The 72,089-nt window shown below is 37.9% G+C and overlaps 1 protein-coding gene and 2 pseudogenes across 1 annotated transcript; 2 read left to right on the top strand and 1 right to left on the bottom strand.

The window, feature by feature from the left end:
* Nucleotides 1-9,094: 9,094 nt before the first annotated feature.
* Nucleotides 9,095-9,382, top strand: LOC115896396 (annotated as a pseudogene).
* Nucleotides 9,383-31,715: 22,333 nt separating this feature from the next.
* Nucleotides 31,716-33,345, top strand: LOC104657185 (annotated as a pseudogene).
* A 7,301-nt stretch (nucleotides 33,346-40,646) lies between these two features.
* FEM1C (fem-1 homolog C) lies at nucleotides 40,647-65,357 on the bottom strand. The gene is made up of 3 exons (XM_010356923.2): nucleotides 64,978-65,357; nucleotides 63,401-64,134; nucleotides 40,647-45,356 (listed from the first exon to the last, which is right to left on the bottom strand). Exons 2-3 carry the CDS (start codon nucleotides 63,942-63,944, stop codon nucleotides 44,047-44,049), a joined length of 1,854 nt encoding a protein of 617 aa, XP_010355225.1. The 5' UTR covers nucleotides 63,945-64,134; nucleotides 64,978-65,357; the 3' UTR covers nucleotides 40,647-44,046.
* Between the last annotated feature and the right edge of the window lie 6,732 nt (nucleotides 65,358-72,089).

Below are 72,089 nucleotides of genomic sequence, written 5' to 3'. Positions count from 1 at the left end.
TCAATGAATCCTTGAGTTGATTTCATATCATAGCTATGATGAATAATGCTTGATATGGTTTGGCTGTGCCCCCACCCAAATCTCACCTTGAGTTATAATAAACCCCATGTATCAAGGGTGGGGCCAGGTGGAGATAATTGAACCATGGAGGCAGTTTCTCCCGTCCTGTTCTTGTAGTAGTGAGTAAGTCTCATGAGAGCTGATAGTTTTACAAGTGGGAGTTTCCTGCACAAGCTCTCTTGCCTGCCCCCATGTACGATGTGACTTTGCTCCTCATTCACCTTCTGCCACGATTGTGAGGCCTCCCCAGCCACATGGAACTTTGAGTCAATTAAACTTCTTTCCTTTATAAATTACCCAGTCTTGGGTGTCTTTATTAGCAATGTGAGAACAGACTAATACAATACTGCAATGAGCATAGGAGTCCAAGTAGCTCTTTGATATACTGATTTCATTGTCTTTGGATATATTCCCCAAAGTGAGATTGCTGCATCATATGACAGTTCTATTTTTAATTGTTTGAGGAATCGCCATACTGTTTTCCATAACGGCTATACTAACTTACATTCCCATCAGCATTTCTTTTGTCTTTTTAATAATTGCCATTCTAACTGGAGCAAGATAGTATCTCATTGTGATTTGATTTGCATTTCCCTGATGCTTAGTTATGTTGAGCCCTTTCCTTTTTCACATACCTGTTGGCCATTTGTATGTCTTCTCTGGAGAAACGTCTGTTTAGGCCCTTTGACCACTTTTGCCATTGGGCTGCTTTCTTTCTATTGAGTTTTTGAGTTCCTTATATATTTTGGATACTAACCTCTTAGGAGATGTGTGATTTGCAAACATTTTATTTAGCTTGTGTCTTCGCTCTGTTGATTATCTCCTGTGCTATGCAGAGACCTTTTAGTTTGGTGCAATCCCAGTTCTCCATTTTGCTTTTGCTGCCTGTGCTTTGGGGCTCACATCCAAAAATCATTGCCCGGACCAATGCCAAGAAGAGTTTTCTCTATACTTTTCTTTAGCAGTTTTACAATTTCAGGTCTTACATCTAAGCCTTTAATCCATCTTGAATTGATTTGTATGTGGTGTGAGATAAATGTCATGTTTTATTCTTACACATGTAGATATCTAGTTTTCCCAGCATCCTCTACTAAAGAAACTGCCCTTTCACCGCTGTGCGTTATTGACACCTTGTCAAAGATCAATTATGGTAAACACATTACTTTATTTCTGGGCTTTCTATTCTATGTGTCTGTTTTTATAGCCGGATCATGCTGTTTTGATTACTGTAATTTTGCAGTAGATTTGGAATCAGGTAGTGTGATGCCTCTGGCTTTCTTTTTCGCTCAAGACTGCTTTGGCCATTCAGGGTCTTTCATGGCTCCATATAAATTTTAGGATTGTTTTCCCTATTATAAAATGCCACTGACAAGAGCAAACACATTCAAAAGCTAGCAGAAGGCAAGAAATAACTAAGATCAGAGCGGAACTGAAGGAGATAGAGACACAAAAAACCCTCCAAAAAATCAATGAATCCAGGAGTTGGTTTTTTGAAAAGATCAACAAAATTGACAGACCGCTAGCAAGACTAATAAAGAAGAAAAGAGAGAGGAATCAAATAGACGCAATAAAAAATGATAAAGGGGATATCACCACCGACCCCACAGAAATACAAACTACCATCAGAGAATACTATAAACACCTCTATGCAAATCAACTAGAAAATCTAGAAGAAATGGATAATTTCCTGGACACTTACACTCTTCCAAGACTAAACCAGGAAGAAGTGGAATCCCTGAATAGACCAATAGCAGGCTCTGAAATTGAGGCAACAATTAATAGCCTACCTACCAAAAAAAGTCCAGGACCAGATGGATTCACAGCTGAATTCTACCAGAGGTACAAGGAGGAGCTGGTACCATTCCTTCTGAAACTATTCCAATCAATAGAAAAAGAGGGAATCCTCCCTAACTCATTTTATGAGGCCAACATCATCCTGATACCAAAGCCTGGCAGAGACACAACAAAAAAAGAGAATTTTAGACCAATATCCCTGATGAACATCGATGCAAAAATTCTCAATAAAATACTGGCAAACCGGATTCAGCAGCACATCAAAAAGCTTATCCACCATGATCAAGTGGGCTTCATCCCTGGGATGCAAGGCTGGTTCAACATTCGCAAATCAATAAACGTAATCCAGCATATAAACAGAACCAAAGACAAGAACCACATGATTATCTCAATAGATGCAGAAAAGGCTTTTGACAAAATTCAACAGCCCTTCATGCTAAAAATGCTCAATAAATTCGGTATTGATGGAACGTACCTCAAAATAATAAGAGCTATTTATGACAAACCCACAGCTCATATCATTCTGAATGGGCAAAAACGGGAAAAATTCCCTTTGAAAACTGGCACAAGACAGGGATGCCCTCTCTCACCACTCCTATTCAACATAGTGTTGGAAGTTCTGGCTAGGGCAATCAGGCAAGAGAAAGAAATCAAGGGTATCCAGTTAGGAAAAGAAGAAGTCAAATTGTCCCTGTTTGCAGATGACATGATTGTATATTTAGAAAACCCCATTGTCTCAGCCCAAAATCTCCTTAAGCTGATAAGCAACTTCAGCAAAGTCTCAGGATACAAAATTAATGTGCAAAAATCACAAGCATTCTTATACACCAGTAACAGACAAGCAGAGAGCCAAATCAGGAATGAACTTCCATTCACAATTGCTTCAAAGAGAATAAAATACCTAGGAATCCAGCTTACAAGGGATGTAAAGGACCTCTTCAAGGAGAACTAGAAACCACTGCTCAGTGAAATCAAAGAGGACACAAACAAATGGAAGAACATACCATGCTCATGGATAGGAAGAATCAATATCGTGAAAATGGCCATACTGCCCAAGGTTATTTATAGATTCAATGCCATCCCCATCAAGCTACCAATGAGTTTCTTCACAGACGGAAAAAACTGCTTTAAAGTTCATATGGAACCAAAAAAGAGCCCGCATTGCCAAAGCAATCCTAAGTCAAAAGGACAAAGCTGGAGGCGCCACGCTACCTGACTTCAAACTATACTACAAGGCTACAGTAACCAAAACAGCATGGTACTGGTACCAAAACAGAGATATAGACCAATGGAACAGAACAGAGTCCTCAGAAATAATACCACACATCTACAGCCATCTGATCTTTGACAAACCTGAGAGAAACAAGAAATGGGGAAAGGATTTCCTATTTAATAAATGGTGCTGGGAAAATTGGCTAGCCATAAGTAGAAAGCTGAAACTGGATCCTTTCCTTACCCCTTACACAAAGATTAATTCAAGATGGATTAGAGACTTAAATGTTAGACCTAATACCATAAAAACCCTAGAAGAAAATCTGGGTAGTACCATTCAGGACATAGGCATGGGCAAGGACTTCATGTCTAAAACACCAAAAGCAACGGCAGCAAAAGCCAAAATTGACAAATGGGATCTAATTAAACTAAAGAGCTTTTGCATAGCAAAAGAAACTACCATCAGAGTGAACAGGCAACCTACAGAATGGGAAAAAATTTTTGCAACCTACTCATCTGACAAAGGGCTAATATCCAGAATCTACAAAGAACTCAAACAAATTTACAAGAAAAAAACAAACAACCCCATCAAAAAGTGGGGAAAGGATATGAACAGACATTTCTCAAAAGAAGACATTCATACAGCCAACAGACACATGAAAAAATGCTCATTGTCACTCGCCATCAGAGAAATGAAAAAATGCTCATTGTCACTCGCCATCAGAGAAATGCAAATCAAAACCACAATGAGATACCATCTCACACCAGTTAGAATGGCAATCATTAAGAAGTCAGGAAACAACAGGTGCTGGAGAGGATGTGGAGAAATAGGAACACTTTTACACTGTTGGTGGGATTGTAAACTAGTTCAACCATTATGGAAAACAGTATGGCAATTCCTCAAGGATCTAGAACTAGATGTACCATATGACCCAGCCATCCCACTACTGGGTATATACCCAAAGGATTATAAATTATTCTACTACAAAGACACATGCACACGTATGTTTATTGCGGCACTATTCACAATAGCAAAGACTTGGAATCAACCCAAATGTCCATCTGTGACAGACTGGATTAAGAAAATGTGGCACATATACACCATGGAATACTATGCAGCCATAAAAAAGGATGAGTTTGCGTCCTTTGTAGGGACATGGATGCAGCTGGAAACCATCATTCTTAGCAAACTATCACAAGAAGAGAAAACCAAACACCGCATGTTCTCACTCATAGGTGGGAAATGAACAATGAGATCACTTGGACTCGGGAAGGGGAACATCACACACTGGGGCCTATCAAGGGGGGGGGGGGAGGGGGGAGGAGGGAGGGATTGCATTGGGGAGTTATACATGATATAAATGATTAATTGATGGGTGCTGACGAGTTGATGGGTGCAGCACACCAACATGGCATAAGTATACATATGTAACAAACCTGCACGTTATGCACATGTACCCTAGAACTTAAAGTATAATAAAAAAATAAAAAATAAAAAATAAAAATAAATAAAAAATAAAAAATAAAAAATAAAATGCCACTGAAATTTTGATAGGCATTGCATTGAATCTGTAGATTGCTTGGGGTAGTATAGACATGTTAACAATATTAATTCTTTCTAACCATGAACATGGAATATCTTTCCATTTATTTGTGTCTTCTTCAATTTCTTTCATCAGAGTCTTATAGTTTTCCATGTACAGATCTTTCACCTGCTTGGTTAAGTTTATTCCTAAGTTTTTTTTGTCTGTTTGTTTGTTTTCTGAGACGGAGTCTCACTCTGTCGCCCAGGCTGGAGTACAGTGGTGCAATCTTGGCTCACTGCAACCTTTGTCTCCTGAGTTCAAGCAACTCTCCACCTCAGCCTCCTGAGTAGCTGGGACTGCAGGTGCATGCCACCATGTCCAGCTAATTGTTGTATTTTTTGTAGAAACAGAATTTCACCATGTTGGCCAGGTTGGTCTCAAACTCCTGACTTCAAGTGATCTGCCCATCTCGGCCTCCCAAAGTGCTGGAATTACAGGCATGAGCCACCATGACTTACCCATTCTCTCCTTTTAAATAGCTCCATATAAATCTCATAGAGATTCCTGTTGGACTGGTCTGAATGATATGCTCTCTGCACAAATCAGATGACTTGGGACATAAATAAGCTTATTGACTAAAACTTGGGTCACATGCCCTCCCCTAGCTCCTCCAAAGAAAAATTGAGGTGATGTTACGAGAAGAAGACAGAAAGGATGGAGGTCAGGCAAAACACTAGATGGGTGTCTGGTGGTCTTAGAAAGACTGCTGTGGGTGTAGTTGGGACTCCTGAAGGGTCAGTACTTCTAAGAACCAAGCATGTCAACAGCCCAGAAGCTCACGGGTTTTAGAGAAGGTGGTGAAACAACTTTCAGAAGCATCCACACTCCAGAGTTGAATCATCACAACTCCTAAATTCAGGGAAATATAGACTCATGTAAGCAGATGTGTTTCAAAAAGGCTTCATAGAGAATGTAGGACTTGCACTGAGTCTTGAAGAATGGGTAGGATTTGGGCTGAAAGATGGGGAGGGAGAACAGCAAGAATAATCCAGACCTGCATGAATAAAGCCAAGGAGTCTGGCTCAAATGTGGAAAACCATGGTGGGAGAGGAAGAGCCACAGCCTCCCTGTGAGATCAGCCTATAGGAGATGAGGAGGCAAAATGGGCAAGAGTAGCAAGGGGTTTGAGTCTCCAGACTAAATTGACATTACTGAAAGTAGTGATTAACTTTCTTTCTGTCCTCCTCCTCTTTTTGTCTCTAAAGTTTTAACATTGCCAATATTTTGATTCTCCCTTGGTCTAAATATAGGGGTTTTCTGTATTCCATTTTAATTGTTCTGAAGAGCAGGGTTGCAGAGCCCATGAGCCACATACAGGAAAGCATTCCCTCCAGCCCCTTCCCCCTGATCCACCCCAAGCACATGCTTTACCCCATCAAGTGTCTATTATACCACAAGCCTGAGGTCTCCATCCTCTCATCAAGGTGTCCATGCTGCCAGGCAACAGGTGCATGTTGACAAAGTTAAGGAACCCAGTTCCTAGAAGATGCAATAGTTTAATTAGATCACTAGTAAGTAGAGATAAATATCTATTGTCATTCAGGAGAAAGCAAGGGGCTGGCAGACTGCAGGATAGAACAGGTAAGGAATGGAGAAGAAAGAGTTAAAGAAAAGTCTGAAAATGAGAAATCCTTTCAGAGTCTGGGAAGGTGGTCAAGTGAGAAGCCTGAATATACAGCGAAAAACACAGGCTTGGAATCAGAAAAATCTCAGTTTGAATCTTTCACTTACTAGTTTGGGGCAGAACTTAATCTCTTTTTTGTAGATGAGGAACTGCAGGTTCCTTATCAACAAAACAAGGATAATAAAACTTGTGGTGTATTGCAGTATTAATAAAGATGAAGGAAGTAGAGTGCCTCGTTCTTCAGATCATTGCTCTGCCACTTCCCTGCTGTGAGTCCTTGGTCACATTAACCTCTTTAAACTGCAGTTTCCTCATCTGTAAAGTAGAAATTATAAAAGCACGTAGCTCATAGGGTTGTAGTGAGGATTAAATAGGAAGATGCACATAACAAGCTCAACACAGTGGCTATTATAAGCACCCAATACATGTTAATGATGATGATGGTGATGCTGAATATATTAATTATATCAGTTAGGATGGTTGCAAATGTAGGTGACAGAAAACCCAGGCAAAAGTGACTTAAACAGCAAGGATATGTTATTATTCACATGACAAGAAGTCCTGAGTTCAAGATGTTCCAGAATGGGAAATTCATTGGTTCAAAGATTTCATCAAGGACTTAAGTTCTTTCCTGTCTTCACTCAGAGTTTCTCAGCATGTTGGCTGTTTCCAATTTGGGTTGTCCCCTCATGGGTGCAAGTTGACTGCCACTACTCCAGATGTGATATCTTCTAACAACCTCCCACAGTGGAGGAAGGAAGAAACCACTCTTTTCTTTTTAAGATAGAGGAAATTTTTTCTGGAAACGACCATGCACCAGTAGGCTTTCCCTCATATCTCATTAACCAGAATTTCATATACATGCTGATGTCTAAACCTATCACTGACCTCTCAAGAGATGAACAAAATCATGTCTCTGTGAGCATGCAAGAAGGTAGATGCGGTGGTTGAGCAGGCAACTGACATCAACCACCTCAATAATGGTAATGAAAACTATGGGCCCTTAGAGGACAGAGTTCTGGGAGAGAAGAGAGAGCCACATCTGGGACACAGGTGAAGAGGACACTACAGTCGTTTAATGGAGCTCCGAAGAGAAGAGTCTTTGGAGTCACAAAATTTGGAGTCACAAACTGAACTCTTGGCTCTGCCATTATCTAACTGTGTAAACAAGTTATTTACCCTCTATGCCTTTGTTTCCACAGCTGTCGAAGGCCCAACATCTAATGGATGCTTGAAAATAAAATTAAGGCCGGGGGCGGTGGCTCACACCTGTAATCCCAGCACTTTGGGAGGCCAAGGTGGGAGGATTACGAGGTCAGGAGATCGAGACCATCCTGGCTAACACGGTGAAACCCCGTCTCTACTAAAAAAATACAAAAAACTAGCTGGGCGAGGTGGCGGGCGCCTGTAGTCCCAGCTACTCAGGAGGCTGAGGCAGGAGAATGGCGTGAACCTAGGAGTTGGAGCTTGCAGTGAGCCAAGATCGTACCACTGCGCTCCAGCCTGGGTGACAGAGAGAGATTTCTTCTCAAAAAAAAAAGAAAGAAAGAAAAGAAAATTAAGCTACACAGAGTATGTGATCAACAAATAAGTGAAACTATCAGTAGTACTTCTGGCCGAGCAACAGGCGCAGAAATCAAACTGGTTGTTACACCAGCAGTCACTGAAATTATTGAATACAAATATAAGTCTATATGTAGGGCTCAACAGACTCTTTCTTCTCCAGGATGAGAAAGCTTGTTCAGAATGAAGAGACAAGCAGTGGTTGTGGAGACAAACAGGATTCAAAATCAGATCCCACTGCTACCATTTAGGGAAAGATATTGGGAAAGTTACTGAATCTTGGGAAAGTTATTGAACTGCCTTGTGCTCAGTTTTCTCATCTGCAAAAGAGAGTAACAGCTCATTAAGTTATGAAGATTAAACAAGTTAACTGTGAATAAGGGCAGCCATTGGTAGCACGTTTACTCTTTTCATATAAAGATGCAGTTACTCTGCTCTGTGTTTTATTTACTTTGCTAATTGTCACTACAAGAGGAGCAGTGAAAAATCTGGCTTCAATTCTTGTTCTTTCTCTTAGGAGCCACATGGCCTCCGAGTATCAGGTACTCCTTCAATAAAAGGATTGGCCCACTTTTCTCTCCAGAGATGACAGTTTCCAAATAAAATGTTTTGAAGACTGAAACTCAACATATGATGTCTCATTATTTATACTTATTATCTCCTACGATTCCAATTTTTGTCTCATTCTTTCTTATCACCTACGCTTTTCTTTGGCTTCCTGCCTGGAACTTTTTCCTATACTATGTCACTACTTACCATAATCTCCAATATCTCTACTTTCTCTTCTACCGAAATCTTTATGCATCATTACTTACAATTTCTTAAATGTGCCTTAAACTTTTATTATAGGATAGTGGTGTGTATATACATACATTTAAATTTATTTTAAATTTAATCTCTCCTCAAGCCCACAGAGACTGGTATTAAATTAGCATATGTAAAATGCCAAAGAAGCATATAGTAGTGATTACTATAAATGCTAAATAAAATATGATTTCAGCAACTGTTTGCTGAGGTCCTCCTGTGTGTACAACACTGAGCTACAGAGATGACTCTAACAGAGTTCCTGGCCTGAAAGAGGTGACATATTCCAGTTTGGAAGTTAAGACTTGTCAATAATTAAGCACTATACATAAAACACTTCTAAAATAATAGAGGCCTTTTAGAAAGATTGATGGGTTTATCTGAACCAGGTGGCAACACAGTCACCCTCTCTGCCCACCAAGATGGTGCTCAACCCCAGCAGCAACTAAGATATGTCAAAAAAGATGTTTTGATGCCTAACACAATGAGAAAAATGGCCAGAGAGAGGTGTTCTGAACAAGTTCAAGATTTTACCAACTGTTGCAAGAACTCTGGAATCCTTATGATGGTAAAATACTGGAAAGAAAATTCTGCATTGAAAGACTCTCTTAACTGCTTACTATAATGATCCAGTCTTTTACAAAGGATACAAAATGGAACACCTGAAGGAATTTAAGAACTCAGAAAAACTGGAATTTCTACCAAGTAAAAGCTACACAAGCTTCCCATAAGCATGTAGGCAAATATTTGAGTGGCCCTCAGAACTCTAATACTCATGGAAGTCATTTCTAGCAGAAATCACCTGAAATAATAAACTCAGGATAAGAATGTGTGTTTGCTTTATCCTAATTATAGAAATATTAATTTTATCTGAAATCAAGATCTTTTATTAAAAAGAGATTGATGGATTTCAAAGACTTTGAAGTGGACATATCTGAAAAAAAAAAACAACAACACTAAAAGCATTCACTAAAAAAAAGGTGAATTTTCTTTAACAACATTTAATATCTTAAATGTTTGAGATTATGTCATTTTTCCAGAAAAAATGAAACCTGGATGACAACTTGCTGTAACTGTACTTAGACATTTATCAATTCCATCTGTTCATTCTTTCTTGATCCTGCCTGAGGAGGAAGCAGAGTCTGGTTGTGTGTCACAGGGTGGGATTGTGGCCTCTAATGTGGGTGTTTAACTCCCAGAAAACAGAATGCTCACCAGGGTGCTTTATTAACCGTCTTTATGGGATGGAAGGTAGAATGAATTCCCTTTAACATTTCTGTTTCAGTCTGTGTTCTTGGTGATGAACAGCAGAAAGCAACTCTGACTATATTAAGCAACAACATTTATTAGAAGATTCTTAGGAGCTCACAGTCCTCAGCAGGCTAAAGGTCAGGCTTGGAACACAGGCTAAGGTATCAAGACCATAGCCAGTCTCACTCCTAACATTCATGAGGCCCAGAACAAGAGTACAAATAGAGCCCATGGTTGAGCTCACAACCTACCCACTTTTTGTCCTAGCCCCAGCCCCATTTCACACCACAAGGGCCCTCACGCACACTGGTGAGAATACTCAGCCGTCTTGTCTAAGTTCTTTCTACACATTCCTCACACTCCCAAACAGATGCTCCTGCCACTCTGAGGACCTATGATTGCAAACTGTGGTGGCCTGATCTGCTCTCACAGGCTTTGGGCCCTTTGGGAAAGGAATCCCAGGATTCTGGGTATCTAGAGTCTAGTCTAGAAGGATAACCTAGAGAACATGGACTCTAGGTGAGCAGAGGTGAAGCCAGAAGAGATCACAGTGGGGCCCTCTATAGCCCAGGGGAGCCCTCCTGTCCAGGTCTAAAGAAGATCCTGCTTACAGCAAAGGTCTGTCACAGCAAGACTCATTGGGGCTGCCTGGAACCACACTACTGGCATGAACCTCTACTGTTAGCATTGCAACAACGGGACACCACTCTCTCAAGAGGCCACATCCAGGTGGCATCATCCAATGGCCAAGCACAAGTCGCCTGTCTCCCCCAGGCTATTCCAGGGAGGAAGAGGCCTCACCCAGGCCCTTGGACTTCCTCCCAGGACCATGACACCGAATACAAAACAAAATAAGGGCGCTGTAAACCAGGATGATTCATAACATTTAGAGCTATTCCTTAAGACTCTACTACTCCTTTTTTTTCCTTAGAGTTCAGCCTGGTTTCAAACTCCTGGGCTCAAATAATCCTCCCAGCTCAGCCTCCCAAAGTGCTGGGATTACAGGCTTGAGCCACCTCACCAGGCCTTCTGTTACTCTTAATAGCTGTATATTCTGTGCTAGATCTGGAAACATGACCATTGCCAAATACACCTGAGAAACAAATCTCTAGTTAATGTCAATTTGTGTGTGTGTGTTGGAGTGGGGGTGGGATATACCCATCCATCAGATCACAGGACAAAAAAAAAACATTTATTTTGTTTTATTATTGTTACCTTCCTACTTTTTCTCATGTTTCTCACCCCCATCTCAAAGATCTCTACTTGCTTGGAAGTTGTAAGTAAGCAAGAAGACAGTCATGTACCATGTAACAACATTTCAGTCAATGACAGACCACATATATTATAGTGGTGCTATAAGGTTATAATACCATATTTGACTGTACCTTTTCTATGTCTAGATACATTTAGATACACACTTACAATTGCGTTGATTGCCTATAGTATTTAGTATAGTAACCTGCCTTATAGCATATAGCATAGGTGTGTAGTAAGCTGTACCATCTAGGATTGTGTAAGTATACTCTATGGTGTTTGCACAACAATGAAATTGCCTAACTACACATTTCTCAGAATGTATTCCTACTGTTAAGCAATACATGACTATACTAAGAAAGGTATCATAGACTATTAGATCAAAAATTCCTCTGATGGCATGAGACTCCAAGAGTCCTTTGAATATGGCAAAGAGGAAAAACCCAGTCCTAGGATCAAATTTGCTGGAATGGGACCAGAAACAGACCCTTCCACGATGGCCCTCTCCTGAAAATAACCATCCTGGACACATGTTCAAGAGTCAAGTCACGGAGGGAAGCAGAAGACAATAATTGGGAGCATCACAGAATCCTCACTGTATTAGTTTGCTCAGGTTATCATTGCAAAATACCAGAGAATGGGTGGTTTAAATGACAGACATTTATTTTCTCCCAGTTCTGGAGGCTGAAAGTGTAAGACCAAGGTGCCAGCTGATTCTGTTAATGAGGGCTATCATCTCAGAAAGGGAGAGAGAGAGTTCTTTGATTTATCTTCTTATAAGGAAACTAATTCTATGGGATCAGGACACCACCGTTAGGATCTCATTTAACATTGATTACTTCCTCGAGATCCCATCTCCAAAAATGACCACACTGGGGGTTAAGACATCATATAGACATCATAGTAGGAATTTGTGGAGGGGACACAAACATTAAATCCATAACACTCATTAAACAGTCAGGGATCTTAAATATTATGTTTATTCTCCTATTTATTAAAAGTGAGGTGTCCAGGCATTAATTGCACACACATAAAAAATCATTGAGTGAAAGCTTTACACACAGATGCACATACAAGAGGAGGGGATAAAAACCCATCCTTTAGAAACATAGAAAGCTGTGTGTGCTGACTTATAATACTGTAATGAGCAAAATATATTATTAAATGAAAAAAGCGAGTTACCGACCATTGTGATGGTATGGTACTGACTGTGTAAAAGGAAGGAGGAATTATGTATACATCCATACTTGCATATGTCTGAACGATCTTGGAAGGGATATATGAGCAAACTAACAGACGTGGTGGTGGGGACTGATGGTTGGGGACTGGGAATGTAGGGACACTTTTCATCAATGTTCCCTGTGCAGTTTTTCCTGAAGGAAATGTGGAAGCAAACAAAAGTCGAGGTGCACTAGTTTATGATGTTTCCCCACAGGTCCGCAAAAGAATGGAGCATGTAGAGGTATTATCTATTCAAAATTTTTAAAGGGAAAAATAGAGAAATACGTTGTGCAATTAAGCCAATAGGGAAGTAAGCTACAATGCAGTTAACAGCTATACCTAAACCCTCTCAGAGGACACAAGCCTTTTACGCCACTCTCATCGAAGCAAAGTCTTAGGCAGACGAGATAGTTTTAAAGAAATCACTGGGAAATCTCTACTTAATTGAAGCCTGGAATTTGCCTCTGGAATTTGTTTTGTTTCTCTTGCTTCTTGTTTATTTCTTAAATAACAGAAGCACAAGAATCAACAACATTATTTTCTAACCTTTGGAGAAATAACGAAACGTGGGCAAAGGAGATCCTAAGAAGCCCAGAGTCAAAATGTCATAAACTTTTTGGTGCAAAGTTGTTGGGAGAAGCACAAGAAGAAGCACCAAATGTTTTAGTCAGCATTTTGGAAATTTCTGAAACATGCTTGTAAGTGTAGAAGAACAGATCTAAACAGAAAGGAAATTTGAAGGCATGGCAAAGGTGAACAAGGACCATTATGAAAGAGGAATGAAAATTCATATTTTTCCCAAAGGAGAAAGAAACAAAAGATCCAAATAATTGTGCCACTGACCAAATACTAGTTTGTAACTGAAAACCAAAGTTGTAGGAATTTCATTGACATTCTTAATGTATCTAAATAAATACATTTTTAACTAGTAAAAAGGTAAAGATGATACCTGCTGTTTAAAAAACAGTGGAATCCTCCAACAGTGTTTGAATAATTGTTTTAAAAGATTTGCTTTTATCTGTTGAAAACACGAGTTGAGGAACTAAAGCACACTTGCTGCTTAGCTGTAGAATATGTTAAGGGAGTAAAGCAAGCTTTCAGAATGCCACAGTGGTAACAGACAGGAATCGCCTGACTTCCTTCATCACACTTGATCTTGAGGTACCTCCAGGATCCCTGGCTTGCTAACTGATTTCTAGCAATTGCCATGTTAAGCAAGAACTAGGGTATTTTTTGAGTTCAGTATTAGCACACAGGTACCTTTTCTCTCAAAAGAAATCTACCCTGGTGCATTAGCCCTCATCATTACACAGAAAAAGAATGTGAGTACAGAGAAAAATGGGAAACAGGCATAAAGCAGAACTAGAGATTGCTTCCTGAAGAGTATGCCTCCCAGAAGGAAAAGGGAGGAGGGGCAGCAGACTCTTTCTGACATACATGTGTGCAGGCACCTTATAAGCATCGTCTGATTTAATCCTTTTAACAACTCAATGAGGCAGGTACTGTTATTGTCCCTATTTTTCCAATGAGGAATCAGGAAACCCTTGGCCAAAGCCACTCAGCTTTGAGGGTGTGTAAGTTGCTATGTTGAGCAGAGGTGAGAAAGGAGTGCTGATGGAGGTTGGGGGAGCTCAAAATCTCCTGCTTGCTGGTAAGCTCACTTCTATTGGGGTCAACCTAATTTCACACATGGCCTGTATTCCCTTGTGCTAAAATTAATTTGTAAGATTGTCCTACATTTTTCTTTAGAGAGTGACTCAATTTGAAGGTACTTCGTCACCAGGGCACAAACATCTTTTCTAAGTGGGTACTGTTTCTGCTAATTAAGGAAGAGCGAACACTGGAACAAGCCAGGAGGGCAGTCTCTGACTCACCCTCTTTGGCTTCATCTGTGAAAATGGACTCAGGGGATTCCAAAGAAGAGAAACGATAAAAAGCTGGGCCAGGCACGACCCTTCAGCTTGTTGGAAAACATATGAACGTGGCTTCTGCCTGACCCAGAAATAACATTTCTACAACTGAAATCTGTTTAGACAGTCATCAAAAATATCTCTGCTTCTTCTCTCTCCCAAAGTGCCTCTGGAGCCACGGCAAATCTCAACTCAGATATTCTAAAACACCTCCTCCCATTGGCAAAGGAGGACCAAAGCTATCTAATTTTAGGGTCTAACAGTTGGCATGCAATTAAAACTATCTTTATTATGGGCCTCAAAGGAGAATAATTTATTTATGGGTAAATTAGAATCATTGCAATATAAACATGCTCCCACGGATCAGGAATTCGCTATGCTCAACCAGCGACCATAAGAACTCTGCCACTTTTACAATATGGAGCTTATTGTTTCAAAACAAGCAAAAGATCAGACATCTCTAATCCATTTTTTAACATCAGTCCCAAATGCTGCAGTAGGGCTCCAGTCAATACTATCCATATTTTAGCATTGGTCATGATTTGAGGTATTTGATCTTAAGAAACTATAGGAATAATAATAATCATAATCATAATCATAATAGGGCCGGGCGCAGTGGCTCGAGCCTGTAATCCCAGCACTTTGGGAGGCCGAGGCGGGCGGATCACGAGGTCAGGAGATCGAGACCATCCTGGCTAACATGGTGAAACCCCGTCTCTACTAAAAAATACAAAAAACTAGCCAGGCGAGGTGGCAGACACCTATAGTACCAGCTACTCGGGAGGCTGAGGCAGGAGAATGGCGTAAACCCGGGAGGCAGAGCTTGCAGTGAGCTGAGATCCGGCCACTGCACTCCAGCCTGGGCCACAGAGAGAGACTCTGTCTCAAAAATAAAAATAAAATAAAATAAAATAAAATAAATAAATAATAATAAAGAAAAGAAAATGTTCTTCTTCCTGAAAAGAAATATATTGGTATTAAGGTTCAGACTGAGGGTATTTTTGGTTTCATTTGGTTTTGGCTTTGAGAACTTTGCTGACCAGAGATTTAGATTGGGATAAATGAGTCTAATTATGCTGGTTTATTTTGTGTCATGAATTTACTAAAATAAACTAAAGGAAAGCATATCTTATATTTAAACAATGAAAAATAGAAAAATAAATAAGATTTCTCTCCTGAGAAGAGGGTTACTATAATACTTCTGTCTACCAATTCAGTATCACCATTAATTTTCTCTTTAAGAGTTTTCCATCCTAATGAGAGCACGTCCCCACCTCCTACAGTACAGCTTTATAAAAAGATATAAAGCAACAGAAAACACACAAAAGCATGTGTTGCTCCCAACTCTTCAAAACTATATCACAATGTTCTATGTGAGGTAAGTTATTTTTTTTCTTCAACTTATTTTTGTGTCCTGCTGTAGAAAAAAAAAAAATCTAAAACATACAGCTAGGATTTAGTTGTATAGCTCTGTTATTTGACCTATTTTTCCCAGATTGAGGACTTAAAATTTTTGTAACCTGGGACTATGTTCTCTGGGTTATGTTTTTATGCTCCTTTTCTTGTCCCCCAGCCCTCACTGCACTATCATGAATTGGCCCTGGCATAAGTATTTACACATGATCTGTAACTAGACTCTTTTGTGGTCAAACCCATTCCACAGAAAGAGAAATGGAGAGCTGAAAATTATCCCTGAGCACCTCTCTTAAGTGAGGACACAGTCACCCTCCCCTTGGATCAGTCTTCAGTAAAGCATCTATTGGTTTTTCATGGAAACATTCATTACTACATAAGATAATATCATTTATTTATTCCTTTACTTGTTACTGTCTGTCTCCTCTCACTGGAACATGCATTGTATGAACTTAGGAAACTTACTTTTCCAATTCATTCCTGTATCCTCAGTCCCCAGAAGAGAGCCTGGCACATAATAGGGATTCAATAAATGTTTGCTGAAGGAATGAATTCCCTAATGACTTTGGGAGTGCAAACAGTGGATCCATTAAGTGAACCCTTAAAGGTATCACTCAAGGATTTTTAGAATCATCTAGATAGAAGGAATCCCTTAGATCATTCAGAGTTGGCAAACTTATTTTGTTAAAGAACCAGATAGTAAATATTTTCAGCTTTGTGGGCCGTATGGTCACTGCCTTGGCTACTCATGTCTGTCACTGCAGCATTACAGCAGCCATAGACATTATGTACATGAATAAGCAAGACTGTATCCCAATGAAACTTTATTACGAAAATAGTCAGTGGTGGGGTGAAGCTTGCTGACCCCTCCTAGACCAATGGTTTCCCAATAATTTTCTATGAATGAGTTTTATCAAGGACAATAAAAAGAAGACATAAGGGTTTACTGTGAGATTTTTTCATCAAGTGAGATTATTTCAACCTGAAAATTCTTTTTTTCTGAGTGTATGTTCTTTCCACTTTTTAGTCTTCGAAACATTTCTTTAGCTAAGTTATAGTGATAATAAATTGTGTATTGTTAAAATCCTTTCTTGGAAAAACAAAACATTGGCAACTTTAACAAAGTTCCAAAATATTTTGTTGAAATTTTACTATCCAACAAATTCAAACTTCTGCCAGCTCCCATGGCTCTAGTCCATACATCTTATTCTGCAGTGCAGTTCTTATTTGTAGTCAAGTGATTCCTTTCTGTCTAGGGTAAACAAAGGGGTTAATGAAAAGATCTAAGAAGCTTATAGAATCTGGGAGGACCAGAGAACTGAGCCCTAGGAGAAAGCCACCCCACACCACGTGACTGTTTTGGCAGAACACACACTCCTGCTGTCTGTGGCACTGCATCTACATTGATAAGGGCTGATGCCAGAAATGCCGCCTCAGCTGCCCCCAAAGAACAGACGGCTCTAGCACCATGCCTGTCAAAAGAACTGTTTCCCATTCTACTTCTATGCCCAGCCAATGCCTTACTATACTGCACCTCTGAGTCTCACACAGAACCATCACCTTAGTTAGCTAAAGCAAGGTCTCATGCAGAACCCTCACTTCAAGGGAGGTGGAAAAATGAATGCTTAGCTCTCTATCCTCTTTGAACTGGAAGCCAGGCTAAAAGATGGCTGGAATGGGTGCTAAGCAAAACAGTTTATAGCATCTCCAGGAGAATCCTGAGGCCTAGAGCCCTTCACCTTCAGGGGAGGGGAGTTTCAGTCCAACGATGGCTAAACTACATTTTTGGGAGGAAAGTAGCATTTGGAAAGGTTGTCTAGTGATTTGACACAACAGGAACATTTTTAGCTCATTAGTGAAAGCCACAACAGTAGAAAAGTGAAGAGCTTCCAGATAATTCAGATCTCAAAAGGTAAGAAACACACCCAAAAAACTTCTCAATCATTCAAATAACTGCTTTAGTGGGTTTTTTTGTTTTGTTTTTTTCACTACAGGCACATCCTCAAACCCTGAAGTTCAATAGGGTAGGGTTGGGGCGTTGCTTCTCCTAAGTGATGAACCTTAGCTTCTGCAGGCACCTTTCAAATTCGAACAGTAATGTCAATGAAGCCACTTGTCCCTGAATCCAGAGAGGATTCTCTTTAAATGAAATAAATATAGGAAATAACATTAGCTTCTTTGTATCTGTTAACCTGTAACTGCAGTGAGATAAGAGCTAGAAACAGGGCCGGGCGCGGTGGCTCAAGCCTGTAATCCCAGCACTTTGGGGGGCCGAGACGGGCGGATCACGAGGTCAGGAGATCGAGACCATCCTGGCTAACACGGTGAAACCCCGTCTCTACTAAAAAAAATTACAAAAAACTAGCCGGGCAAGGTGGCGGCGCCTGTAGTCCCAGCTACTCGGGAGGCTGAGGCAGGAGAATGGCGTGAACCCGGGAGGCGGAGCTTGCAGTGAGCTGAGATCCGGCCACTGCACTCCAGCCTGGGCGACAGAGCGAGACTCCGTCTCAAAAAAAATTAAAAAAAAAAAAAAAGAGCTAGAAACAATACAATTATACAAGAAACATTCCATTTACAACAAAAGTTGTTTAATGTGATTTTTCAGTAACCAGAGACTAAACACGCCAAAATTTTAGTAGTAGTTATATGTGAATAGTGAAATTACAATGACATTCCTTTTTGTCAAATATTAAACAAAAAACTGTTTATACTAAGTATATAATCCCTTTTTAAAAGAAAGCAATTTATTTTCAAACCATATGTTAATGTATAGATATAATGCATTTATTATTTTTACCCCTTCACCAAATAATTGTAGTTCTTTAAGTACAGGGTGTTATCTAAAACAGATAAGCCTAAAAGTTATTTGTGATATTATCCCTTTCTCAAGCAGTTTACAATGAAATGAGCAAAATTTAGTAACAAATAATATCATCACAAATACTACAAAAGCGTAAGTATTCTTATAAATACTAGAAACTTCATTTTTGAGGGGAAAATGTGAATGCTGGTATGCACATGTAATTCTTGGAGGTACAAAGTTTATGATTCTGTGAGGGGATGAGGGGCTTGGGAAAGAGATGAAAGAACATTGCACTACAGAAGGGAAAAACAAAGACTTGCACACAGAATGGTTCATGTCTGCTGAGAATCTCTGTTCAGTGGTGTCCTCAATTTCTTACTAGAGCCCAGTGGCCAAAAATACCATTTGTGCATATTTGTGTAACCAGTCCTCCTCAGGATTAAAAATACAATTTTAAAAGTTATAGCTACTGAATTTTCTAATGAAACAAATCAGGACAAAAGATGTTATGTCCTAGTCTGTGCAAACAGCAGGTGTCTTAGTCCATTAGGGCTGCCATAACAAAAACATCATAGACCAGGGGGCTTAAACAAAAGAAATGTATTTCTCAGAGTTCTGGAGGCTGGGAAGTCCAAGATCAAGGTGCCAGTATATCTGGTATCTGGTGAGGGCCCACTTCCTTGTTTTTAGATGTGTCTTCTTACTGTGTCCTCACATGGCAGAAGGGGTGAGGGAGCTCTCTAGGGTCTTTTTTATAAGGGCACTAATCCCATTCATGAGGGCTCCACCTCATGACCCACTCATCTCTCAAAGGTCCCACCTCCAAATACCACTACATTGGGGATTTGATTTCAATATATGGATTTTGGGGGGACATATTTAATTCACAATAGAAAGCTAAAAATATTCGAGATTGGCCAGCCATGTTCTGAACATTAGAGCCAGTCCCCTCCAGAATGCTATTTATTAAGTGTTTCACTTCTTAAAGTAGAAAGCAAAACTTTAAAGAGGTTGGGCCGGGCCCTGTATTAATCTTCTTTTTTGTTTTAATTAACACATAATAATTGTATGTATTTATGAGGTAAAAAGTGATGTCTCAAAATGTATATACATTATGTAATGATCAAGTCTTCATGTAGCACATCCATCACCTCAAACATTTATCATTTCTATGTGATGGGAACATTCAAAATCTTCTCTTCTAAGTATTTAATATATACCTTAGTGTTTACTATAATCACCCTACTGTGCAATAGGATACCTAACTTATTCTAATTTTAACTTTGTACCTACTGGGCAAACTCTCTCCAACCCTTCCCTTCTCAGCCTCTGGTAACCCCTATTCTATTCACTATTTCTATGAAATCAACTTTTTAAGATCCAAAATATGAGTAAGAACATGCAGCATTTATATTTCTGTGTCTGACTTATTTCATGTAACATTACGTCCTCCAGGTTTACCCATGTTGTCACAAATGACAGGATTTCACTTTTTTCGATGGCCAAATAGTATTCTGTTGTGTGCAAGTACTACATCTGCTTTATCCATTCATCTGTTTTTGGACATTTAGGTTGATTCCATATCTTGGCTATTGTGAACAGTGCTGCAATACACATGAGAATGGGGAATCTCTTTGACATACTGATTTTATTTCCTTTGGATATATCCCCAGGAGTGGGGTTGCTGGATCATACAGTAGTTCTATTTTTAATTTTTTGAGGGGCCTCCATACTGTTTCCCATAGTGGCTATACTAGTTTACATTCCCACCAACTGTGTGTGAGGGTTTACTTTTCTTCATATCCTTGCCAACACTTGTATCTTTTGTCTTTTTGATAACAGCCATTCTAACTATAGTGAAGTGGTAGCTCATTGTGGTTTTGATTTGCATTTCCCTGATGATTAATGATGTTGAGCATTTTTTTCAAATGCATATTGGCCATTTGCATGCCTTCTTTTGAGAAATGTCTATTCAGGTCTTTTGCACATTTTTAATTAGATTATTTGGGACTTTGGGGCGTGGGTTTGTTGCTACTGAGTTCCTTATATATCCTGACTATTGACCTTTTGTCAGATGTATAGTTCGCAGACATTTTCTTCTATTCTGTATGTTCTCTTCACTCTGCTGATTGTTTCCTTTGCTGTGCAGAAACTTTTCAGTTTGATATACTGCCATTTGTCTAATTTTTTGCTGTTGCTTTTGCTTTTGAGGTCTTATCCAAAAAAAGTCATTGCCCAGTCTAGTGTCATGAAGCATTTCCCATGTATTTTCTTCAAGGAGTTTTATAGTGTTGGGTCTTACATTTGTCTTTAATCCATTTTGAGTTGAATTTTCTATATGGTGAAAGACAGGGGTCCAGATTCATTCTTCTGCATGTGGAGATCCAATTTTCTGAGCATCATTTATTGAAGAGACTGTCCTTTTTCCATTGCGTGTTCTTGGCATCTTTGTTGAAAATCAGTAGATTTTCTTGGCTGTAGCTGCATGGATTTATTTCTGGACCTTCTATTCTGTAATCCTCTTTCTTTGGACTAACTTGAATATTCTCTTGTGGCCAATTTCCAATCAGAGATTTTTAAAGAGCAGCATCTACACAGTGTTCTGAAACCTGTTTCTCCACCAACATTGAAAACACTGGTCTGGTGGTAGCCTCTCAGGTGGGTTTATACTCAGGGGATTCATTTACAAAGAAATAGTCTTGTTCATCAATGTCTAGGTTGCAATTTAATCACATTTTCATAAAAATAGAGTTAGTATTAGGAGAAGGTTGTATTCTGACTACAGGGTAAAAAGGAGATGTGTCACCAGGGGACAAAACTGGGACCAATGTGTGGTCACTCCAACTAAAGCATTTTAACCAGAATGGAGCTAATATTTACAAATGTATTTGGAGTTGGACCACACCCCTTTCTCCTCATATCTATTTATGTCTACTGATCTAAATGTAGGCTGGAAAAAACATGTGTCCACAGTTGGGTCCAGACATACACAGACAAGGCTGAAAGCCTTTAGGACTTTGACAGAAGCCAGCTTATGGGATTAGAGAGGCCTCTAAGAGTGAATCAACCACTCTGAGGCAGCCTGGCAGAGTTGGCAGCAAGACTTGCATGTCAGAGACAAGTGGTTTCAGATAAACAATATTTGAATCCATCCTGACCCAACTACGTGGGGGCATGCTTATGCCCTGTGGAAAAATATCTTTGTAGTCCAGGACTGATAGAGATGTCCCCAAACTCTGCAATGCTCCAGAACTGGCAAAGTCCTCTGCAGGAGTGGTGCTTCCGAGTTAACACATTCAGATGTTAATGTTAATGGACTGTTCCCTTACTACGTGCTAGAGAAGCTGAGGGATAATCAGGCTTCATGAGCAAGATTTTTTCCTCAATATAATTAATTGTTTAATAGAGACTCATATTAACAGAACTTTTTGTCTTATAATATAGTTACCTCCCCAGCACTGGAAGTGTTTAAACAGAGACTGAAAAATCTTCATTGAATGGAAAGTTGGCCCAGCCAGCCTTAAGGTCCCTTTCAGGGGGCTATGCTTCTAGTTAAAATGTGGGCTTAAATGTGCCTTTTTTTTTTTGTTTTTTTTTTTGCGCCTTTGTTCAGCTCACATGCATATGAGAAAGTGTTAAGATCATATCAAGAAGCCAACTTTCCTACTTCACTGTATTGCTATCATGGTTAATTTTATTTGTCAACTTGGCTGGGCCATGGAGTGCACACATACTTGGTCAGACATTATTGTGGGTGTTTCTAAGTTGGGGTGTTTGGGGAAGAGATAAACATTTAAATTGGTAGATTTTAACATGAGAGTGACATTTGAATTACTGGAGTAAAGAAAATTGCCTTACATAATATGGGTGGGCTTCATTCAGTCAGTTGAAGGCCTGAATAGAACAAAAAGACCAACTTGCCCCTGAGTAGGAGAGAATTTTCCAGTAGACCTGCCCTTGAACTTCATCTGTACCACTGACTCTCCTGGGTCTTAAGCCTGCTGACCTGCACTGCAGGTTTAGACTTCCCAGCCTCCGCAATCCTGTGAGCCAATTCCTTATCATAAATTATATATATATAATTATGTATAATTATGTAATTATGTATATATCTCACATATGAGATCTATATCTATTTACCTATCTATCTATCTAATTTGATCTCTTTCTTTGGTGAACCAACATAATACAACTGCTTTCTCAGTCTCCTTTGTTAACTCTCTCAATTTTCCAATCTCTACTCATGCCTTTACCTTTCTCTCTGATCTTATATCGTACCACTCTCCCACCCTGGCCTTTCTGCTATTCCTGGAAAATCCAAGCCTAGAAAATTCAGGCTAGTTCTCACCTCAAGACCTTCACATTTGCTCTCTCCTCTGTCTGAAGCAGTATGTCCCCAAATCTTCACAATGGCTTTCTCCTTTATAGCATTCATGTCTCAGCTTAAATGTCACCTCCTCAGACGGGCTTCCCATGAATACACTGCCTATCCTCTTTTCTCCCCTACCTACACCTCCTTACACTGGTTTGATTTCTTCATAGCACTGACCAAGATCCATCTGCAGAAGAGGCTGAGCCTCCAGACCATGCAAAGCGCACCTATTCTGCTACAAAGTAAATTGCTGCCTCATAACTGTTTAGCCCAGATAGCAAAGACAGAGAGACAGAGATATCCTGAAGTGCCTGCAGAAGGTAGGTTTTGGGCCTGACCCAGGTGTGCTTACAGCATGGGGGGCAGGAGTGAATGGAGAATGCACCTGTCTTAGAGCAGGCTGGCCAGAGAGACACCTGACAGGTCTAAGTCAACAAAGTCCACAATCAGGTAATTATGTCTCCTTTGGAGTAAGGAATGGAGAGAAGGGCTGGTAATGGAAGAACTTTTGTGGAAAGATGAAGCCTGGGAAATAGGGATCTAACAATTTAGGGTAATAAAAAATATTGCTTGAAGTGATTGGCTGAAAAGCAAGTAAAGTGACTAGTGTATCTCTCGGAGACCTCCTCCAACCACAACTCAATGCTGCAAGAAAATGCAGCATCAGTGATGACATCCAACACCTTATTTTTTTAATATAGAACATTGCTCACACTCTACTGGTACCTTGCCTATGATAAATAAAAGCAAGCACTGTCCCACCCCTAGCCCAACACCCTTTCTGCATGAACTTGGTTGCATAAGTTAATTATCTTCCTACTCCTCCTGCCATTCATGTCATTTACAACTTAGGTTGCTTTTCTCTTCCCTGGCTTTATTCTCCTTCTGCATCTCTGTGAATATCTTGTTTAGATTGTAGGTTCTTCATTTCAACCAAGGATGCAACATGAAAGCAACAGGCTTATTGTGCAGAATCACACATGTTAAAGGTGTTTAAAAAATACCAGAGAAAAGAGACGTTGAACACCCTTTTCTTCTTTCATCTTCCAAAATGAGTTCATCCATGTCTGCATGGATCAACCATCCAAGATGTGAGCCTGGGCAGGGCTGGCCTAGCATTCTACACGTGAGTTCACTAGGCCAGGCCCTGCCCAGGCTCACATCTCTGCTTGGCTGATCCCCCATGTGTACCTTGGCTGATCCCCCTGTGTGTGCCTTCTACTGTTTTTCTTGACAGAAAATCACAAGTAAAAAAGTGGCATTTTGGCAAATTTAAATAAATTTTGAACACTTCCAAAGACAAAAAAGGCAACATAAACTGAATATGAACCATCAAAAACCGTATAGGACACATAGTTGTTTTAAACCATATAAAAAGAAAACTTGTACAAATAGCAGCATACGTTTCAATGAACACTCATATCACACTGTGTCTCCCTGAGAAAGCCATGAGAACTGATGGGGCATCTAAAGTCATTTTTAAATACACAGATTCTTAACACAATTGCCTTCTAAAGTCTTAGCGATAACTAGGTATTTAAAGAGCACAGAAGTCTTCCTCGAGTGTTCTTTTGCAAAACAGTGGAACAGTTTTTATTGAAGCAAGGATTTATTACTAAAAAGATAAAATTTAACTGTGTTTCAGTTAGGATTCTTCAGTTGCAAGCATTAGAAACTAACCCAGCTAACTTAGCAAATAATAGGATTTATTAAGAGCATATGGTAGCAGATACTTGCTGAGGGAAAGCTGAAGAAGCAGGCCTCAATAGGCACAGGAACCAGGCTGCTCTGGGAATCTAGGTAGTTGAAACCAATAGGAGGGATTTCTTCAAGATGCCATTGTTGAATTGAATGAGTGCCAGCCATTTTTTAATGTTTGTATTACATTGAGATTGTAATCCAGAGATAGTGCATCTGATTGCCCCACCTTGATCAGTGTCAGCAGAACAATCCCTCTAAGGCTGTAACCACCAGGGGAGGAATCAGTCTCAAACAAAAGCATGAGGCTGTTTCAAGAAGACAAAAACAGATGATGCTAGGATGGTGGTGGGAAGGAGAATAAATGTCTACTCTAGACCACCAGGTGACTCACTGATAAAAGTGTTTTCATCTCTGTCACATACTTTTAAGTATTAATTTGATGACAGCATCTAACATAATACATTATGTTAATGTAATATAATGCAATATTGACTTAGCAATCCAGGATGACTTCTTTGCATGGTGATTGTCATAAATTTATACCAGAAGGAATATCCTATGTTCCAATGAAGATACTGTCTCCCTTTCATTTTAGAGAGCAATGAAAAAGAGTACATGCCATATATTTACTTTGGCATATATTTCTCACAGTGTGTATGCCATATATGTGTGTTCTCTTTCTTTGTTTTAATATTCAGGTGTATCTAAATTTCTGCACTCCTTGAAGACCCATAAGCTAAATAGTCTTACTTGTTTTCACTTTTGAACTATTAATAGTATTTTGAGGACATGTACTCCAACCATAGATGGTGAAACTCTCTTAATATTTCCTATGAATCTCTAAATAGCCAATATTTAAAAAAATTTTTTCATTGTAGATTTTATTTTTATGTTCCATGTTGCATTAGGCCATTCTTGCATTGCTATAAAAAAAAATACCTGAAGCTGGGTAATTTATAAAGAAAAAGAGGTTCAATTGGCTCACAGTTCTGCAGGTTATACCTCATGGCTCCAGTATCTGCTTCTGGCGAGGGCTTCAGGAACCTTACAATCATGGCAGAAGGTGAAGGGGAACCAGGCATATAACATGGCAGAAGCAGGAACAAGAGGGAGTGAGGAGAGGTGCAACATACTTTAAACAACCAGATCTCATGAGAACTCACTTTCGCAAGGACAGCACCAAAATATTTATGAGGGATCTGCCCCATAACCCAAACACCTCTCACCAGGCCCCACCTCCAATTTTGGGAATTATATTTCAACATGAGATTTGGAAGGAAGGGCTGGTAATGTAATATCGAAACTATATCACATGTGAACAAACAATCATATGCAGAGTTCCTTTATTTATGTCTTTGGGTTTTCTTTAACTTTTAAAATTCTGACAGCTAAAGGAATATTTGCTCCTTCCTTTCAGTAACAAAATTAAATTAATCTTTAAAAATTGTAAATATTTGACTATAAAAATTCCATTAGGACTCATGTATAAACATATACTGCCATTGACTGCTGACTATTGTGGTTCAAAGAAGAAGGAAAATGACTGGATTATCGTAAGCAGGACAGGTTTTGTTTTATAACTATTAAGAAAGTGACAAATTGCCAAGCATTTGGCTAGAGCCCCGATTGCTCTTCTTCCCCTCACACTCCTCATTTAATCCACCAGCAATCCTTTAGGAACTACCTCCAAGTGTTAGCCTGTTTTTCTACTTCTTCCCATTTCCACAGCTAACACCCTAGTCCCAGTCTCCTTCTTGCCTACAGCAAGAGCCCTTTGAAGGTTTCTAAGCTTCTACTTGCAACAATCGATTCTCCAGGAGCCAGTTTCTTTTAATAACATGGAATATGTCAGTTCCAGGTCAGAACCATCTCTCAGGTTTCCATCACACCCAGAATAAAACCCTAGCTCCTCCACATGGCCAACAAGACCTGATATAATGCACCTGTCAACCTCTTCCACACTTGTGCTGTCCTTGCCATTCCTTGAATGAGCAAGTGAGAGCCCATCTCAGAGCCTTATGCTTGCTCTTCTCTCTGCCTTCCACACTCTTATCTCCAGAAGGCTGCACAGCTTGCTCCTTTCTACTTCTCAGATCTCAGTTCAAACAGCAGATCCTTTGAGAGGCCTCTGTAATCAGTTACCTCTATATTGCCACCCCAGTCCCATTCTCACTCACTCTTCATCTCTCTACATTGGGATTTTCTGCAGCACACATAATCTGACATTCTTTTTGCATGTCTCTCTTTTATGGGAAAATAAGCTTCATGAGAACAAGAACTTTGTCTTAATTGCTGCTGATTCTCTAGCCCTGTAATGTCACCTATCAAATAGTATACTCTCAATTAATACTTGTTGAAGGAATTTTTCTACTTCTGAATACAATGTCTATTCCCATGAGCTATTTATGAACCCACTTACCATAATGGAGAAGACTGATACGAGTGCTACAAAGGTGAGGGTGAAAGTTTAAAAACGTGGTGGTACAGAAACAAAATGAGAAGACACCCTGGAAATCCATAGCATTTCAGATAACCTACACTGTACCAGACAATATTATTACTGAAAGACTGTCAGTAATTCCCTACTCTGTGTACCTTATAGATCTTTGGCAAGAATGCATATTCACCTGAGGTTGTAGGATCTTAGAGAACAAAAAATGACGAGGAAGTGCCTGTTCTGAGGCAGACAAATGAAACCAGAAATCTAGGCCTTCTTCAAAGTCGAACCTGTGTTTTGACATTAAAGAATTTGCCCAATCTCCTCTGCAGTTGTGGTCTAACTCTGACCCTCCTTCGTCTCTGAAAATGGAAACAGACACACGATAAGTGTAGTGGCAAGAACTCTGCACTTGGAGTCAGAGAGCACAGGCTTGACGTTATGAGTTCTGACACTTAGTAACCTTGTGACTTTGGTCACGTTTCAGGTGAACATATTCCCTCATCTGTAAAATGGAGATAATGCACCTCATTCACAAATTATCATGGAGAGTCCATGAGATGTGGCTGTGAGGGAGCTCAGCCTGATGCTTATATGGAAGTGCTCAGGGCATATTCATTTCCTTCCATCCTGCAAACTCTGTAGCTCTTTGCTTTTCATCCGTCAAACACAAAATAATGATTTGGCAGGCCATATAGGCTTCTAGAGCATCAATATACAGGCTTTAAAGGTTTGTTTTCTGAGCTTCACATAACCAAATGTATTACATCTAATCAGCCAGAGATGCAGTCTTCTTTGGCTAGAAACAGCTTCAGATCTTGAAAATACATTGCCTTCACTGCATTTTATTCTCAGTGCATCACTAAAATGACAAGCTGCTTTCCTCAGAATGTATCAGGAATTCTGTCTCTTAGCAACACTCCTCCCACAGGCAATAAAAGACAGAACATAATTCCTTTGAGCATTAGGAGTCTGCTCGTAATACTGAAAATGTGGCCAATTTCCCCTTACATGCAGAATTAGAAATCAGTTCTCCATGTTTGAAAGACAATACAATTGAGACCCTTCAAAGTACAGCTTTTGAAAAGTTTAGCAAATTTCTTATTCTAGGGCCTGCTATTTCAGGGCTTATTTTTAATGATGTTACAGAATTTTAATGTATTAGGTCATGATTCAAAATTAAGAATGAAGCATTTCTAATTCTAAGCTCTTTCCTCCTACTACCTCTCAAATTCATCTTTTGAGAAAGTATATCAACATACTCATTTTGACTATCAGCTGCACTCTTCAGTTTTGTATTCCACATTTCAAAAAATAAATTTGTGTGTGTGTGTGAGATGGGGTCTCACTCTGTCATCCAAGCTGGAGTGCAGTGGCATGATCACAGCTCCCTACAGCCCGAACCTCCCAGGCTCAGGCAATCCTCCCACATCAGCCTCCCGTGTAGGTGGGACTACAGGCGTGCAACACCATACCCAGCTAATTTTTAAATTTTTTTGTAGAGATAGGGTCTTGCTATGTTACCCAGGCAGGTCTTGAATCTCTTGGCTCAAGGGATCCTCCTGCCTTGGTCTCCCAAATTGTTTGGATTAGAGGTATGAGCCACTGCATCCAGCCTACATTTTTAATCAAGTATAAAATAAGCTTACCATAAAGTTTGTTTAAAGGTTAAAACCCAAATAAGTCTAGTATTTATGATATGTTAATGATTTACTTTTCCATCAAATAATAATACTATTACATTTATTTAGAAATTATGTGCCAGGTACTCTACTTAGCCTTTTAAATGCTTTATTTGCTCCTCATAAAAATCTCGTGGGGAAAGTATTAATTCTCATTAATCATGCAACTGAGGCTTAGAATACTCAATTAACTAGGTCAAGGTCACACAGCTAGTAAATAGAGATCCATGTAAGTAATACATTAATCTTTACTCTCCATTATTTATTTGTTTCCTTTTTGCCTTTATTTTGTGCTCTGCTCATCACTATCTTCGACCTAGTTTGTTGAATCTAATTGAACGAATAAAACCACATGTAACTTTACATTTCTAGAAAAGATAATATTCAGTAGTTTCCCAAGGAAATTTGAATATATCCAAAAGTAATACTTAGTCCTTTACACTGTAATTATATGTTGCAAAGATCCAGAATTAACACTTAATCCTTTTACACTGTAATTGTTGGTTGCAAATAAGGTATGTTGAATGAATTCAATGTAGTAAAAAAGTTTCAATGAGCTATGAGTTATTTCAGATAAGATTCTCATCACCAGAGCCAAATTATTTTTCATCTGTTTGATAATTAGGGTGATTTATCCCATCTTCTCTGTGTCTGCAATTTTGTCATGTCCTGTGGATAACTAGGTGAGTAGCAAGCAAAACAAATTTGGTCACAATTATTTAAAGTGTGTTATCGTCTGATGAATCTAATTTTTTCTTAGACACCTGACACTTGATGGCTTGCATGTTCTATGACTAAAAACATCTTGCCATTATAATTTAATAAGCCACTCCTTAACTTCAACATAAGCAGTCCAGCAAATGCACTATCTGTTATGCTGTTGGCACAATCCAACAAAGTGCATTATCATTTAGCTTTATATTAAGTAGTGTCTTGGGAGAGATCTCTCTTTCCATATATACAGAAATATACGAGTATGTAGATATACAGGTATTTACATATTTACACATATGTATGTATTAAATGAAGTGTCTGAAGGATAAAAATATAAAATATATTTAAAAGAGTGCTTATGATGAAAGAATGTATTAAATACACATTTCTTCCTTTAGCTACGTTGAGGTAGTAGTCCATTGCTAGAAGCATATGACATTATTTTAAAGGGCCATTAAACATTAAATGATTCATATACAAGTAAATAAGAATATAAATAAAAGTTGTACTTTATACACTAAAATAACACATGGGTGAATTTTTCTAGTAAATTAAAGGAAATGCACTATACAAACTCTCAACCTCCTTTTATCCTGGACCTTGCAGGAAGGTTTATTTGAGTTAGGACTACAGTCTGTGACTACAAAATGAAGACAGGCTCAATGGCTCAAAAGGTTCTCAGTCCCAAGTCTTGGCCTCATTACAGGTTGCTCTAAGCAACTTTGTTTTCTGTTGTGGCAGAGGAATGACACTGTTCACATTCAGAACTGAATTCCATGGGCATACCCAAGGTCACATATGATTCTCAGCACAATTACAATTCTATACTTTTCTGATCTATTAACAAAGTGTAATTAAACTTTAGGGAGAATGTCAATATAAGAATGATCTTAAATCAACTCTGATTTATAAAACAGCAACTCCCTTAATACTTGGTACTTATGATCCTGCATAGTTTGAAATGACAGTGGCGGACTAGCTTAGTACAGACTATTATCCCATTCCAAACACGTGGAAAAGCTAGATACATGCACAAAAAAATTGTTTAAGTAAATGGCTAAGCTTGAAAGGAAAATCCATAAATTTCAAAAATGAAGAGGGTTATTCAAAGTCAGAATAGTACGTGTATGAGAAAATACCAACTTTAATGGGGGTGAGACCATCTAATGGCTAGGAACTGAGGGTTTAGCACCTACAGAAGGCATCTCCTTGAGTCTCAGTTAAATAGAAGCTGAAACTTATGTGAAACCAAATTTCACATAATTTAAGGAACTCTGAAAAGACTATTTCTTGAGTAAAGAGGGCCCAAAAAACTATAGTTTTCGAGTCCAGGGACACAGTAAGAAACTTCCATTGTCTGCCCATTACTCTGGGTTGGATTCAAAACCAAATGCTCCCATGAAAAACCGAAACTTTAACCCTGCACTTGGTACACTGAAACCAAATTAACTCCATCATCTTCATATAAAATGCCCAAGATGGAAATTTAATATAAGAAGCTGATTCTGGAATTGCTGGGGCCCTGATTACTGTGATGGAATTCTCCCAAAGTCCTGGGATTACAGATTTTCACTTGGAGAAATGCTAACTGCTGAGCATACCTACAAAAATACAGTGACAATCTACATGAGACAAGTATCCATCAAGCAGAGAGCAGCACTACAACAGGAGGATCAGCACTCTAAGAACTTGAGATAGCATAAGGAGACCAGAAAGTAGGGAAGTTTTAAATGATATGTAGAAACTGAAAACAAACAAACAAAAAAATGGGTAAACCTGTAAAGAAGAAATAGAACTTCTAAAAATAAAAATACAAGCATAGAAATAAAAAAGGTAATAAATGTTAGCAGATAAGATAGGAAGTAATATCATTTGTGAACAGAAGATTTAAGAAAATTAGAACCAAGTACAGAAAGATAGAAGATATGTGAAAAGTTAAGATACAAAGAATGGATTGGAAAAGTCTAACAATATGCCTAATAGAAGTTTCAGAAAGAAAGAATAAAGAGAATGAGAGTCCATAGAAAGATATAATGAGTAATAATTTTCCAGAACTAAAAAGAAAGACATGAGTCCACAGATTAAAGAATCATACGGCGGTCACAAGCAGAATAAATAAATAAATCCACAACAAGTTTCATCAAAAACTGAAAAATGCCAAAGACAGAGAATAGCTAAAAGAAAATGAGGAAAAAAAAAAAAGATTTCTCACAATGGAGCAAAGAATGACTGAACTCAATAGCATTAGAGGGCAAAAGACAATAGATTAGTATCTTCAAAATTCTGAGGGAAAAGTAGCTCCTGGGGCTACACCATGGCATCCATGGGGACCCTCACCTTTGATGAATATGGGCACCCTTTCCTCATCATCAAGGATCAGGACTACCAGTCCTGTCTTATGGGACTGAGGCCCTTAAGTCTCATATAATGGCAACAAAGGCTGTAGCAAATACTATGAGGACAGCACCTGGACCAAATGGGCTTGATAAGATCATGGTGGATAAGGATGGTGATGTGACTGTAACTAATGATGGGGCCCCATCTTAAGCATGATGGATGTCGATCAGCAGAATGCTAAGCTGATGGCGGAACTGATCAAGTCTCAGGATGATGAAATTGGACTTGGAACCACAGGAGTGGTAGTCTTGGCTGGTGTCCTGTTAGAAGAAATCAAGCAGTTGCTAGACTGAGACATTCACCCAATCAGAATAGCTGATGGTTATGAGCAGGCTGCCAGTGTTGCTATTGAACCTGGACAAGATCAGACACTATGACTGATCTCATAGTGTCCTTGTTGACGTAAAGGACACTGAACCCCTGATTCAGACTGCAAACACCATGCTGGGCTTCAAAGTGGTCAAAGTTGGTACCAACAAATGGCTGAGATAGCTATGAATACCGTCCTCACTGTAGCAGATATGGAGCAGAGAGATGTTGACTTTGAGCTCGTCAACGTAGAAGGCAAAGTGGGCAGGAGGCTGGAGGACACAAAACTGATTTAGACCGTGATAATGGACAAGGATTTCCAGTCACCCACAGATGCCGAAAAAAGTGGAAGATGCTGAGATGGCAATTCTCACATGTCCATTTGAACCACCCAAGCCAAAAACAAAGCATAAGCTGGATGTGACCTCCATGGATTATAAAGCTCTTCAGAAATATGAAAAGGAGAAATTTGAAGAGATGATTCAACAAATTAAAGAGACTGGTGCTAACCTAGCAATTTGTCCGTTGGGCTTTGATGATGAAGCAAATCACTTATTTCTTCAGAACAACTTCCCTGTGGTTCGCTGGGTAGGGGGACCTGAAATTGAACTGATTGCCATCTCAACAAGAGGGCGGATTGTCCCAGGTTCTCAGAGCTCATGCCCAAGATCCTGGGTTTACCAGTCTTGTACAGGAGATCTCATCTGGGACAACTAAGGATAGAATGCTGGTCATCGAGCATTGTAAGAACTCCAGAGCTGTAACCATTTTAATTAGAGAAGGAAACAAGATGATCATTGAGGAGGTGAAACGATCCCTTCACGATGCTTTGTATGTCATCACAAACCTCATCCACGATAATCGTGTGGCATACGGAGGAGGGTTTGCTGAGATATCCTGTGCTCTGGCAGTTAGCCAAGAGGCGGATAAATGCCCCACCTTAGAATAGTACACCATGAGAGCATTTGCCGATGTTCTGCGGTCACTCCACGGCCCTTTCTGAAAACAGTGGCATGAATCCCATCCAGACTATGACAAAAGTCCGAGCCAGACAAGTGAAGGAGATGAACCCTACTCTTGGCACTGACTGTTTGCACAAGGGGACAAATGATATGAAGCAACAGCATGTCATAGAGATCTTGATTAGCAAAAAGCAACAGACATCTTTTGCAACACAAATGGTTAGAATGATTTTGAAGATTGACGATATTCATAAGCCTGGAGAATCTGAAGAATAAAGACACTGAGAATTCTATGTAGAAGATCCACTACTGTGATTAAATGGATGTCTTGTGAGACATCTACAGTTACTTATTATATACGTTTTCAGACACTGTAGATACTATAATAAAAATAGCCATTCGGTAACCATTGTTTAACTTTTTCAAAGCTGTGTAATTGTAGGGGTACTATCTCAACAAGCTTTTGTATTCATTATATTAAAGGAATCTCCTTAAACAACAACAACAAAAATTTTGAGGGAAAAGCTGTCTGGTGAGATAAACATAGCTTAACATACACAGTATCCACTTTCTCCTGCCCTCAAAAGAAGAATATTAAAGGAAGTAGTTTAGGAAGAAGAAAACATTTCCCAAAAGGAAGGAATGGGTTGCAAGTAATGAATACTGCTATCAATAAAACTGGTAAATAAGTACGACTGAGCACAAACTAAAACAGTAACAACAAAATGAGGATGGGAGGAGGATGAAAACCAAGGTGAAACAAACATCTGTGATCTATAACAACGTGAAAAATTAGGGCAAGATGATAGATTTAAACCATTCCAAGGTCTGTGTTCTGTTAAGCCGGTATGCATATTGTATTAGTTTCCTAGGGCTGTCACAACCAATTATCACAAACTTGGTGGTTTAAGTAAAACAATAAATGTATTCTCTCACAGTTGTGGAGGCCAGAAGTCCAAAACCAACATGTTAACAGGATACATTCCTTCTGGAGGCTCTGAGGAAGAATCCGTTGCATGTCTCCCCTGGCTCCTGGTGACTGCCAGCAATCCTTGGCGTTCCTTCACTTGTAGCTAGGACTCCAATCTTTGCCTCTGTCTTCACGTGGCGTGCCCCTTTGTGAGATTGCCTTCATGTGCCTTCTCTTTTCCTGCCTCTTACAAGGAACCTCATCATTGGATTTAGAGCCCACTCTCATCCAGGATGACCTAATCTTGAGATCCTTACCTTAATTATATCTGCAAAGACCCTTACCCCAAATAAGGTTGTATTCTAAGGTTCTGGGTGGACATATTTTTTGAGGAACACAAGTCAGCCCAGTGTTCATGTTAAAAATGTAAAAGTAGCTACTAAAAAGGTTTTTCTAAAAAGTAGAATGTATACATTCTAAACCAACAGAGAGAAATAGAAATCTCCTTGAGATTTCTCAAAGAGAAAGCAAGGTAGGAAGGTAGGAAAGAAGAAATAAAAGTATGGTGAATCATAAACCAAAGTCCAAATAAATTAGAAATGATTTTACATGCAAACAAGTTAAAATGCAATTGTTAAGACAAATTCAGATTAAAACAAGACCCACACATACCATTGCTTCTCTAAATATTCACAGATGTGTGTTTCATTCTCTTTATTACCTTCTTCAGTGCCTTAGCTTAGCAAGATAGAAGTACATTTTCATTTGATTTGTGTCCTCAAATCATTTTCACCTGTGACATTAAGCGCAGCCTACAGAGGTTACAGAATAGAAAAAAGGAAAAAAGTCTCTTTCAAGCCAAATTTCTCCTTTTCGGGTGGTAGTCAATCATTAATTTTTCTGGATCAGCTTTAAAATTTTTTATTTTTGAAGTACTTTTAGATGGCTTAAAATATTAGTAAAAGGTTAAAGGTGTAAGATTTTTCATCCCCCACTCATCTTTATTCTTCTGCCAATTTCGTGTTTTAATTACCAAAAAAAATTCTTTGAAATTCCTGACTACAAAGAACAACTCTTGTTACCAAACCTGTAGACTATGACTGATTTTCAATCATGCTGTGCACAAATTCTGAATATACAACATGGGTCAGTTTTAATGAGTTCAGAATTTCTTTTAAAAAGTCATTTGCAAACATACACACACGCTCATCTAAATGGTAGCTCTTACAATTTTATCTAAGAAAAATTATGAGTTTCAAAATAAGATGCAAATTACAAATTTTGAGCACAACAATGATGTCAAAAAGATGAAGAAAATTTAGTCAATGGACTAAATGGACTTTTCCCCTAACCCCCATCTTGATTAAAAGATGCAATAGCCAGCTAGCCCTAAACAGTGTGAACTATGTTTGTTGTTTTTTTTTAAGAGGATAATGAATATAGAAGCAATTTCAATTCAAGATGCACTCCAATTCTTATTAAACATAAGTCAGACTAATTCTCTGCCCTTCAGAATATAGTTGAAAATTAACTTTGTTTGCCTCCCCCAAAATATTGCTCTCTTCAATGGCAGGATTCTATAATTCATCTTTATATACGACTCACTGCATAGTGCTTGATGGTCAATAAATTTGTTGAATGTGTAAATTTACACAATAAATTCCCCAAAAACTTATTTCCCTTAGGTCATAAAGACTCGTTCTCCCATACTTTCACAACATTAGCAGGCCCGAAGAATTTATATTCTGACAATCTGACCCCACATTATTCTCTGATTTTATTTTATGTATAAACAAAGTGGTTTAGGCCTAAAGAAAAGTCAATACATTCAATCCACAGCCCTATGAGGTATTATGAAGGTGACCAGCAATTCTAACTCTTATTTTGGTTTTTAGAACAAATTAAGGTATTTCATTATTTAAACACGGAGAATAATTTTCTTTTAATAAATTACTTTTAATAAATTATTTTATTAAATAAGTTACTTTTAAATAAAATTTAAAAGGTAATTAAAAGAAAGACCACTTCATTTGTAAGGCCTTATTCAAAATGGCAGGAGACAAATTTCACAAGACAAATTTCACAAGTTGAAAACTTTGGGTTCTATTTTAGTAATCACTGCTACATTTTAAAAATGAGCTAGAGCTCGGCACGATGACTCTGGAGGCTGAGGCAGGAGGATCACTTGAGGCCAAGAGTTTGAGAACAGCCTGGGCAACACAGCAAGACTCCATCTCAAAAAAAAAAAAAAAAAAAATTAACCAGGCATGGTGGCACATGTCTATAGTTCCAGCTACTTGGGACTTGAGCCCGAGAGTTCAAGGCTGCAGTGAGCCGTGATGCCATTGCATTCCAGACTGGGTGACATAGCGAGACTACAACTCAAAAAAAAAAAAAAAAAAAAAAAAAATTACAAAGTTAGCTAGAAAGTCAAGGAAAAGCAGTGAAAAGATACTAGATTTAGACTTGTTGAACAATTGGGTGAGACAGAAAAAAGAGAACAATTTTAAGTGATAACAGACTTCTATTTTAACTGCCTCTTATACATTTCCTTACATTTCCTTGTTTTGATGAAGGTGAGCTATAGCTGGTAATCAGAATCTTATGTCTCTCTCTTTGCTACCTATTGAAAAACAGCCATTTAAGAAAACTTTTGTTGGGAGAAAAAAGGTGCTGCCTTAAGTAACTTGGGAATATGTTTTGACTGGATACTGTAAGGTTAAAGATGAAAAGAAGTGTACTCCAGTAGGTAAACTTATTATACATATGCTAGGTTAGCAATTCTGCAACCACTTTATTGTGTACTAGGGCTGAAAAAAAATAGGGGAATAAATTATAGATACTAAACGTTAAGTTTTTCACTAGCAGAGAAAGAAGTTACAAGTAAACAAAGGGGACAAGCTAGAATGAATCCTGTGGTGCCGGACTAGGAGTTACAGATATCCATAGACTCATTTTTAAATATATACAGAAAGATACAGAAATCATTATAGATATGTGTGTATACCTATGTTAGTAAACATTCATGTATTTCCTAGCTCTGTTCACGGATGTCTAGAAGCCATGACATCCCAGTAACAATAAGCACATTCAGCACTCAAATCTTGGATTGTAAATACCATTCTCCAATAAAAGGAACAGGGCTCTTTGGGGGAAATGACTGATTCTAGGGCTGGGCAGAGAAAACAGAAGATGAGCCTGGTAGTACCAGAAAGTAAAAACCAAAAAGAAAAAAAATGGGACCATGTCAAAAAGATACGGCTCCCAAAGGCCAAAGCTGGAACAATCTGAGCAACAAAACAAATAATTACAGTACTGGATAGTATGGCCAAAAATGTAAAATGCATATCTACAAGTCTACACTGAAAAAATGAGTGACTCCCTTATATTAGAATTCCAAATTATGTATGTAGATACCCCTCCCAAGAAAATGGAGCTTAACTCCTCTCCCTGTGAGCACTGTTGGACTTAGTGACTTGCTTCCACAGAATAGAATATGAAATGAGAAAACAGTAACTTTATAATGGAGAAACCTAGCACATACCATTTTAACCAAGTGATCAAAGTTAAACGTAGCAGTGATGTCATGTTTATATCATGTAAATATCGATATGAGGAAGTTACCTCACTTCTGTGGTATTCTTCTGTGGAAAACTATAATCCCAGTAGAGTCATGAGAAAATATCAGACAAACCCAAATTAAGGGATGTTCTACCAAATATCTAACCCATACTCTTTAAAAATGTCAAGATCTGTAAAAACAAGGAAAGACTGATAAAACTGTTGGAGTAAGAAGGCATAATGATTAAATACAATGTAGTGTCTTAGATTGGGTACAAAACCAGAAAAAGGGCATTAGTAGAAAAACTGGTGAAATCCAACTAAAGTCTGTAATTTAGTTAATAGAGTTGTACCAATGTTGACATCTTAGTTCTGACAAATGTTCCATTCTTAAAGTATTAACATTAGGGGAAACTGAATGGTGCATGTAGGAACTCTCTGTATTAACTTTGCAACTTTTCTGTGTCTAAAATTACTCCAAGGTTTTTTAAAGTTTTGGAGTATTTAAAGAAATCCAAACATTCTACAACTCTTACTAATTTGTATAGTTTTTCTGTAAAATAAAAAAATAATTTTCATAATTCAAATCTATCAACATGTTCAAAGTCAGTGATACAGGAAGAGAACTAAATACAGCCATGTGTTCCAGTCAACAATAGACTGCTCATACAGTAGTGGTCCTCTAAGATTATAACGGAGCTGAAAAATTCCTATCACCTAGTATTTATTACACTATACTTTTTATGATTATTTTAGAGTATACTACTACTTATTTTTTTAAAAAAGTTAACTGCAAAAACTTCCTCAGGCAGGTCCTTCAGGAAGTATTCCAGAAGAAAACATTGTTAACCTAGGAAATGACAGCTCCTTATGTTATTGTCCCTAAGACCTTCCAGTGGGACAAGACGTGGAAAAGGAAGACAGTTGATATTGATGATCCTGACCTTGTGTGGGCCGAGGCTAGTGTGTGTGTTTGTATCTGTCTTTGACAAAGTTCAACAAGGAAAAAAAATTAAAAATAGAAAAAGTATATTTTCGTACAGCTGTACAATGTGTTTTAACTGATACTACAAAAAAGTTAAAAAGGTAAAGTTCATAAAGTAAAAAAGTTATAATCAGCTAATTTATTATCAAAGAATTTATTATAAATCTAATATAGCTGTGTAGTCCAATGTGTATAAAGTCTACAATAATGCGTAACATTCTAGGCCTTCATATTAACTCATCGCTTCCTCACCAGCTGACCCAGAGCAACGTCTAGTCCTGCAAGCTCTACTCATGATAAGTCCCCCATGGTTTTTTTTTTTTTTTTAATCTTTTAAATAATATTTTTACTGTACTTTTTCTATGTTTAGATACACAAATACTTACCATTGTGTTCCAATTGCCCAAAATATTCAGTAACTTACTATACAGGTTGGTAGAGTAAGAGCAATGGGCTATACGATACAGCCTAGGAGTGTAGTGTAGTTGTCTAGACCATCTAGGTTTAAGCACATTCTATGATGCTCTCACAATGACAAAATCACTTAAAGGACACATCTCAGTACATTATCCTAGGCATTAAATGATGCAAAATACTACAAAACACTAGTTTATTCTTAAGATGATCATCGGAAAGGTTTAAATGCATTTTACAAATTCTGTATAACTACAGCTTCCACCATTTCTGTAAAAAGTTATATTTAGATGATTAGAAGCTATTCTACCATCAGCTACTGAAGAGATAAGCAAAAAGATGTTGTTGCCTAATGGCATACAATGCAGGCTTACTTTTTTTGTGTGTGAAAGATTACTCTGAAAGGGCATGAGGAATATGCCTAATTTTCACTCAACTTTCCAGTATATAATACCGATCACACTTATTTAAATTCATTCGTGACCTAATTCCATTTTCATAATTTACCAAATTTTAGCTACTACTACTTTAAGAATTTTTGTCTTGAAAAAACTTAAGACTCAACATGGGAAAAAGAAAAAAGGAAAACTTACCTAAGATATTAGTTTTTGGAACAACTATGTACTACTACAAGTATCTTTTATAGTTGTATAATCTACAATTATAAGGATGAAAATATATTAGAAATAGACACCAATCCTAGGATTTTCCATTTTTTCAAGGTAGGGAACTGCGTTATTTCACTTTGAAATCAGACGTAGACATATTAGAAAAAGCAATTAAATTGACATCATTATATAAAGCTGTAATTTTATGAGATAAAATCTTATTTAAAAGAGCTTTACAGAAAAACATGCAATAAAGTAACATGGAACCCAGGAATCAATAACTTCACTTAACTCCCACAGCCTCAAACTTCTCAACAAAGAAGGTTCTATCCACTAGTACAGAGATAAAAAGACAAAGTATCTTAAAGAAATAGAGTATCTTGAGGACATACTAAGACATTTTCTTATTTAGAGCCTTAAAAATATAACATTCTTTTACTTATAAATTTGGTAAGAGTCCTCTTAAATATTGGTAGTGGTAGTGCAGACAACCATAGAACCACAAGACCAAGGGTAAAGAAGACTTATGTTTAAAAGGGTCCTGTCAAAGGAAGACAAAGTCTATACTTGTCATGAATAAGGGATATTAAAAATTCAAAAGGGAAAAACCTATAAAACTAGAGATTTCAATTTATGCTTAGAGTTTAGAAATTACAGCCAATTCATTTTCTGACTCAACTAGAGCTCTTCCTATTAGGTAAGTTAAACATAAAAAAAAACAAGGACTACTTAGACTTTACAACCGAAAAGTGATGGAAAACAAATGTATAAAACTTGCCTTCATAAGAATATATTTATGATATATTTCTGATCATAGCAAACCGATTAAAAAACAAGAATTAAAGGCATCCCTTCTCTTACGCAGTTGACAACAGAAGTCTCCCCGTATCTTTAGTTTCTGTGATCTCTACTAGAAAAAAAATTTAGAATAAACTATACATAAATCATACTCACATAGAAATACTAACAATAAATGCTATCTTTTAAGTTTTAACTGGCCACAAATTATCAATTAGGTTTTTCTGAAACAGGAGTCTACTATCATTTGCATTAAAATAATACCAATCAAGTATTAAGAGTTAATAAGAATACACTTAAATTTGGTGCAAATTTAATTTTATTAAACCTTACAATGAATGTTGTGGCATATGATTTTCCATTGTGTGACAATTTATTAGCTGGCATCCGAATACAGTACTTCTTTTGAAAAAACACACAATGGGAACTGACAAAAGGGAGAGAAACCAGTTGTTTAGTAATACATAAGGGCAAAAAAAAAAAAAAAAAAAAAAACAAGAAAAAGAAAATGATGATGACCAATTAGTTTGTTTCCTTAGTATCTAACCCTATAATTGTTAAAGTTCTAGGCAATAATGCTGCTGTTATTATTATCTTTAATTAAAAATTATCATAGCTGTAAATTCAGCCTAAGGTTTCTGTTGGGCAGTATGATTTTTAAAGAGCTACTTTTCCCATATAACCTAAACAATTTTCCCACATCACAGTAGACCGGGATCTCTATGCACATTAAGGTAGCCACTTTACAAGTGCGCTACCACTGAACTTCAAATTCATAATGGGCACCAAATTATCTTTGAGTTTATGCCTGTCAGATTTATGAATAAGAAAAATGACTTTTTTAAGTCTATAATCCATTTGTCTTTATAAAGTAGACTGGCATCTGAGTAAAATAACCATTTCTTTTACAGGAATGATCAAAACAGTGGAACATGTAAAATTCAGGAGGCCCCAAAAGGGTATTTTCATAGAAATGTTAATAACTTTACACATTAACTCCAGTCAATAACACCATGCTACAGTGTACAGTTTAGTTAGACTCATATAAGTGTAATTGGTTCATTATTAAATGTACTCATCTGTGGTTCAAAAAATAACACAAATTTAAGTATTTTATTATAATCCATCTCATAATTTTGAGAATACTTTCTGACAAAGGCTTTATCAGTGTCACATTTATGAAACAATTTTCCCTAAAAGAAAATAAAATCAGGGACAATTTTGAGCTATTAAACGAACTGGTTTTTCAAAACCTCCCAATGGCATTTGCGGAGATGGCAGAGAAGGGAGAAATGTATTCTAAGTGAAATAAGTCATTTCAGTTATCAAGACTGAGTTCTAAGTTATCTATTTTTAGTGGTGCAAAAATGCTATTTAAAGAAATCCTTACTTTACACAGCAGTTGCAAAATTCAAATTCAGCTGCAAAACAGTGAGATGTGCCTCACTCTAAGAGCATATAGGCCCTCCCACCCAGTCCCCAAAGAGGAGGAGGAAATACTAAATCAATTAAAAATCCAATTGTCATCTTTTATCCTCAAATTATCGAGATCAACTAATGTAATTTACTATAATGGCAAAGTTTTCCTTTATAAAAATAATAGCTTATTGATATATAATTCTTATACCACAAAGTTAGAGACAGATGATTTCAAAATACTGACATTTGATATTTCTAGAATATTGGTCTAAATCGCAAAGTATTCTTAATACATGTGACAGTTCAAATATTTCATCAAATTTTCCCACAATAAGAGATAGTAAAACCTCTTCATCAAAAGGTTGGAGAGCATTCATTTATATCCAATTTACCTTTTCTTAATGGTGAAATTAAATTTACAACCAAGCAAATGAGTAAAATATCTTTTAAAAATTAAATCAATTATTTAACCAAAAAGTCTAACATTCTCTTATTTACTACTCTTCATTACAAGGTTTGTACTAACTAAAGATGACGACAAACCTAATGTGACTGTTTGCATTGATGACGACTTAAATAGTGTAACATCAACCCTCAGAATAAAATGTCAACACAAAAAAATCCAAGTGAGTGATCCAGCTCATTAAACTCACAGGTAAACTGAGTTTTTCTCAAATCAATAAGGAGCTTTTTATTCAGAACAACTTCATTAAGACATATGCAGGGCAAATATGCCATCATAAATTTTATTCTGAATTACAATAAAGTGCTGAATGATAATTACCTGAATCTTTTTTCGTACTTTTCACTTATCTTAAGTTAAAAGAGCCCTTTCTGTGGCATTAGCAAATCTGTAAGAGAAAGAGAGAGAGAGAAAGAGAGAGAAAGAGAAAGAAAGGAGAGAGACAGAGAGAGAGAGAAAGAGAAAGAAAGGAGAGAGAGAGAGAGAGAGAGAGAAAGAGAAAGGAAGGAAGAAAGGAAGAGAAAAGAAAAAGCTAACTTCCAGTAAGGGAACAGGAAGCACTGCAACCTTTCATGTTTAACTAGGGTGACAAATAATTGAGACCAAAGTAATCAAAGTAATTCATGCAAGTTATCTTTAAAGGTATACGTAAGCTTGAAGAAAGAAAGAACACTGTTACTGACCTTTGATATTATGGCAGTAAATTGCGTACTAAAATACCTTAATTATCCTAGATGCCTAGATCTGGCTTGGCAAGCATCATGCCACTGACATGCTTTAGCTCTTTTTGTAACTAAAAGTGATTTGCAGTTCAATTACTGAATATTTCAATGTGACTCATTAAGCTGTGTGATAAACTTTGAGGTTAAATTTAAGCAAATTCTCTACACCTAATCACACCATCAGCACAAGCAGGACAATGCTGGAGCAGCATGAAAGGTGGGTCACTTTAAAAAGATTCTTCCTTTTACTGCATGATATATTAAGATGACAGACCTAAATTTCAACTGGGTTAATGAGTTAGAATAGATCTGTTTCCCAAATTTAGCACACAATAATTTCAGTGGATTAGAGAAAGAAACCTCAGATGCAAAGAAAATGAAGAAAAAAACAAACAAAAAAGCGTGAGCTAAAATAGCTAACCTGCAGGTCTAAAAATTGTCATGCTACAGAGTACTTTCAAAAAATCAACTTTGTAGCAAACATAAGAAAACAGTGTTTTGAGTTGAAGTTGACCAACTGCTGCATAGAAAATATGCTAACATACAACAGTCAAGTTGAAGCCTGTGCATAGAGAAGATAAAGCACTTATGGTAACTGCAAATGGTAAGGAGTCCTTAAAGTTTGTACAACCTAGCATGGGTCCATAAGGAAAAAACTGTAGTAGAAATGGTTAGAACAAAAAATAAAGTAGAAACGGGGGAAACTTGAGAAGAGAAGAAAGCAGCAAGGAAAAAAGACTTTCAATTGTATAAAATTCACAAACCAGTAAAGTATAAAGACACCATGGAAAAATGGTTAACTCTGCCGCAAACACCCAACAGCAAACAAAACCAGAATGAATAAGCCTTTGGCAGACAATTTTAGAAATTTGAATGTTACATTTCTCAATAATTCACAAACAATATATTATATGGTATATTTATATTAAATACTGGGAAACCAATGTTGTAAATTTGATGCTTATAATGCTTTAGCCAATGAGAGCACGATAATATCAATCAAGCTAAATGAATGCTGGTGTTATCACAACAGTGCTCATTTATGAAACAACTGTTAGCAATTCGTGCTTTAACAGTGCTAAAATACAGTCAAGTTATCATCTATGAAGGGAAACAAAGGTCTCTAGCTTTTCTGGGATATGCCCTTTATAATATATTCTATGATTCACTATGACACGAGCAGCAAGACACTGCAATGTGGTATGATTTATAGGCTGGATCAAATTTTTAGCTATTTCCTTCTCATCCAGCAAGTCACTAGCAGTTTGTTTGTGCAAGTTTGTGGCATCAAAATGTGCACCTGATTTAATAAGGAGATTCATGATGTCTGGATGATTGTTAAGAGCAGCGATATGTAGGGGACTGTTGTCATCCGAGTCTCTGACGTTCACATCAGCACCACATTCTATCAGTATCGCAGTAACTTGTAGAGATGGAAATTTACAAACAGGGTACCGCCCTACACATGTAGTATTCTTGTCCACAGCCAGATGAAGAGGGCTGAAGTTATTCTTTCCCCTTGGATGCAGCTTAAGAAACCTGTATATAGTCTGCTTTTTGAAATGGTCCTGTTCTAGAGTACAAGGAACTTTCTCTAACAAGCAAATTAAGTGCAAAATAATAGAAAGGGCCTTATTTAACTGTAATGGGTCAGCTGGACACTGAGTTTGTTTGATAGCTCGCTCTATTTCAAGGACGCTTTTGCAAAGTATGCCCATAAGATCATCAAATGTAACAGTAGTACCCAGCAGGCCTTTAGCCCTATCCTGTAACATAAAGGAGAATAGTTCTGCAAAAGATAACAAGCTGCTGGCGGTCATTGGGCTTAAAGGATCCAAATTGCTCTGCTGCATATCCAAAGCATACTTCCATAGGTTGATGCATCGTTTGAAATTTCCAGAGTCTGCATAGACAGCGCCTCTATATCTAATATAGTAAGAGGTATCAGGATGAGAAGGACCAAGAATACGTTCTCTGATTAATAGTGCCTGCATTCTCATCTCATCAGGATCAGCAATAAGACCTTCTAGCTCTTCCGCACTGTTCACCTCCTTGGCATAATCATAAGCCATTATTAGTGTCTGTGGCACTGGTTTACTAATAATATTAGTTCTATCACTGTACCTCATGTTCATTGCCTTTTTCCAGTATTTCAAAGCCCCAAGCAGATCTCTTTTTTTGTCTACAAATGTAGCTCCCAGAAGCTCTAGCGCATTAATACGTTCTGTCTTGCTGGTCTGTGCATGGTGTGTCAGAAAATCCACAATATTTGTGTGACCAGTCACACTTGCTGAGAGAAGGGGAGTCATTCCATAACCATCCTTTTCCATCTTGGCACAATACATAAGAAGCATCTTCATGATGTCTAAACTTCCAGATTCTGCACAATCATGCAATGCAGTATTACCTTAGAGAGAAAAAAAGAAATAACATACATTGAGGGACCAAAATAAAATGTAATATGTATATGCCCTTTAGAACCTAAAAAGCAGGCAGCTTTAAGCTTCTAAGTAGGACATACTTGGTTTACAGACAAGAAAAACAATTTCCCCAATACCTAAAACTAGTGTTTGATACTAAACTTGTTGAATAAATGACATGACCAAATTAGTTATAAAAAGACATCCAAGGTCACCAGAATAAATTCAGACTAATCCATGGTCTCTTGGTATTTTTCATTAATGTTTTAAAGTGCATATTTTATGACCTAAAAATGGATAGAATACAAATAACCAGCTATTCACCATTTTACTGACAAGTCACTTAACTTCCAAGTCAGTTTCCACATTTATAAACAAGGAATTGGTCTTTTTTTTCTTTAGAGACCAGGTCTTGCTATGTTGCCCAGGCTGGTTTTAAACTCCTGGACTCAAGCAATGCTCCTGCCTCAGTCTCCCAAAGTGCTGGGATTGCAGGTATGAGCCACCATGCCCGGCCAGACTGGTCTTTAATATATCTAAGATTCTTCATTTTGACTCTAATAGTAGTCAGAAATTATTTTTTCAATATTTATTTCTGATTGCCAAGTTAATTTCAACTATCTTAGACAAAATTCTTGGTAACAAAGGACTTTCCCCAAAAAGCTCTCATAAGAAAAACGAATCTACGCAATCTAAAAAATATGTGGGTGGTTCAATATGAACATTAAAAGGAGATATCTGAAGTGTCCTTTCATAATGGATTATTTCCTATTATAATTTAACTTTTTAAACATTCTTTATAGCTGTACTAAATGTTCTAACACTGTCCTTTTCTTCCCACACACAGATTAAAACTGACAACAGGCACTGGCACATTAGTAAAAGCCTGCATGAAACATATTAAGAGATCAGAAACACCAGGTATTTCAGTTTAATGATAAACATTTTACTAATCGTCAAAATAGGAATTATCATGCTGATCTCTGCTATTTACATACAATGTTTACATAAAATTTAAACAGTCAGTCATTTTAGGCATGTCTGTAGAAAAGAGGTAGCATGGTAGGCTGAGACTGCTGTCCTTAGAAAGACCTTCTTGCAAGGTTGGACCTTTGGCTGGTAGCTGGAAACTTGGCTGGTAAACAGTTCTCTATACTGATCTAAAACTTCCCTAAATGATAAGGGTGTCTCACTGTACCTAAACTGTTTGTACGAACAGTGCAGTTTATGCTGAATGTCTGGTTTCCTTCTGGGAGTCTAAAATTTTGGGTATGAGCTAGGCAAAGGGTACCTACATGACCAGCCCCCAATAAAAACCTTTAGCACTGGGTCTTGTCATGGGTTTCCCTTGGTAGAAACAGACACGTATGTATTTACATTACTGGGGAAGAATATGCTCTATGTGACCCCTCACGAGAGGAACAAAGCATAAAAACACCTAAAGATTTCTCTACACCTCACCTGTACCTTCACCCCTCATAATTCAGTTGCATGTCCTAATGACATTACAGTAATAAATCTTACCTATGAGTACAGTTGTATGGTGAGTTACCTCCAAATACGGGGGTAGCTTTGGGGATGCCCAACACAGCATGTGTACCAGAAAGTATTTTAAACCTGAATACTTGAAATAAATCTGCTTTGTAACTAAAGTTAGAAAAAAACAAGTTACTATATGAAAAATTGAGTCCTTCCACAAGTTTATCCTGTTTAGTCTTCTATGATATCTACAAGGACTATATAATTATTCTGACCCAAGATTTCAATGGTCTACAATGAAATAGTGTTTGATAAAATGTTTTAACAATGACTAAGCTAACCAAGCACTGAAAGAGCCCAGACCTTCTGAGTATCGATGTTCATTTCTTTAAAATAATTTCAATTAAACATGACTACTATACCAAGTATATTTTAAACACTCTTTTGTATTGAGGACCCCTACTATTCCCCATGTTTTTCTAAGAAATATGCAATATAAGAGAAATCTGAATATAAAGAAACGGCTTAGATGGCACTTTTCTCTATTCAGAGTAGCACAAAATCAAGAATAAAATGTAGCAAAAGCTGGCCAAGCGCGGTGGCTCATGCCTGTAATCCCAGCACTTTGGGAGGCCGAGGTGGGCAGATTACGAGGTCAAGAGATCAAGACCATCCTGGCCAACATGGTGAAACCCTGTCTCTACTAATAACACGAAAATTAGCTGGGCGTGGTGGCACGTGCCTGTAGTCCCAGCTACTTGGGAGGCTGAGGCAGGAGAATCGCTTGAACCTGGGAGGCGGAGGTTGCAGTAAGCGGAGATCGCGCCACTGCACTCCAGCCTGGTGACAAAGGGAGACTTCGCCTCAGGAAAAAAAAAAAAAAAAGAGGTAGCAAAAGCCAATTTAATGAACTATATTTCTGTATTTATTGAAAAAATACAAAATATATTTATTCTGAATACACCCACATACCAGGAGAAAAAAAGTAGCTTTAAAAAACAATAAGGAAGGCTTTCACATCCAGTAATGGCAGAGACACCTGTAACGTGATCATCCTCCCACTAACAACTAAAAAACCTGAAAAATGTATTTTTAAAAATCTGCTTGACAGGATAAGACATAACAAGGGTACAATATACAGGAGAAGAAAAAACTAGAGAGGTAAAGTCCAGAATTTGAGGCAGCTTTCCCACAATGGCCTCCACCAACTCTGGAAAAGCTAGCTGAATAACTAACTTAGCAGAATTTCTGACAGCCTTGCAGGGATAGAGGGGAAAAGTGGAGCCTACAGCCTGCTAAGAAAGGAACTTAGAAAATTCCCACACTTTGGGTTAAAGCTCCAACTTTAACCCTAGGGAGTTAGAGTTAACTGCAAATAGACTAGCTATCACAAAAACTTAAATCTAATTTAAGATCATCTCATTATTGAATTAAAATAATCCAGGATTGCTAGTACACATAATTAAAAGCCAGAAGCAAATATAAATACTATTTAGAGGAAGATATTATCATAGTAGGGTTCAAATTATTTATATTTTCCATATGTAATGCTTGGTATCCAATCAAAAATAATGAAAAGAAAATAAGGAACCATAACATAAAAAACAATGGAAATAAAGAGCTGACAGAAAAGCCCACCAGGAGACCCAGATAATGCAGTTTACCAATACAGATTTTTAAATAATAGCTATGCTTAGCATATTCAAGGAGATTTTTTTAAATTGAGAATTCAACAGAAAACTGGAAACTAAAAATTCAAATAGATGTTCTAGAACTGAAAAACTCAGTGGCTGGCTTTAAAAGTGGATTTACACACAGCTGAATAGAAAATGAGTAACTGGAAGATAAGTCAGATGAAAATATACAGAAAGAAGCAGGGAGTGGTAAAAGAACAGAAAAGATGGAGACTGTAAGAGAAAGAGGGAACAATGTCAGAAGATTGTTAACATACTCAGAAAATGGGTCCCAAAGCAACACTTAAGAAAAGATAAAGCCCAAGAATTTTCAGAAGCTGATGAAAGCTTAAACTGCAAATTCAGTAGGTTTTGCAAACTCCAAGAAGGATAAATAAAAAGAAAAACACATTGACATACAACACAGCAAAACTGCTGAAAACTAAGGACAAAGAGAAAAATCTTAAAACAAGAGAATGAATGGAAATTACCTATAAAAGAGCAACAATCTGGCCGGGCGCGGTGGCTCAAGCCTGTAATCCCAGCACTTTGGGAGGCCGAGACGGGCGGATCACGAGGTCAGGAGATCGAGACCATCCTGGCTAACACTGTGAAACCCCGTCTCTACTAAAAAATAGAAAAAACTAGCCGGGCAAGGTGGCGGGCGCCTGTAGTCCCAGCTACTCGGGAGGCTGAGGCAGGAGAATGGCGTGAACCCGGGAGGCAGAGCTTGCAGTGAGCTGAGATCTGGCCACTGCACTCCAGCCTGGGCGACAGAGTGAGACTCCGTCTCAAAAAAAAAAAAAAAAAAAAAAAAAGAGCAACAATCTGATAGCAAAGTTTTCATCAGGAACAACAGAAGCTAGGAGACATGAAATGTTATTCAAAAGCACGAAAGAAAAGTAACTGCCAACTTAGAATTCTATACCCGTATCAAGAATAAATGTCAAATAAAGAACCCTTTCAGGAGAGAAAGAAATGAAACGGAAAAAATTAAGATATTCATTACCAGCAGATCTAAATACTATATGGTGTTCTTTAGGCAGAAGGAAGATGAGCCACACAGAAGCCTGGAGATATAGGCAAAAACATCAACAAAAAGGGTAAATTTGTGAGTACATCTAAATAAATATTGATTTTAAAAATAATAATATATTGTAGGGCTTGAAATACACACATAGAAATAAAACATTTGACAGCAATACCATGACAGTAAGGAGAGTAATTGGTGTTAACGTGTTCTGAGATCTTTTTGTTGTAAAGATATAAAATTAGAAATTTATGTTAGCCTTTGATAAGTCAAAGTAATGCTACCTAGAATAACTACTAAAATAATAGAGGGCACGCACACAACTACATTTTCTCTAACACAGAGAAAAAATTGAAATAATAATCCAAAAGGTGGCAAAAAAGACCAAGGAATACAAAACAGGCAGGGCAAATAAAAATCAGAAAAGTACCCAGGAGATGAAAATCCAAAAATATCAGTAATTACATTAAATGTAAGTAAACTAAATGTTTAATTTAAACATTTAAAAGAAAGTTTCAGACTGAGGATACAAAGAAAAGACAAAAACTTAAAAGACAAAAACTGTCAGACTGAAGATACAAAGAAAACTCAAGACACACTGCCTACAAGACACACCTTAAATATATGGGTAGAAAATGATCTTTAGAAATGAAAGGTTGGGGAAAAAATACCCTTTGCAAAAACTAAACATTAAGAAGCTGTCTGATATTAAAATATGAAAGTAGACTTTAATGCAAAATACATAATTAGCAACAAAAGGAAATATTTTATGTTAAAAAATTCAAAATATACAGATATAATTCTAAACTTTCCGCCTAATAACATAGAATTAAGTTACATAAAGTAAAAATCGACAGAACTACTAGGAAAGCAAACAAATCTGCAAACATTAGTACATCTAATCACATCTTTCTCAGCTTAGAAGATCAAAACCAGCAAGGATAAACATTACAAACTTGATTTAACTGGCATAAATAAAAGAACATGGCAATCAACAACCATAGAAAACAATTTTGCCCCCAGGGATACAGGGAGCATATCCAAATACTGACCATATTCTCAGCCATAAGACAAGTCTCGACAACTGTCAAGGGACTGAAGTCACTGAGTATGTTCTAAGTCCACTTACGAATGAAGTTAGATATCCAAAACAAAAAGATAACTAGAAAAACCTATTTGAATTATTAATACTCTTCTAAATAATTCGTTGGTCAAAGAAGCAAGCCCAATGAAAATCAGAAAATATTTTTAACTGGATGGTAATAAAAACACTAAATAACAAATCAGATAAAAAGAAAGGCTTAAAAAATAGCTAAGTTTCTATCTAAAGAAGTTACAAGAAAAAACAGTGAATTAGAGAAAGTAAAAGCAAACAGTAAAAAAAAAATTAATGAAAAAAGGGACAAGTATGCGAATATAGCATTTTTTTATATTCCTACATTTTATTTAACTGTTGCCCCCTTTTAATCTTGTATTAATAACTTTGCAAGGTAGAGATGATAAACTCACTCTACATGCAAATAGAAAAGAGACTTTAGTGGGAAAATATAAACTCCTGTCTCCCAACTGCCAATTCAGTGTACTACTCATTTCTAAGGTCATATTTTAAATGCCAGTCATATTAAACCTCAGTGAATAAATTATATCTAATATAAAACCAAACCTCATAATAGAACTTCAACCAGTCACATCACTTTCCAACTCAGAAAGTTTTCACACTTCCTCTAAGGAAAAGCAGACAATCTTTGAGATGGCCTTCAAAATTCTATATCATTGATTATCAAGGCACTATCTATGTGGAGAGAGCAATGAGGAAGAAATCTATAGTTTCAGAAAACATTATGTGAAGTAAAGTTTAATATTGGATATTCAGGGCCGGGTGCGGTGGCTCAAGCCTGTAATCCCAGCACTTTGGGAGGTCGAGACGGGCGGATCACGAGGTCAGATCGAGACCATCCTGGCTAACACGGTGAAACCCTGTCTCTACTAAAAAACAAAACAAAAAAAAAACAAAAAATATATATATTGGATATTCAGGGATATGGATTTTAAAAGACTAACAAATATTTCCCTACCTTATCTCTTTAACTTCATTTCTCATTATCTCTGGAATGAATGATTCACTGTGCATCCAACTAAGGGTCTGGCAAACTTTTCCAGTAAAAGGCCAGATACCATTTTAGGTTTCCAGGCCATAAGGTCTCTGTTGTAACCACTAAACTCTGCCAAGTATCATGAAATATGCTATAGTAGTATGTTAAATTAATGGACATGTCTGTTTTCCAACAAAACTTTTACTTATGTACTCCAAAATTTGATTTTCATGTAATTTTCATGTGTCATAAAATATTTTTCATTTGATTTCTTTCTCAACCATTCCAAAAAAGTAAAAACCTTTCTTAGCTCTCAGGCAGTACTGAAAAGAGGTGGACTGGATTTGAACCTTGGGTCATAGTTTGCCAAACCTGCTCTAACCCCAGAAGACATTGTCTGCATCTCCCACACATAAGGCAGAAATTCTGCTTATGCTTCACATTATTCGATCCTAAGTACTTCTCCCAGCACCAGGAACAAACAGCCCTATTCACTTCTACCTCTATGCCTCTGTTCTTGATTTTTCTATAATGCACTTCCTTCTTTACCATTTTAACTTCCTGTACTTCAGATTTCACTAGAAATTTCAACTGCTTAAAGAGGTTTTCTTGGTTATATCATATCGATGTTATCATTGTGAGAATACCTGGTGAATAAATATACGAGTCATCCTAATAATTATTCACATAGCTGCTATTATAATACCTTACAATAGTATAATGCTACTGCTTCACAAATAAGTCCTTACCTAAACAGTCTATTCTTAAAGTACACGGATCCTATATTATATTTCTTTTATATCCCAGAAGCAATTAGCACACTGTTAAAGATAAGGTAGATTCTAAATTTTTAATATTTGATATCATAAAAAGTAATTCAATCTTAGCTTTTGCAGACAAAATAAGTTCAAAAAGTTATATCCTAGAAGGAGATCTTTTTAATTACTCTAACAGGTTAAGTGTATAACCACTACACTGTTCTGCCCTGGAAAGCCCTAAAGGTAAGTTTTTTAATTATAGCCTAGAGCATTACTTACAGCATAGAAAACAGAGGCAAAAGAAAAAAAAAAAAGCATGATCTTAAATCAATTATAACTTTTGTGTCATTTCTCCAAATCTTTTTATATAGTATGTTTTGACAAAGTTATCATCAGTGTATACATAACTGTTTCCTGCTTTTCACCTACATCTTGGGCATTCCATCATGTGTTATTACATCATCTGCATAGTTTCTGTAACTACAAAGATTCTACATAATCCTTAAAGGTTTTATGGTGAAAGTTCAAGCAAAGGAGCACGTCATACTTTACATCAACATTTCCCTGTTGATGGACATCTGCGCTGCTTCAGAATTTTTACTATTAAAATTAATGCTTAAAAACCTGTAAGGACAGATAACAAAGTAGTGATTGGCAAGGGCTAGGGGCTGGGAGAGGGGTTTAATGCAAAGAAGCATAAAGGATGTTTTTGTTCTTACCTTTAATTAATGAGTAGTATATGTTTGTCAAAAATTACAGTACTGTACACAAAAAACTATGAATTGTATTGCATGTAAATAAGTCAATAAACAAATGACAAAAAAAATTAATGCCTAGCTAAAATAGAATCAAAAATGTGTGATGGCTTAATACACATTTTCAACTCACTACCAATGGGATTATAACAACTGTTTAAAGTTCCACTTTATAGTATTCTTTCTACGACTGAAATTAACTTTTTAATTTATATTACCTCTATTCCTTGGTAAACAGAATATTTTCTCATATCTGTTTATAAACTTTATTTTCTTTCATGACATATCTATGTTTCAGTTTCTGAGATTAATCTGGCTTTCTATGTATAAGTGCTATACAAAACGATAACCAGTTTTTGTAAAATTGACTAAATATTTTGCTATGTCAGTTGTTTCAAGTATTAGATATGCTATAATTATTAAATGTAATTTTTTGTGAAAAAGTGTAACAAGCCAAATTTAAAAAGTGAGTTACCAGGGTCTTGTAACTAGTATGTGCTGTTAACATGCCAAAGATCATTAAAATCATATTTTCTTTTTTGCTAGGTAACATAATTGATTTAAAGTTTTGGTGCATAACAATATATGCCAAGTACCATAGATTCAGCTCAAGAATTCTCCCTGGATTACACAGGCCCTTTAAAAACATTCCCATAATACAGTGATCGTACTTCCCAAAGATTTTCCATCTCCACATCTTGTCTTCTTTTTGAATTCTCAAAATGAGAAAGACAATGAAAAACAAAACAACACAAAGTTCAAAAGTAAATATTACCAGGCATCTGAGATGAAATTAAGGATATGTACCAATGAAATTTAATGAATTTACCTTTGGCTAAAGAAAAAAAAAAGAAGAGAAAAAGAAAAACATATTATATTAAACAATTCTCAATGCCTAAGAAAAAGTTCATTTGGAGAAAAAAAATATTCTGGCACTGAATTCATAAAAAAAAATTTCATGATTTCTCAAAAGACATGTTTGTTCAATAGGTATTTCTTAGAAATCACATTAATGGCACAACATTAAGTATTAATTCTGTTACAGCATTTCTCTAGAAAGCTAAAATAGTATGATAAAAATATGTTAATTTTCAAATTCATAATTTAACACAAAAACAATGCTAAGAAAATCTGTAAGAATGAAAAGTGCCATTTTCACTGGGATGCTTCTGGGATGAATATTAAGGTCAGGAAACTATGGTAAGTGCTCATGCATTAAAGGATAGTAGTATTCCTCAAGAAGCATCTGAAGTGCCAATCTTCACTGCTGTTAATTTTAAAGACACCTGTAATCTTTTAATAGCAGGTGAGTAAGACATTAAAAATTCATGTTCAACTGTGAAGCTTAGGTGCCTAGGAATAGAATCAATATTTTTTTTCAAATTAGGTAACCCAAAAACATAGCTGTATTTTGAGAAAGAACTAGTTAGAGGTCTAAGAATTATCTGGGTCCAAACCAAATGTTTTGAGATTGATAAGGGCCAGTGATTGTTACCCACCAACCACCTAAATCATAAAAGAGCTTCAACATAACATATAAATATCTCAGTTTGGATAAAATTACCAAGATTCACCAGGATGAAGTCAGTTGCTAAACCACTCTCATGGAGTAGACAGAATGCACTGCTCTTTTTAAAAAAACAAAAATGTCCTCCTAAGGACTGCAATATATTTAACAAACACAAAATGTCTTTAATTTAAATTGCTTTTTCTAGCAATAACAAGTTGGTAGATTCTGCTGTTTGTAAATTCCTCATGTATTTCAAGCTTTGTGTGTGTGTTTAGAATAAGACAAATAAAGCTGTGCTTCTCAAACTTTCATGTATAAAATCACCAGAGAATCATAATAAAATGCAGATTTTGATTCAGATCATCTGGGCTGGATCCAAGTGATACCTATGCTGCTGGTCCTAGAGTAGCAAGAAAATAGAGAAAGAATCTTATTTTCTTGTTTGCTAAATGGATACCTGCCACATAGCTAATATATCTAATAGCAATATCAAGTCATATGAACATAAATTTAAATGGAGGGCTAGGTCACAGCCCTGTTTTACACCATACAGAAATAAAATTGTATCATTCCTCTTTATTCTAAATTTAACCATATGACAAAGCAGGAATGGGTGTGTTTTACAATTAGAATACAAAGTTTCATCCATGGAAAAGTTCCCGCATAGTAAAAGGCACAGCACCAGTAAATCCTGCAGTCTATTCCTAACAATTTTCTTGTTTAAGCAAGACATCATATAAGTGACACAAAAATTTCTTTAAAAATCAGTTTGTAAAATAAAAATCCAAATTGGTATAAACACCACCATCAAAAACGTTAAAAAAAAAAAAAAAAAAAAAAACAGAATGGGAGAAAATATTTGCAAATGATATATCTGATAAAAGACATACATAAGAATATATAAACAACTCTTACAGTTCAGTAATACAAAGATAACCCAATTATAAAACATGCAAAGGTTAATGAAGAAACTCCTCCAAAGAAAATAGAGACAGAGAGAGCCAATAATCACATGAATTAAGTACATGAAAAAATGCTCAACGTCATTAGCCATTGGAGAAATATAAATCAAAATCACAATGAGATATCACTTCACACTTCCTAAAATGGCTATATTAAAAAAGAAGAGTAAGAACAAGTTTTGCATAGGGTTTGGAGAAACTGGAACTCTTCTTACATTGCTGACAGGAATGTAAACTGGTACAACTGCTTTGGAAAACAATGTAACGATTCCTGTTAAAAAAAAAGAGTTACCATACAACCCAACAATGCCACTCCTAGGTATATGCCTGAGAGAAATGAAAACATATATCCACAGAAGAACTTCTCCATGAATAGCTAAAAAGTATAAACAACCCCAATGCCCATCAACTGCTGAATAAAAGTGATATATTTATTTCAATGGAATGTTATTCTGCAATAAAAAGAAAAGCACTGATACATGCTACAAAATGGATGAACCTTGAAAACATTACACTAAGCAAACAAGACAACTCACAAAAGACTACATATTATGTGATTCCATTTAAATTAAATGTCCAGAACAGGCAAACTTACAGAGACAGAAAGGAGATTACCAGTTGCCTAAGACTTGTGCAGTTTCAGGGGAATGAGGTGGGATAGGAGGGAGTGACTGTTAATAGATATTAGATTTTTTTCAGGGGTGATGAAAAGCTGATAGTTGTGATGGTTGTATAACCCCTTGAACATACTAAAAAGTCACTGAATTGTATACACTTTAAGTGATTTTGTGAATTTTATCTCAATAAAGCTGTTTTAAAAATCCAATTAAAATAAAAATATTGTATTTTTGGTGAAAGTGTAAGTTTTGACTGATAGAAGCCACAATTAGAGGGTCTTATAATAGATTTATTTGGAAAGACACAAAAACAATCCTCATCTCTCTTTCTTCAGCCTACTATGCTTGGCACCAACCCATTCCTTCCTCAACTTTGTAGTTGGGGTTGGGCTGAGTACAGAGGTGGTCCACTTGTAAGATGAGGACAGGGTGTGTGGTTCAACTGCACAATAACGCTGATTCCAAGTATTTTATTCCCCAAATAACTAATAGGTGTAGGTTGATGGAGGAGATAAGAAGGGATAGAAGGAAAAAAACAACTTAGGGTATCAAAGGAGCACTAGAAGAAGGATTCTCTGCTCAGAAGTTTCTCTTCCCCCATGTGTAGTCTATCATGAGAGATACTCAAGAACAGAAGTTCAAAAAAAAAAAAAAAGGAAATTTAAGAAAAGAAGATAAATTGTGCCAAGACTACTATGTATTACTATGTGCCATTCTTTCACTAATTCTTTGTATAAGGCACTGAGCAAAGAACAAACAGAAATTTAACAATAAAGGTCCTTGAGCTTACGACAAAGTTAAACGCTAAAAAATATCTGCATCCAAAGAGATAAGATGCATTCTTATAACCTGAGGGAGATGAGGAATTGCATTTGAAATGAGTCTTGATGTTAAGTAGAATTTTCAAGGCTAAGAGCACTGGAGCTAAGGGATGAGGACTAAAAACAACTAATTATGTGTACAAAACTCATCTAATGACAGAAAACTTCAACATTATAATTCTCTGTCCTCTAGTTCACAGACTCCCTATTCAATCACAGCTCTTCTCAAATGCAGGAAAAAAAGAAGGAAGACATGTTTTGATCAGATTTGCATCCATGTGACTTTTTCATCTGGGTCTCTCCGTATCTCTTCCATTTCTATCTTCCATCACATATATTCCTGAGGCCTCAACAGCATAAATCTATGTAATGCCCAGGGTTTCCTGAATTTTATTTCAAACAAACATATTTTATCAATCAATCAATGAAAATCTGATAAAAAATGAACCAGTGAAGGAACCACATTGTATCCGAAGGCCAGTAAGTGAAACATAACTTCTATCTTCAGTTCATGTTACTGCCACCAACAATATCAACAGCAGTAGTGCTCAGGATCTACTCATTCTCACCAAACTGTTCAATTCTGTGAGGATTCACAGTTCAAAATCCAATCTCCAGGGACAAAGGACCACATGGATATTTCCCTATTGAACTCAATTTGCACACCATCTACAGCTTAGTTTATCCAACTAGGATACCAATTCTTCTCAAGGACACAGAAAAGTGTGCCAGGGGATACAAGAGGGAAAAGAATGAATATGGAACAACTTACGGGAGTAACTTCATAATTTGGGATTAAAATGTTCATGAATTCAACTAGTAAGTTATTTAAACATTATTACTTAATCAACATAAATATAGATATATTATGGAGTACAATTTTAAGTCCCTCCCTTCCCCCTTTTATTTTCTCTGTAAGTAGGTGTGCTGAGGTAACCAACAGCTGAGAAGAGTTTTCAAAGTCAAGAAGGAAAAGACAACTTCAGCTTCCAGCACTCACATAGTACTGAAGTATGCTAAAATAACCTAAAATCACAGCAATCATTATCTTAGTCTATCTGAATACCAACAGCTTTTAGTTGACAAGGGAGATTTTCTCATTTGAGATTCTTGTGCATTTACAGTGGGGAATTAAATAAGATTTTTCTTTAGCATTTCCTTGACTAAAATACATCTATACTCTAAGTGCCTATTCTATGAGAGAGAAATAACATAGAGCCTTGGATTTGCTTTAAATTACTATAGAAAACAAAAGGAAAGTAGAAACTTTTTTTTTTAACTTTAGCAAATGGATAATCGTTGAAGTAAGACGATGAATACATAGTGGTTCAATGTCTTCTAAGTTAGAAAATTTCCATAATGAAAAGGCAAATAATCTGTCTGAACTAGCTCTCTCAAACCCTTTTAATGCTAGCTACCCTTGCCGCATGCCTACATGGATTTCTCCCTTTTCTGAACCCCTATACTCTACCTGTGCTACTCATTTTTGTCCAACTACTGTCTTCCTTTGTTACTTCAAGTCTTCATGCATGTATTTATTTCCCTACAGAAAGGCCTATAAAACATAGTGCTTGCCATCAAGGAGCTTATAATCTTTCCTCTCTTAAATCCAACATTTCCACTCAACAAGCTCATTTAGGGCCAGATACTCTTCCTATTGCATGGGATAAAAACACCAGGTCTTTAGCCTCAAAGACTAGGTAGTAGAATGCAGTTAGACGTCACAGTGTTGTAGTAGAATGCTGTTAGATAAGTTTCTCCAAAAACAAGCAAGCAAACAAACAAACCACTCCAGTTAGTCCTCTGCTGAAAAACTTTCACTGGAATGAAAAATAAAATCCAACACCTGTACCTCGATTAAATGTCCTTTAAAATCCAGTTCTGAGTGTCTTTTAGTTCAAATATGCCTACTCTCCAATTCCTAGACCCTCCAAGCATATTCTTCAATGTGCCTTTCCTTATGTCATTTTCTAAACCTGCAAAACTGCCAAAACCCTTCTACAGATCTACATCCCAACAAACTTTCTGCAGATCTAAACTGCAAACTGTCTGTAGATCTAAACCCCAAAATTCAAGGCCCTGTTTAACTACTACTTTCTCCATGAAGCATTCCTCCTAGTCAGTACACTCGCTCTAAAATCCTACAGCATGGATTGCTTATACTATTCCTTCAGAAGTTAAAAATGTGACACCTCGTGTATTGTCATCACCTCCAAAATGTCCCACAGAATGCCTTGCCTACAGAAAGTGCATGTTAATTACCTTATTACCAATTTACTTAATTATTTTGGGTATCTAAACTGACTGATGAATGAGGACAGAGTGTCTTCCGGAGCCAGTCTCCAAATCTGAGCCTACAGTTTTCTATTGGTCTGTAGTACTGAATCAAGAACTTTTAGCTGCTCAATTTGTAATCCCAGCACTTTGGGAGGCCGAGACGGGCGGATCACGAGGTCAGGAGATCGAGACCATGCTGGCTAACACGGTGAAACCCCGTCTCTACTAAAAAATCCAAAAAACTAGCCGGGCGAGGTGGCGGGCGCCTGTAGTCCCAGCTACTCGGGAGGCTGAGGCAGGAGAATGGCGGGAACCCGGGGGGCGGAGCTTGCAGTGAGCTGAGATCCGGCCACTGCACTCCAGCCTGGGCGACAGAGTGAGACTCCGTCTCAAAAAAAAAAAAAAAAAAAAAAGAACTAGGGTTTAAAGTGGCACTGAAGAGGACTTCACTTTGGATCTGCAAAGTTCTAAGTCCAAACAAAAACAAAAACAACCCCAAAACACAAACAAACAAAAGAACCAAAAGAAGCCAAAGATGACTATAACCATGAAGCGCTGAGATCACTGTGATAGCTCTGAGGACTCACCTAATCACTTCAGATTTAGTCTAGATTCTTAAATAGGAACAACTCCTGTCTCAAAACTCAATTGCTATGACTGTTAAACTGAAGAGGTATTCCTAAATATATCAAAGATTTTCTCCCCTTTTGGAATGCCATGGGAAAAGAAACCCATTGTCCCCTCTGGTTATAAGTTGCTGGGGATAAAGTATTTCCAAATATCTAATAGAAGAAAGCACTACTGTTGCACTTACCATACTGTGGTTTAAGTATCTGCTTATGAACCTGTCTCTCCAATCAAACCATGAGCTCCTCAAGAGCAGGGAATCAAGGACTGGATATCTTGTCTTATTCCTCTTTGTATATCCTAAGTCTAACAGCCTGGCACACTGAGGGACTCAACTACTGCTCTCTCAATTAGTGAATTCCACCTTAGGTTAAAACATGTTCAAAATGCCAACAGCCTGTTAAAAAGTAATGAAAAGAGGTTAAATAATATGTTCAAATATCAACACCTGTTTAAAAGTAATGGCATGTAGAAGTCACATGCATTTTATCTTTAAGCAGACAAAGCACAACGTATTGACATTTTCTTTCCTCAGAACCATTTCCAGTGAATGATACACAAAGTGTCCTAAGGAATTATTCTATCTTAAATCTAGTTTTATTAATCTTTTCTACTTTTTGAATGGGGCTAAAAAAGTGGGGAAAAATCCTCTCTTGCCACTATATCACATCCTTCTCCAGTGTCCCTGCCTTAGTTCCAATTGGTTCCTGTTTTTGTTACCATTAACCCATAGGAAAAAATCCAGAACCAATGAGAGAATGAGTAGTGAAGCTTCAGGATCAGAGTGGGGAGGATGCACATGTACTTTAATCTGCCCCCAACATTCATGAAGAATCACTATGTAAATTAAAAATACTGTGAAAAGGTAAAAATTCTGCACATAAAGTGACAATATCTATATGCATGTGCATGTGTAAAAAGTTGAGGTTACTAGAAAACAATTTTTGGGATGAAACTGTTTTATCATGTTATATGTAGTTTTTTAAAAGACATACATATTAGGTATTAACACTGGGGGAAAAAATGACTTAGAATTAGTTTGGTCAAAAGAGAGAACATACATACCCTCATATATAAGGCTAAAAGATGACAGTGGTGATAAAAGGAACATTCTTTTGAAAGAGCTCAAAGGTAATCAAGTTAAATACTGTTCGCAGCTTCTCAGGAGAAAATGCTGAAAAAATATGAGCTATTTATGTTAGAGTTATCTCATATACTATATCTCCAAAAGTATATAAAGCTTTGAAAAATGTAAGGGAAGTAATACCAGTTCTCATCTCTCCAACAGCATAGGAGTTTAAAACATATCCCAATTTGACTTAAATATGAGTTTAACAATAATCTCTACATCAAGCTGATGAATAAAAAGCCCAAAACAAAGAAACAAAAAATTCAACAAACCTAAACAAGCAGCCATGATTTCAAACGTGGTTAGTTCAGCATTGTCTTAACACAAGCATTCTTCAAAAGAATAATTGTTTGGAGAAAAACAAAAACAAAAACAAAAACCTCTGCTGTCATTTAATCTACCAAGCCACCTCTAAAGATAATCAGGAACAAATGAAAACACTTATTAGAAAGAATGTTTACAGAAACATTTTTTATCATACTGAAAAACTGGAAGCAACATAAAACTCCATTAGTAGAAGAGTGTGCAGCTATTGAAATTAAAGAGCTATAATTGGTAATGTTAAACATTTATTAAGCTAAAAACAGGTTATAGAACAGCATATAAAACTGCATACATATATCAGTACACAAAATTCAGAAGTATCTTTGGAAGTATTATCCCTGAGTACTGGGATTTTGTGGGATTTTTACACTTCCTCTGGAAAAAAAATTCAGAAAAATCACCATGATCTTGTATCATTTTTATAAAAGATCACACTATCTACAGTAAATATGCTCAGTAACTATACAGTGCCCCGTAATTGTGTGGTTTAACCTTTCTGAAAGGCAGACACTATCACAATTGCAAATGTACATTCACTTTGATTTAGCAATTCTAAACACAGGTATTTATACTACAGTTTATTCTCACACAAGTGTGAAAAGAACCTAAGACACATTTTTGTTCAAGAATGTTCACAGCAGCATTGTTTATATTAGCAAAGTACTGGATGTGACCTAAATATCAACCACTAGACTAGATAAATTAAGTACATTCATACAATGAAATACTGTATAGTCATGAAACAGAATGAGGTAGGTATGTGTGTTGGAGTTGAATGACATCCAAGGTTAGAAAAATAAATAAATAAAGATAGAAAAGTATGTAATCAACCACTAGACAGAAGGCTACACAAACAAGTATGCTTGTACACAGACAAGTATGCTTGCATTTGCAGAGACCAGCTCTAAAAGGACACATAAAAAACTGTAAATAGTGGTTGTCAGCGCCTTAGACATCTAGAAATCAGGAATAAGACTTTTTATTCAAATGTAAACCAACAATGTAAACCAATTTACACTGTTTGATTTTTTAAACATGTCTATATGCTACTTTTAAATTTTAATAGCTTTTAAAAACTAGGTAGTGAATTATTTTGCTGTCATATAAATAGATTGGCGTAAGGCAAGTTAAGGTTTTCATGCATCAAAATTATGCTATCAAGGCAGTTGCTTTTAAAGGTTAAGAAAAATTCTGAACTACTTTTCGCTGCTTTTAGTTTATTACAATCAACGAAAATTATACAGTCATAAACCAGAGCCCTTCTTCTGGACAAAGGTGTTTACACTGTTGCTAGCCAACAAATCCACATCTGTTTAATCTAGTCCTTGTTTTTCACTCTCAGTATTGAAGCAGTTTTAAAAATGTGTTTTCTCTCTTGCTATATTTAATGCATGTTCTTATAAAAGGATTATCTATTGACTACAAACAAATATAGAATAAGGGAACAGATTTCTCCTTTCCACTGACATTAATCCTTCCAGGTCAGTTTGGCCTAGCCTTCTCCGTCAGAAGGGAAATGACTACCTAGAACAAACAAGACCATGACTCAATAAATACAGTAGTTTCTACTCCAAAGTTGTTCTAAAAAACAAAAAAACAAGACAACAAAAAGCTAAGAAAAACGTATTACACTTAACCATATTCCCAAGTAGATTAAGTATAAGCCTAAAGGTTCAGATCGGCTACTACTAACATGATCTGTAACTTTGGGGAACCCATTTCCCAAGAATTTTAAGTTACTCCAAATAAGAGAGAAAATACTGCTTAACAGAGTAACAGCAGTCTTTTAGCACATTTTTTCAATGTATTACCAAACATCAGAGAAATACTCAACAAAGTCATACTGGAAGACTTACCTAATCAAAACAGGTCTGTCAATGTGGGTTTACTCAACACCAGTGCTTATAAATAATTATGTATCAAACTTCCTGAAAATAAGTGGTAGAAACTGAGAAAAACAAAGAAGCTGAACTCACCTTTAACACTTTTTCTATTAACATCTGCCCCCTTTTCAAGTAAATACTGAGCAATCTCTTTATGTCCTTTGTAACATGAAATCATCAAGCACGTATGCCCATGTCGGTTTGACACTTCCAAATCAGCTTTGTGTTCTACGAGGTACTTCACTATTTCCAAATGGCCATCGAAACACGCAGCTCGAAGAGGAGTTGAATTGGTTAAAGTCGTGTTGTTGACAGATGCTCCATGATTTAACAAGGACTGGACCACCTTCAGATGTCCTGCTGCAGAAGCGGCCCATAAAGGGGGAGCCCCCTCAATGGTTTCGCCATCAAAATTGACGGAGCCCCCAACTTCTATGGAGGCACTGCACTGCTCTAGGAGGAATTCTACCATGTCAAGGTGCCCGTACCTGGCGGCCATCAAGAGGGGCGTGGCCCCATTTGTTTTTTCAGAGATCAAGGAGGAAACCTCCTCTTTGGATTTGCTTGCCAACAATTTGGTGAGAAGCCGGAGTTTGCCATCCCGAGCTGCGTTAAATACTGCTGTCTTTAGATCCATTTATGTCCAGTTGAGAGGCTGTGCTTTATCTATCTTTCGAAGTAGAGCTCCAGTTTAACTCTATCTGCACAGGCAAGAGGCACAGGAACCAAAGTTCAATGTTAACTGCTGCACCCCAGAACGGACACACAACCACGAAGAGTATGTTCCGTCCTACTGCTTTCCAACATCTGACAACCAGGGCACCAAACTAGAGAAAGAAAAAAAAAGTAGCAGCATTTAATTTTCTATAGAAGGCAAAACACTTCTTAATTTCCACTTCTGTAGGAAGAAAGGAATAAAACCTATACTTCAGGCACTACTCCGTATCACACCCCACCTCCCACCCCCAAAGAAAAGGTGGTAAAGAAAAATACAGAAGGGCACACCGAGACCCAAATGTTCAGGTCGCAGGCAGCCTCCTCTATGTGCGGAAAATTTAAACACTACAGGCAGCCCGTTTTTTCGCCTCCAGCTCTAACCAGCCAAGCTTTGTTCTAGTTTTGCTTTGCACACGCCCAGGGAGCGTACAACCGAAAGAGGCAGGAGACTCGGGTGCAGAAATGTTTCTCTTTCTTGCAACTGCAGGCGAGCTGGCCAAGGGCGCCAGGCTGGAAGGCCTCACTGAGGCCGCGTTTCGAGAAGGAACGAAAAGGTCGGATACACCAAACCTCGGCTAAGGCCAAAACTCTGCCCCGAAAGATTCTCTTTCCTTTAAAACTACTCACGGCTCTCAGGAAATCCGCCTGCCTTTTAGTCATTAACTTCGCCCGCCCCGTTTTGATCACCCCCCACCCCCGCCAAGGGATGATCCGTAGGTTCCTCAAACCAGTCGCCCCAACACAACCTTCTCCTCTCCGTATTCCAGACAATGGCAGCCCCCTCCCCAATCTCCTACGTTGACTACAACCCCCTCCCGATGGGCCAAGCCTGTGGCCTCCAGCCCGCTGCCCGCCTTCGGATCCCGCGGCGCCCTCCTTCCCGCCCAGGCCTTCCGCGGGCACCTCAGGCCCCGGCCCAAGCCCTGGCAGGCCGCCGCCGCCGCCGCCACTACCTGCCCGGGGACTAGTCCTCCCCGCCGCCGCTGGTCACTCGGGGTCTGGCCGTCCCCTTCAAAGGGAAACCGTTGTCCCCGCCGCCGCCCGGGCCGCCCTGCTCCGCCTGCGGCCGCACAGCTCCTCCATGCCCCGCGCCCCACAGGAATGAATCCGGCCGCGCTGTTCGCCCCGCCCCGCCACCCGAGCTGCCTCCCGCCCTCTGAGTCGGCTCGGGCTGCAGCGGCTGCAGCTACTGCTGCGACGGATGGTGTAATGGGCTGCGAGCCGGGGGCCGGACAAGCCTGAGCAGAGCTTCACATCACTGACTGTGCAGCCACGCCATTGGGCCGGGGGAGGGCGGCGGCCCGCTGCCAGCAACCGCCTAGGGGCGGGGAGGGTCGTCGCGGTCGGGGCGGGGCGACGGGGAAGGGGCGGGGCGACGGGGAAGGGGCGGGGCCGTGAGCTGCTGGAAGGACGTGCCTGCGTGCAACGTGCCGGGGGGCGGGGCGCTGCGAGGGGGCGGGTCTGCGCCCATCAAAGCGGCCTGAGGCAGCTCGAGTTTTGAGGTCTCGCTGGCTCGTCTCCACTCGGATTTTCGGGGTACTCCCTTAGGGAATCTTTCGCTCCCATCTCAGAGACCCCAGAAGGGAAGTGTATTAGTCCGTTTTCACGCTGTTGGTAAAGACATACCCGAAATTGGGTAATTTATAAAGAAAAAAGCTTTAATGGACTCAAAGTTCTACGCGGCTGGGGAGGCCTCACAATCAAGCCAGAAGGGGAAAGGCACGTCTTACATGGCAGCAGGCAAGAGAGAAAATCAGAGCCAAGCAAAAAGGGAAACCTCTTATAAAACAATCAGCTCTCATGAGACTCACTACCACCAGAGCGGCATGGGGGAAACAGCCTTCTTGATTCAATTATCTCCCACCAGGTCCTTCCCACAACACGTGGGAATCATGGGAGCTAAAATTCAAATTTGGGTGGGGACCAGTATTACCCTCACACACGTGAAGGCTCTCGGACTAGTCTTCTGTCCTTACTTTGGTGGGCCCTGGAAATTACCAAGCTCATAATTACACCTCAGAACACACACAGAGGAAACCAAAGTTTCAGAAATGAGATTAGTTTTGGAGGCTGCCAAACGTGACTCTCTTTTTAAAGTAGCCTCTAAAAAATATAAAGGCTGCGAGGAATGGTAAACCTTAAGAGCAATGTAAAGTCAATGAGATCACGTTCTTGAGCTCTGAATAATAAAACCAGGAAATAAAGCTAAAAAGGTTATATATATGAATGAAAAGAATTACTTCTCCATACAGTAGTTGATAAACCTCTGGAATTTGTGATGCTAAGTCCTAGGTTGCATTAAACTAGGATTAAAAAGTTTAAAGGCCGGGCGCGGTGGCTCAAGCCTGTAATCCCAGCACTTTGGGAGGCCGAGACGGGCGGATCACGAGGTCAGGAGACCGAGACCATCCTGGCTAACACGGTGAAACCCCGTCTCTACTAAAAATACAAAAAACTAGCCGGGCGAGGTGGCGGGCGCCTGTAGTACCAGCTACTCGGGAGGCTGAGGCAGGAGAATGGCGTAAACCCGGGAGGCGGAGCTTGCAGTGAGCTGAGATCCGGCCACTGCACTCCAGCCCAGGCGACAGAGCGAGACTCCGTCTCAAAAAAAAAAAAAAAAGGTTTAAATGTGTTTGGGGAATAACACCCATAATGAATCCTGATGAGAAAACAGAATTTTTGAAAATGGACCTTCAAGAGTGAAGTGAACCTTCAATCACTTTGTTTGAGGGAACTTAATTAAGCTCGCATAATTCTTTATTACTACTAGGAGAAATAGAATATTACAGTAGGCAGTCTGACCCTCAGCATATGTAATCAATAACATTATGTTAGAAGTCATGCAACACTAAAAACATTTATTAAAAAAATCACAACTTTATTTTTGTATATTGTAGTGTTCAGAAGTTTAGGTAGTTTTGCATAATTGAAATAATTTTCATACAACTATATATTTTGTTTTTCCTTTCTATACTCTAAACATTTCTTATGTTTTTACAGTCCTAAAAATTTTTAAGTCTAGCATAGTGTTTCCCTTAGGTAGTCAATATCAGACTACACTCAACATCAGATTCCCAAAACTGAAGTTAAGGTAATTGCCACTGAGAACAAAATATAAAAGAACAGAGTATAAAGGATGAGATCGACCATCCATAAAAATTAACCAACCAAGAGGACTGGCTGTTTTATCCCCAGCATATGTCACAGTTCTATACTCTCCCCAGCGTACAGATACCAGTGTACAGTGTCCCAGCCAAGGACTAATTTGAGCTGACCTGTCTCTCTCATCTAATTCAATAAGATGTAAACATTCACATCAGCCGTCTTCAAACTGAGCTCTGTATCCCCCATGGGATTGTTAAGGGCTAGATGAACACTTAGTTTAAAGGCTACCGGTTTCTGCTGTGGCTCACTCCTGTAATCCCAGAACTTTGGGAGGCTGAGACAGGCAGATTGCTTGAACCCAAGAGTTAGAGACCAGCCTGGACAACATGGTGAAATCCCAACTCCACACACACATGCGCGCGCGCACAGACACACACACACACACACACACACACGAAATTAGTCGGGCATGGCATGCAGGAGGCTGAGGTGGCAGGATCACTTGAGATGAGCTGGAGAGATCAAGGCTGTAGTGAGCCATGATCCCACCACTGCACTGCAGCCTGGGCCACAGAAAGAAACTCTGACAATTAAAAAAAGAAAAAAAAAAGGCTACCAGTTTCTGAATCTTCGATTTACACCTATGTTCTTTCCTAAAATTGCTCTGCTGGTAAAGGAATGTGGTCAAGGTGTCTCAGTTCCCAACTCTTTCACAATAGCTGTATATTTCCCAATTTGTAAAAGGAAAGACATTTGAGAATTATACAGGCATTGCTCTGGGTTGTAAAAGCCTCAGCAATCTTTGCCAATTCTTTATATATTTAAAACACTGGGCTATATTAGAAAGTGTATACTTTTAGTGACTGGGTAACAAATTCTTTTGCAAGTCAGATGATTTCCAAATAATTGCTTTGAACAAAGTATTACCTAAAGATCACTGATATCAATTAGAAGGAGTTCAAAGAATTAAGTGACATTGATATGACAAAACTCCTTATAGACCCAACTACTTTTTTTTTTTTTTTTTAGACAGGGTCTCTCTCTCTCTGTTGCCCAGGCTGGAGTACAGTGGCACAATCTCAACTCGCTGTAGCCTCGACCTCCTAGGCTCAAGTGATCCTCCCATCTCAGCCTCCCAAGTAGCTGGGACAATAGGCATGTGCTACCACACCTGGCAATTTTTTTCATTTTTTTGTAAAGACAGCATTTCACCATGTTGCCCAGGCAGGTGTCAAACTCCTGAGCTCAAGCAATCCACCTGCCTCCCACTCCCAAAGTGCTGGGACTACACATGTGTGCCACTACACCCAGTCTCCATCTACTTATTAATGTGAAAACATTTTCTCAGAATTTATAAAAATGAAAAATTAAGAAAACACTGAATCTGAACTCTGTCTCATTCTAGTAAGAAGTAGTATTTAACAATAAATGCATGCACTTAATTGTAAAACATCACATTTAATAATCAAAAAATTTGTGTTGTTTTGAACACTTGAGAATTACTAATAAATACAATGATGCCTCAATATAGAAAATGAGCACTTACAGTTTTTAGTCATAAGAAACTTAAAATTTCAACTTATATGTATTTTCTTTATATATATATATGTGTGTGTATATATATGTATATATTGTGTGTGTGTGTGTGTATATATATACAGCTTTTTTTTTTTTTTTGAGGTGGAGTTTTCCCTGTTGTCACCCAGGCTGGAGTGCAATGGCATGATCACAGCTCACTGCAACCTCTGCCTCCCGGGTTCAAGTAATTCTCCCTGCCTCAGCCTCTTGAGTAGCTGGGATTATAGGTGCCTGCCACCATGCCCAGTTAATTTTTGTATTTTTTAGTAGAGACGGGGTTTCGCCATGTTGGCCAGACTGGTCTTAAACGCCTGACCTCAGGTGATCCGCCCACCTTGGTCTCCCAAAATGCTGGGTTAACAGGCATGAGCCACTGTGCCCGGCCTTTGTATGTATTTTAATTGCAGAGAAATATAATAGAGGGATTCATAAAACACATTCAGCTAGGCATAGTGGCTCACACCTGTAATCCCAGCATTTTGGGAGGCCCAGGCAGGAGGATTGCTTGAGCCCAGAAGTTCAAGACCAGGCTGGGCAACAGAGTGAGACCCTGTCTCTACAAAAAACTTAAAAATTAGCCAAGCATGGAAGTACATGCTTGCAGTCCCAGCTACTCCAGAGGCTGAGGTGGGAGGATCACTTGAGCCTGGGAGGTTGAGGCTTCAGTGAGCTGTGATCACACCATTGCACTCCTGCCTGGGTAACAGAGAGAGATACTGTCTCAAAAACAAAAACAAAAAACATTTCAAACATAAAAGTACATTAATTAGGATATATTCCTGAGGGATGGGATGTGAAATGGAATTATAAATGTGACCAGAAAATAAATTATGTAAAAGTAAAATATCCTATAGGTAAAGAATAATTTGTTCATATATTTTTTAAATGGTTGATGGTAAGCATAACTGCCATGATATTTAGATTTCATTGGATTCATTTAAAAGCATGACTGTTTTATTTGAAAATGTAAATTTTTACATTATGTGAAAAATTGCATCCTTTGCAAATACTTAAACTTATGATGAAAAATTTTAAGTGACAATTGAAAAATATGTAGGAGGGTAGATAGCATCTCATGTTCATGAGTAAAAATGTTTGAAGACTTAATTGAAATGTTTGGAGACTTATTCACAACCCTCTATTGGAGATCATTTCCATTTCTAAGAACATTTGTTCTTCCAATCTTTAAAAAATTTTTTCTTGGCTGGGCGCAGTGGCTCAAGCCTGTAATCCCAGCACTTTGGGAGGCCGAGACGGGCGGATCGCGAGGTCAGGAGATCGAGACCATCCTGGCTAATAAGGTGAAACCCCGTCTCTACGAAAAAATACAAAAAACCAGCCGGGCGAGGTGGCGGGCGCCTGTAGTCCCAGCTACTCGGGAGGCTGAGGCAGGAGAATGGCGTAAACCCGGGAGGCGGAACTTGCAGTGAGCTGAGATCCGGCCACTGCACTCCAGACTGGGCAACAGAGCGAGACTCCGTCTCAAAAAAAAAAAAAAAAAAAAAAAAAATTTCTTAAATAGAAAAATCAACTAAATTTCCTTTTATATAGACTTTATATTGTGTTTCTAAATGCCCACATCTTTTCTACCTTCCATCAATGAGAAGGACAACTTTTTTGTTTGGTTTGGTTGGCTTGCTTTGGATTGGTTTGGTTATTAAGACTTTGATCTCTGGTTAAATCAGCAATTATTGTCTTCCTGAAAGCCACAGAATGCTATTGGGGCATAACAAGAAGATTCATTATTAAGGGGTCTGTAGGTGGGAGCCAAAGACTGGAAAAGGGGAAAGGGACCAGAGATAGCCTCTGAATCACCCATTTAGGTAAGTATCCAGAGATGACAGACAAAAAGGGGAACCGCTTCCAGGAACCAAGGTGAATACTCAGGCTACCCTGACGGGGAGCAAGATGTTACTTGCATCCAGAGCATTTGCATAGGCCCAAGACTTTATAATGTAAGCCCAGAGGAAACATTACTCCTTACCTGAAACGGTGATGGGGAGGAGGAATTGGATCAGCAAAAAGGGGACACCCTAATTATAGAACAATGAATATTTTCAGGCCTTTAAGTTGTTTTCGTCTTCTCACATGCTGCCTTGGGATAAATTTCCAGGAGGTGAATTACAGAATGTCTTTTTGGCTTTTCATACACATTGTTATACTACTTCCTAGAAGACTTAGACCAGGCTGTCACCACCAGCATGGCACTATTGACTTCACCAAGCATTGAACCCAAACTTGTTATTATATTTTTTGAAAATTCTTGCTAGCTTTGTACGTGTGAAACGGTAATGCCAAGTTTCCCAAATTTACCTGGCTACCCTCGTGATCTTTTAGTCTGTGCAATATCCTTGAATTAGTAGAATATTTCTTCTATAGTATTGCTTCTGGGGATTGTCAAACACTTAATTCCTGTCAGTCTATATTTAAACCAGAAACCTCAGTGAAACAGTCTACTTGCATGGTTTTGGTATACTTTGTTAACTTGTTCTAATTTGGGAAACGGCCAGGATGAATTTTTTTTAAATCTCTAGTTTTTGGTAACTTACTGGGCAATAGTTCTATTTAGAAAAGTATGGAAAGAATCTATTTTAATGAATTTAAGTTACACAAAAATAGCATAGCAAGGTATATGCTCCTTGTGCTATTTAGAAATGTCTTTCTCATATAAGTCCACTTTATTAACACTGATAATTTGCTTAGCCAAGGTGAGATATTTTAATTGTCATAAATTCATTCACCACCTCAAAAATTATTGAATCCTGGAATCCCAGCACTTTGGGAGGTCTAGGCTGGCAGATTGCTTGAGCTTAGGAGTTCAAGACCAGTCTGGGCAACATAGCAAAACTCCATTTCTACAAGAAATACAAAAATAGCCAGGCATGGTGGAGTGCACCTGTAGTCCCAGTTACTCAGGAGGGTGAGGTGAGACGGATGGCTTGAGTCTGGGAAGTGGAGGTTGCAGTGAGCCGAGATTGTGCCACTGCACTCCAACCTGAGTGACAGAGCCAGACCCCATCTAAAATAAATAAATAAATAAACAAATAAAACAAAGTTATGGAATCCTATTATGTACTATGTTAGATGTTAGATGAATATGATATAATCTCTACTTTTGAGGAATTGATGGTCTGTAGGAGAGATGTAGCTATAAACAGATGAAAACAAAATATATGTATAAACAACAGTGAGAGCCCAAAGAACAGAGCTGCTAACTCTGCTTGAGCAAATCTGGGAAGGAGGTGAAGGTTAAATGGAATTTTAAAGGATTAGTAGGAAGAGGCCTAGCCAAAAGTCAGCAGGAGGGGGTTGAGGGAGGCCCTATCCAGAATGCTGGAGCTGAGAGAACACGTGAGATGTTCCCTTCTTTCTTCCCACTTCC

This window comes from Rhinopithecus roxellana, chromosome 3 (genome assembly GCF_007565055.1).
Source record: "Rhinopithecus roxellana isolate Shanxi Qingling chromosome 3, ASM756505v1, whole genome shotgun sequence".
Lineage (NCBI taxonomy): Eukaryota > Metazoa > Chordata > Mammalia > Primates > Cercopithecidae > Rhinopithecus > Rhinopithecus roxellana.
This window is presented reverse-complemented; position numbering and strand designations above follow the sequence as displayed.

Excerpts from the sequence above, each read along its gene's own strand:
- FEM1C (XM_010356923.2), bottom strand. The coding sequence starts at position 63,944 with ATGGATCTAAAGACAGCAGTATTTAACGCAGCTCGGGATGGCAAACTC. Across the intron at positions 45,357-63,400 it reads TAATAGAAAAAGTGTTAAAG|GTAATACTGCATTGCATGAT; the intron begins GTGAGTTCAGCT and ends TTTCTCTCTAAG.